This window comes from Humulus lupulus, chromosome 7, assembly GCF_963169125.1.
Source record: "Humulus lupulus chromosome 7, drHumLupu1.1, whole genome shotgun sequence".
NCBI lineage: Eukaryota > Viridiplantae > Streptophyta > Magnoliopsida > Rosales > Cannabaceae > Humulus > Humulus lupulus.
This window is the reverse complement of record NC_084799.1, coordinates 119,588,770-119,660,858: the sequence shown is the minus strand read 5'-3', so window position 1 is coordinate 119,660,858 and position 72,089 is coordinate 119,588,770. Positions and strand designations below refer to the sequence as shown.

Genomic DNA, 72,089 nt, shown 5'->3' with positions numbered 1-72,089 from the left:
CCTTTAAGTAGTATAGGAACCTTCAATATACTCAACCAATGAGATTAGAGAATTTAATTTGAATTTTGGAGCTAAAACACATCATTGTACGGATCCGTACGAATGGCCCACATGACACGTCGCCTAGTATCAAGCGATGCATCACCTTGTACCATGAGATGCGTCGCCTGGGATGTCTCTTTAGAAACGATCGACACGTCGCCTCCTAGAGGCGATGCAACATTGATCCCTCTGAATTAGCGCTCCAAAACTTGCCTCAAAACATCCTCAAATGCTCCCAAAATTTTTGGTACTCTTATATACTCCAAAGAAACACTTTGGACACAAAAGTATTATTTATAAATGCATATACCAAAATTCAACTCTCACATGTTGACTTTAGTGAAACCGTTATGGGTTTTGCACCTCTTCGTGCCTAACCAATTTCACCATGTATTTAACCAATCATAATAATTTCACACTTGGTTAAATACATCCTCAATCCTCTACCCAAGAAATATTAATGCATAATATAAAATACATTTTGGGTTTGAACTTTATCTTAGTGAAAACACTACAAGGCTTCTACTAAAATGCTAAGGTATTCTTAAAAGATTGAACCCAACATTCCTAGTGATAATAACTAGTAATGTCTCACACACCTTTATCTGATTACTCATGTATTTCCCACTTTTCGCGCTTAGAACTTTTATGCCCATGTGCTTGATCCATTGATGAAGCATCCAGAGAGAAAACTCCTACTCTCTTGAGAGGTGGCACCACTTCTAGGTTCATATAGGTGAAATTCTTACATCATCTTTGCTACCTTTAGAGATGCTTGTTGCTCTTCAACTGAATTTCATTAAAAACCTATGACTTAACCCTCATGTCCGGTAGCAACCGACATTAACCCATCCTAGATGGGACTTTTTAAGTCGTTAATGTTGAAACTATTCCCTTATCAATGACATGATGTATACAAGTTCTTACCCATTGAACTCTACACTTGATGTATACAAGTTTTGAGTTGGGTTGCCATCATTGGGGAATCTATTCATCAAGGAAATTTAGTCTCATCCTTCTATTGGTAGAACTCACCAAATCTCTCCTATGAGGTTTGGTAAACGGATATGCTAAGTTCTCACAAGATTTGACTTACGAAATGGATATGATACTCTTATCAACTAATTCCCTCACATATTAATGTCTTAGACTTATATGTCTAGACTTCCCATTATATATCTTGTTGTAAGATTTAATCAAAGTGGCTTGATTATCACAATGTATCGAGATCATCAATACATCAATCACGGTTTTCAATATCTCCAACATGAGATCTCTTAGCCACTCGGTCTCTTTGACGGTTGCCGCTAAAGCTACAAACTCAGACTCTATGGTTGAGTGACATATACATGTTTGTTTCTTAGATCTCCAAGAAACGACACCCCCACCAAGGGTGAACACCCAACCGGTTGTGGAGAGATTATCTCCTACACCGGATATCCAACTTGCATCGGAATATCCCTCAAGTATCTTAGGAAACTTAGAATATTGGAGGCATAACTCTTTGGTCCTTTTAAGGTATCCAAATACTCTTTCCACGACCTTCCAATGTATGATACTTAGGTTGCTAGTAAACTTAGTTTACTAACCGCAAATGGAATATCTACTCTAGTACAATGAGTGACATACATTAAACTTTCAATTGCACTTGCATACTCTAGTTGAGCAAACTCTCTCCCAACATTCTTTTCAAGTTTTAGACTTGAATTGAATGGTGTTTTTGGCTCTTTGATATTAAGATGACCAAACTTTTCAAGCATTTTCTCAACATAATGGGCTTGACCTAAGGCATACCCATCCACATTTCTTCTAACTTTGACACCAATATGATATCAACCTCTCTAAGGTCCTTCCTCTTTAAGTTAGAAGAGAGAAACCTCTTCATTTCTCTTATGCATTTCATGTCATTACTTAATATCAACATAACATCAACATATAGACACACTAGGATGACGTAGTCATCAAAAGTCTTAGAGTATAAGCACTTGTCCGCATTGTTGTGTCTAAACACATTCAAAACAATGACTTCATAAAAAATTTCATACCATTGTTTTGGAGCTTATTTTAAACCATATAATTATTTAACAATCTTACACACCTTATGTTCATTTCCTCTTATTACAAACCCTTTCGGTTGTTCCATGTACACCTCCTCATCAAGGTTATCATTTAGGAATGTCGTTTTGGAATCCATTTGATGAACATATAGGTTTTGTATTGATGTGTATCGTACGTCATACCAAACTTAATTATTTATTATATCTTAATTCTACCGACTACTTCAGTATAGTGGCAAATAAATGTCGAACCCATAGAGACTATGATTCAATTTATTATTCAAAATGCTAACAAGAATTAAAAAGGGATTTTGTTTTAGGATTTAATTATAACGTCCTACTAAACCATGACTGTTACACTGTGTGGTTAAAAATGTGCTTAACTCAGTAAGCGAGCCATTTGAACTCAAAAGTGTAATTAAAACTAAACGATGGTTTAGGTATTAAAAAGTTTGGTCAATAAAATCAAACTTTTCATTTAAAAAGGGTTTGACTAAACATATGGGATCCCAAAGATTTTAAAACAATAATACAAATTTATCATAATTACAGGATTAGCTGACCTAAGCAGCCAAATCGAGTTAATATCCCATGGTCCTCAAAGCATCTCGACCGTGGTGGACGAACAGGCCGAGTATGTACTCGTCGGCCCTAGAGCTCTCCAACTCATGGCTGGTCAATTATCCTTTGCCCTTACCTGCACCACAAAGCACCCGTGAGCTAAGGCCCAGCAAGAACACTTAATCAATTAAGACAGATATTCAAATAAGCATTCCTATCACATACATGCTTTATAAATCATAACCATATATACGTGGATAATTCAACAAGTATAATGAATCATGCAGAATAGGTGCACAACGCTTCCCTATAATTGTCCCACCACTACGGCCTGGCCCTGCCACAACGGCTTGGCCCCGCCAATATGGCCTACATTACGCATGTAGTGTTGATAACGACCTCAAGGCCAATAAGGCCTCGCCACTACAGCCTACATTACGCATGTAGTGCTGATAATGACCTCTAGGTCGATAATGACCTACAGACTGAACAATCAGTACAAACAAATATATCAGCATATATTCAAACATAGCAGACATTCAACTATAAATGAATTCATGACACAGTCATTTACGTGCCCTATAATCAAGGGTTTAAGCCCGACACTCGGTGCATGTGCTAGTTTTCTTACCTCAAGTCTTGAGAGATAAGGTAAAGTGACATCGAGCATGATCCTTTCCTCCCAAGCCTTACGGTACCCCTAGTCGCAACATATTTAAGGAATATCCATCCAAAACTGCAATGTCCCAAATTCCCTAATATGGCTTAGTGCCTAGATTAGGGGGCCCAGAGGGCAATAATTGTTTTATTGTGTTATTATGTGATTATGTGAGTTATATTGATATATGACTGGATTGGCATGCATGTGGGCCCGTTTCTTATAAAAAGGGCATTTTCATAATTTTGGCCCGTTGAGGGCATATTTGTGTGTATTTGGATTGAGACCACATTATTAAGTGGATATATTTGGAGTATTCGGCATAAGATGATCCTAGCGAGCAAAGTAACGGTTTGGTCATAACGGGGTCAAATACTCGGCTCGGGGCGAGCCTAGGGTTAATTTGGTAATTTAGTACATTACCGAGATCGGGTAATGGGGAAATTATATGGTGATTATTTTAGGATATTATAAGTAACAGGAATTTTGAGACGTTAATTAGGATTAACGGGGTATAGGACTAATGAAAAAAATGCCCTTGAAGAGCTTTGGAGAGATTGATTTGGCCTAGGGGCATGTAATGCCCTGGATAGTCAAGACCGCTACATTGTGTATTTATAAAGGTATGAGACTTGCTAATCAAGTTGTTTAATCAAAACGTGTCATTAGCTAAAGTGTTCTAGGGCTAAAAGACATTTTGGCCTCAAAAGATACATTTTATAAGTTATAAACAATTTACAGAAGGGATCCCCAAAATTTGTAATGTTTAAAAATTGGTTTACAAAATTCAACAGTTAATAGTAAACATTAGCCATACTAAGGCAAAATACAAGGTTCTGGTCCCCTCGTCCCTGTAATCTCCTCAACCGTGGCGGTTGAGCGGCCTGACATGTACATTCACCCTGCAGAGCTCTCCAATCAAGGTTGATCGATCTTGCCTCTGCCTTTACCTGCACCACGCAGCACCCGTGAGCCAAGGCCCAACAAGAAAACAACATACACAGCATAAGCAATATTATCAAACAGACATTCCAATAAGCATGTTCAGATATTCAATCCACAGCATATAAGCACACTTCAAGGTACAAGTAACCTCATCTATACTCAGATTATTCAACAATCTCATTAATCACATTCATAGCCAAATATAATAGTCAATTAACACAAATACTAGGGAAGACACCTTAGGTCTCACCCTCTGTTTAACCCACTGACTCCGGCCCGCTTAAACCGAGCTCAGTGCATAATAAGCTGTCCTCGGATACCTGTGTCCGAGCCGTGCCAATTGCACAAGTTAACCGTGACACGCTTAGGCTGTTGGTTTACAATTTACATGGCTTAATACCATTCTTCCAATCATATATATCAGGGAGTCCTTAGTCCCATTCAAATATTCAACCGGGTGTAGTTTTCTTACCTTTAGCTTCTAGATGAATTAGCTACGGGCAATACTCCTTGAGCGTGATCCGATCCCCGAGCCCTAACTTAACACCTAGTCACAACCATGATGAAAGATACCATTAAAAATCTTAAATGAGTTTCCAAACCAAGTTCCAGCCCCCGGATCATTGAACTTCACCAAATATGGTAAAAGATTCAATCCCGAGCACCCTAGGTTAAATTCCCAAGCCTAAAATCCCAAAATCCCTTAAGCGCCCCGGCATAGGCCAACCATGCCGCGGCATGGCCCCTAAACAGAACCATCTAAGGCACAAAAACAGGTAAGGGCCACGGCATTGCTTGGGCCATGCCGCGGCCCGCCCTCCTTCCTCAACATGCAACAGCCTCGAAGGACCGCGGCTTACCAAGAACCATGCCGCGGCCTGACCCTTCGAACCCAGAAAAATCCACCATTTTCAATCTCTAAACCTCACTTTAAGCCATCCCAAATCCCCCAACTCAAAACCAATTAATAACAACATCATTAGAATGATTTAAACAACACAATCCAACCAAAAATCCAGCCTAACACTCACCAAAATCCCAATTCTAATTTCTGAGATTTCAAACCCACAAAACTCAAAACCAGCCATGAAAACTCTCAAATTCAACCATCAAACTTTAAATTAAACCTTACCTCAGCTGTAGAATCATTTCTCCAAGGATCCCCTAGCCTATCTTCAGAGTTTTAAGCCTCAACTCCACCTTGAATGTCCAAACCACAACTATTAAAAACTTAGCCATTTTTCCTTAAATTTCTAACCTCAGAAACGAAAATTAATGCTTACCTTGGCTCTAATTCAACCCTTGATTAGTTCCTTGAGCTAATCCTCTGGTTCAGCCCTTCAATTCCCCCAAGTTTCAGTCAATTTCCCCCTTGAAAATCAAGGTTTTGCCTTTGCTAAGAGAGAGAACAGAGAGAAGGAGAAAAAGGTCGGTTTAAACTTGTGTCTACTATTTTCTAACATATTCCTTAAGTTATCAGACTAATCCCAAGGCTCGGGTTACCGAAAAAATCCCCGAGGGCAAAACAGTAAAATCCCTCAATAATCCCGCCTAGACATCCTAACCTCAAATATATCTCCAATTATTTATTTTCATCACCCGATAGTCTAAATCACTACCCGATACCTAAAATACTCCTTGACTTGTCCAAAGTCAATTATAATGCCCCATTGTGACTTTTCTCGCTATATAGCCCTAGGATCGCCTCGAGTCGCCGGCTGCAGAATTATTCACATAATAATGTGGTTCTCGCATATATCTCATACATATATATCACATCATCATATAATATCATCAATTATCATAAGCACACTATTAATCATATAATTACACATTCAAATAAATAATATTCACTCAAATCTCATTTATGCCCTCCCGGCACACTAATCAAGGCATTTAAGCCTTATTAGCGAATATGGATCGCTATAGGTCATTTAAGGTATTTTACACCAATTTAGTGACTTGGTCACACATTCCCTTTGCTGAAGGAAAGCTCAAAACAGAGTAATAAAAAAAAAAACTTTCCTCTCTCTCTCTCCCTCTACACGTTTCTCTCTTTATCTCTCAAGCTCTTAGAGTTTGATCTTGGTTTTTGAGGAAGAAAGCTCAAAAGTTTAAGGCTTAAGCTGAGGACATGGTTAAGAGAACTTAAACATTGGATTCCATCACTGAGGTAAGCTTTAACCCCACTTTGATTCTTGCTTTTTCTAAGTTTAAGGGTGTTCTTGAGCTTCAAAACTCAAGAATTGATTTTGAGTATTAATGGTGTTTTGATTGTGTTTAAACTTGGGATTTTATGAGGTTGATGTATTGATGAGGTTTTGGGGTTAAATTATAAGTTTGGATGGTGTTTAGGCGAGGTTTTGGTGATTGGAACTCAGGGGAAAACGCAGGGGAAGAACTAGAGGAATTTATGGGCTGTGGATAGCGCCCAAGCACTAGACAGGGGAAAAACAGGGGTGGCTCCCTGACTTGGATGGTGTCCCTGCACTGTTTTCAGCGCCCCTGCACTATTCTAATTTTAGCAAAGCCCATTTTTAGGGCTTGGGAGGACTTTGGGGGCTCGGGGGATGGTTCCACCTCCCCATTGGGTGGGATTGGAAGTCCCAAGAGCATGGGAGTGGTCCTGGAGTTTATTGTTAAAGATTGAATCTTATGAGATTATTATTTGGTTATGACTAGGTTACCGCTAAGGACTCAAGATTGGGATCGTGCTTGAGGGTCATTCTTATTTTACATTATACTCGGACCTGAGGTAAGAAAAATTCACCCAATATGTTATATACATGATTAGAGCTTGGCTCGAATGTTGAATATAGATTTGATTAGGGCTTGGACCCTTGTAAATGCGCATGATTATGATTATGCTTGTGATTATTGATTATGCATGTGGAGTGATCTGTATATGGATATTTGCTGCATGATGAATGTTTGTTCGCATTATATAATTGAGAAAGGCTTGACTTATGAGTCAAGGACAACAATAGTGTTGAGCGTAGGTCAAAAGGCATTGACTTATCAGTCAAGGATGGCAATAGCATTGAGCACTGGTTGAAAGACATTGACTTATCAATCAAGGATGGCAATAGCATTGAGCGCTGGTCGGAAAACATTGACTTATGAGTCAAGGGTGGCAATAGCGCGCTGAGGGCTAGTCGATATAATTAGACCTAATTAGGAGCGCATTACATACTTGTTCAACCCAATGGTCGTAGAAAACTAAAGCGCCAGGTATGCTGGGCTAGCTCCAAGGCTGGTTATACAGAGGATATGGCAATGGGCCCTAGGGAAAATTATTAGTCCCAGATCCTAGGGCACTGAGCCCCAGTGTGACTTATTAGTCATGTACTTGGGTAATGGGCCCCGATATGATTCAGTTAATCATTTATTTAGGGCATTTGGTCCCATACGATGTTTTAGTCATTTAAATGAATGTATGCATGCATGAGTAGGGTTATTACTACTGGGCATGTTTATTATGTTATGGAATTACGTTATTCACTGCTTATGAGCATGTTTAAGTTTTCTTGCTGGGCCTTCACTCAAGGGTGCTATGTGGTGTAGGTAAAGGGAAAGGAAAGCTGGACCAGCCATGAGTTGGGGAGCTTAGGTGGAAACGTGTACATATGCGGCCGCTTGAGCACCACGGCCAAGGTTTCTCAGGGGAGCTAAGGTGTAACCCTATTTTTTCCGCTTAGGTCGGCGGATTGTAACTTTTAAGTTGTAATGACCGTTTTAGAACTATAAACAACTTTGTAAACGTTTGTTATGGGATCCCATGTACAGTTTAATGTTTTAATGAAATATCCATTCCTTTTAACCGAATTTTTTTAACCCTGGACAAATAATCACATTTGGATGCACGTTTATGGCCTTGTGACTCATTTAGCGAGTTAAGCACTATTTAAAATACATAGTGTAACAGTCTTGGCTAACCAAGGCGTTACAACTTTGTATCAGAGTGTGCCATGGTTGAGGGTTCCTAAAGACAGACTGAGCATGTACCTCACCACTAAAGACAAGCTTGACTCAGGGTTCAATAACTATTTATGTGGTTATGTGTTTAACTGGTTAAATAGGATATAAATGCCTCATTGGCATGCCTTATTAGGTAGCCTGAGATATACTGATTGGGTTTGGCCCTTGACTATTGTATGATATAAAAAGGTGTGCTTATTAGCACTAATATTGCTTGTGAATGCAAAGGTACCGCTTATTAGTGTTGTAATGTGGACATGTAGGTCAGGACACGCTCATTAGTGTTGTCATAGATACATGTATGCCAGAAAATGCTCATTAGCATTGTTAATTGTTATGAATATCAGAATGTGCTTGTTAGCACCATACTTGAATATGAATATGAATCGACATGCTTATTAGCATGACTATTGAATGTGAATGATTATATGCTCGATCTTGGACCGTGAGGCGGCAAGAGGTTTAGTTATCACTACCTAACTGGCCGAATTGATTATTGCAGCAAGATATAAGCTTGGAAGTATGCTTCTAAGGCATATTGAATCATCATCTAGCCAGGAAGATCAGGGCCAGAATTATAGACAGGGTCAGGATAATGACTAGGGTCAGACCCCACCGCCATCTCCTGAGAACTGGCAATAGGTGCTTGATGATTTGCAACCAGGGTATTGAGGAAGGAGGAAGAAATCTACCTCTTAAGACAACAACAAGTTCCTATAGGGAACATTTTACTAGAGGCACCACCTGTGATGGTGCCAATAGTTGAGCAGCCGCCAAAGGCTGGGAAAAAATGGGAACCTCTTTATGAAAGGTTCAGGAAACAACACCCTCCAGTCTTTGGGGGTAGTGCAGATCCGGCTAAGGCCGAACAATGGATGAGTATGGTTACCACCATCCTAGACTTTACGAGGGTGGTTGGTAATGAGAGGGTGGCCTATGCCACGTATATGTTTCGGGAGGATGCCCGAATTTGGTGGGAAGTGATATCCCAGACCAGAAATGTTAATGCCCTGGATTGGGAAGAGTTTCAGACTCTGTTTAATGCGACGTACTACAATGATGCCATTAGGGCAGCAATGAGGGCTGGAGGACTTTTCCAAAGTGCATCAGATGCAAGAGGCACCATATAGGGGAGTGTCGGGCAAAGGCCTACTTTTTATGCGGGATAGTGGGACATTTAAAGAAATATTGCCCGAAGGCGAGAAAGGAAGAACCAAGAAAGGTGGACAGCTCAGCCCCAGCACGAGTGTTCGTGTTGACACAAGCAGAAGCTGAGGCTTGTCCCTCAGTAGTCATAGGACAGCTTTTTAGTGCTAGAACCCCTTATACTGTTTTGATTGATTCTGGTGCTACACGTTCTTGTGTTGCTAGTAGAATTATTGATAGACTCTGTAGACCATGTGATTATTATGTTGTGGGGTTCGGGATCTTATTGCCCACTAGGGAGTTAGTAGTATCCAAGAGATGGGTCAGATCATTACCAGTGACAGTGGAGGGAAGAGAGTTATCTGTTGATTTGATAGAATTGGTTATGACAGACTTCGATATGATTCTGGGTATGGATTGGTTAGTGAAGTATGGGACAACCATGGATTGTAGAAGGAAGATGGTAACCTTTGAGCCTGAAGGTGAGGATCCTTTTGTATTTGTTGGCACTGTGCATGGACCTCGTGTACCTATGATATTTGTATTGAGGGCTAGAGATCTATTGCAAGGTGTTTGCATAGGATTCTTCGCGAGTGTGGTAAATACCACTCAGGTCGTGCCAGTGGGACCAGAGGAGGCCAGATTAGTCTGTGAGTTTCTAGATATGTTTCCAGAGGATTTACCAGGGTTGCCGCCACATAGGGAGATTGAATTTGTGATTGAACTAGAACCAGGGACGGAGCCAGTGTCTAGGGAACCTTACATAATGGCCCCAATAGAATTAAAAGAACTAAAGGTACAACTACAGGAGTTGTTAGACTTGGGTTTTATTTCACCTAGTTTCTCACCATGGGGTGCACTAGCCCTGTTTGTAAAGAAGAAGGATGGTTCTCTGAGAATGTGTATTAACTACAGGGAACTGAATAAGTTAACAATCAAGAACAAATATCCTCTGCCAAGGATAGATGACTTATTTGATCAGTTGCAGGATAAGTTGGTATTCTCAAAAATAGATCTTCGATCGAGTTATCACCAGGTGAGGATCAAGGAGGGAGATATACCAAAGAATGCTTTTCATACCAATTATGAGAATTATGAGTTCTTAGTCATGTTCTTTGGGTTGACTAATGCCCCAGCTGGTTTTATGGATCTGATGAACAGGGTGTTCAAAGATTACTTGGATCGGTTTGTGATCATCTTTATCGATGATATTCTGGTTTATTCTTAGTTAGAGTCAGAAGATGAACAACATCTGATGTTGGTTCTACATAGACTGAGGGAGCATAGGTTGTTTGCTAAGTTCAAGAAATGTGAGTTTTGGTTACCTCAGGTAACTTTCCTTGGTCATATTGTTAGTAAGGAGGGGATCAAGGTGGACCCAGGCAAGATTGAGGTAGTTAAAGATTGGCCAAGGCCAAGGAATGCTTCTGAGATTAGGAGCTTCCTTGGATTGGCATGTTATTACAGGCGTTTTGTGGAAGGGTTCTCAAGGATTGCTACTTCATTGAATGGACTAACACGCAAGAATCAGAAGTTTGTGTGGTTAGACAAGTGTGAGAACAACTTCCAGGAATTGAAGCAGAGATTGATTACAGCTCCAGTTCTGAGCCTCCTGACGGATCAGGAGAAGTTTATGATATATTGTAATGCCTCGCATCAGGGTTTGGGTTGTGTTCTTATGCAGTCGAGGAAAGTGATTGCCTATGCATCAAGCCGGTTGAAAGAGTATGAACGGAGATACCCCACTCATGATTTAGAGTTGGCAGCAGTGGTCTTTGCATTAAAGGTATGGAGGCATTACCTTTATGGGGAGAAGTGTGAGATATACACTGACCACAAGAGTCTGAAGTACTTTTTCACACTGAAAGACCTGAACATGAGACAGAGGTGTTGGCTGGAGTTGGTGAAGGATTATGATTGTTAAATCCTGTATCACCTAGGGAAGGCCAATGTGGTGGAAGATGCCTTAAGCCAGAAGTGTCTGTGACAGATTTTCAATGCGAGATTAATATCCAGAAAGTTGGCAAAGGATATAACCAGAGTTGGTATAGAGTTGTTGGTGGGCCATTTGGCCAACATTACGCTACAGTCTACATTGTTATCAAGAATAAAGGAAGTTCAGTTGGGTGATCCACAACTAAAAAAGATCAGAGAAGACATTATATTCAGAGTGTCTAGGGATTATACAGTGTCAGATATGGGCTTGTTGAGATACAAGGGTCGAATCTGTGTTCCGATGGACACTGTTATCAGACGGGAGATTCTGGATGAATCTCATACTACTCCTTACTTTTTGCATCCGGGCACCACGAAGATGTATCGGGATGTGAGATCGTTGTATTGGTGGCCTGGGATGAAGAGGGATGTGCAGAATATGTGGCTACGTGCTTGACATGTCAATAGGTCAAAGCCGAGCATCAGAGACCAGCAGAGCTATTACAACCTCTGGACATCCCGGAGTGGAAATGGGAGGACATCACGATGAATTTCATGGTGGGATTACCCAGGACTATGGGTCAACATGATTCGGTGTGTGTTATTGGGGATTGATACACCAAGTCAGCTCACTTCTTACCAATGAGGACAACTTATATAGTTGACCAGTATGCAGATCTCTATAGTGCACCTTCATGGGGCACCAAGGTCAATCGTGTCAGATTGGGACCCCACATTTACTTCCAAGTTTTGGGGAAGTTTGCAGAGGGCCATGGGTACACAGTTGAAGTTCAGTACTGCTTATCATCCTCAGATAAATGGACAGACTAAGAGGATGATTCATATATTAGAGGACATGCTGCAAGCATGTGTGCTGGACTTTTATGGGTCCTGGAGTAAGTATCTGCCTTTGATAGAGTTTTCCTACAATAACAAACTATCAGTCGACCATTGGAGTGGCTCCATACAAGATGTTGTATGGTAGGAAATGCAGATCTCCCATTCATTGGGATGAGATAGGAGAAAGGAGATACTTAGGTCCTGAGGCAGTTTAGAGGACCAATGAGGCTATTAAGAAGATCAGAGCTCAGATGCTCGCTTCTCAAAGCAGGCATAAAAGTTATGCTGATCCCAAACATAGGAACGTGGAGTTCCAAGTGGGAGACTATGTCTTCCTTAGAGTCACACCATGAAAAGGGGTGAGAAGGGCAAGATGAGCCCTAGATTTGTAGGACCATTTGAGATCCTGGAAATGATAAGTCAGGTGGCCTATAGGTTGGCCTTACCTTCGGCATTGTCGGTCGTACACAATGTATTTCATATTTTGGCCCTTCGAAAATATGTGTCAGACATGACTCATGTATTGAGTTACGGGGATCTAGAGCTTGAGGCATATCTCTCCTATGAGGAACAACCAGTCCGGATATTAGACAGAAAAAACAAGGTTCTGAGAAACAAAACTATACCTTTGGTTAAGGTATTATGGAGGAACATAAAGGTTGAGGAAGGGACTTGGGAGCTGGATTCAGATATGCTGAGTCAGTATCTTGAGCTATTCAGGTAAAATTTTGAGGATGAAATTTCTGTAAGGAGGGGATAGTTGTAACATCCCAAATTCCCTAATATGGCTTAGTGCCTGGATTAGAGGGTCCGGAGGGCAATAATTGGTTTATTGTATTATTATGTGATTGTATGCATGATTATGTGAGTTATATTGTTATATGACTGGATTGGCATGCAAGTGGGCTGTTTCTTATAAGAAGGGCATCTTCGTAATTTTGGCCCTTTTGATGGCATATTTGTATGTATTTGGATTGAGACCACATTATTATGTGGATATATATGGATTATTCAGCACGAGACGATCCTAGCGAGCAAAGTAGCGGTTTTGTCATAACGAGGTCAAATACCCGGCTCGGGGCGAGCCTAGGGGTAATTTGGTAATTTAGTACATTACCGGGATCAGGTACTGGGGAAATTATTTGGTGATTATTTGAGGATATTAGAAGTAACAGGAATTGTGAGACGTTAATTAGGATTAACGGGGTATAGGTCTAATGAAAAAAATTCCCTTGAAGAGCTTTTGAGAGATTGATTTGACCTAGGGACATTTAAGGTATTTTGCACCAATTTAGTGACTTGGTCACACATTTCCTTTGCTAAAGGAAAGCTTAAAACAGAGTAATCAAAATAGAGCAGCTTTCCTTTCTTTCTCACTCTACACGTTTCTCTCTTTATCTCTCAAGCTCTTGGAAGTTGATCTCGGTTTTTGAGGAAGAAAGCTCAGAAGTTTGAGGCTTAAGTGGGGACTTGGTTAGGAGAACTTAAAGATTGGATTCCATCACTGAGGTAAGCTTTAACCCTACTTTTATTCGTGGTTTTTCTAAGTTTAAGGGTGTTCTTGGGCTGTTCTTGAACTTCAAAACTCAAGTATTGATTTTGAGTATTAATGGTATTTTGATTGTGTTTAAACTTGGGATTTGATGAGGTTAATGTATTGATGAGGTTTTGGGGTTAAATTATAAGTTTGGATGGTGTTTAGATGAGGATTTGGTGATTGGAACTTAGGGGAAAACGCAGGGGAAGAACCAGAGGAATTTATGGACTGTGGATAGTGCCCCAGCGCTAAACAAGGGAAAAACAGGGGTGGCTCCCTGACTTGGATGGCGCCCCTGTACTATTTTCAGCGCCGCTGCGCTATTCTAATTTCAGAAAAGCCCATTTTTAGGGCTTGGGAGGACTTTGGGGCTCGGGGGATGGTTCCACCACCCCGTTGGGTGGGATTGGAAGTCCCGAGAGCACGGGAGTGGTCCTAGAGTTTATTTTTAAGAATTGAATCTTATGAGATTATTATTTGGTTATGACTAGGTTATCGCTAAGGGCTCAAGATTAGGATCGTGCTCGAAGAATGGCAATAGCACTAAGCGCTGGTCAAAAGGCATTTACTTATCAGTCAAGGATGGAAATAGCGCTAAGCACTGGTCGAAAGGCATTGACTTATCAGTTAAGGACGGCAATCGCGTTGAGCGCTGGTCGAAAAGCATTGACTTATGAGTTAAGGGAAGCAATAGCGCGCTAAGCGCTGGTCGATATGATTGGACCTAATCAAGAGCGCATTACACGCTTGTTCGACCTAATGGTCGTAGAAAACTAAAGCGCCGGGTATGTTGGGCCAACTCCAAGGCTGATTATACAGAGGATATGGCAATGGGCCCCAAGGTGACTTATTAGTCCCAAATCCTAGGGCATTGAGCCCCACTGTGAATTATTAGTCATGTACTTGAGTAATGGGCCCCAATACGATTCAGTTAATCATTTATTTAGGGCATTTGGTCCCATATGACGTTGTAGTCATTTATATGAATGTATGCATGCATGAGTAGGGTTATTACTACTGGGCATGTTTATTATGTTATGGAATTATGTTATTCACTGCTTTTGAGCATGTTTAAGTTTTCTTGCTGGGCCTTGGCTCATGGGTGCTATGTGGTACAAGTAAAGGGAATGGAAAGCTGGACCAGCCATGAGTTGGAGAGCTTAGGTGGTGACGTGTACATATGCAGCCGCTTGACCACCACGGCCAAAGTTTCTGAGAGGAACTAGGGTTTAACCCTATTTTTGCTGCTTAGGTTGGCGGATTGTAACTTTTGAGTTGTAATGACCATTTTGGAACTGTAAACAACTTTGTAAAAATTTGTTATGGGATCCCATGTACAGTTTAATGTTTTAATGAAATATCCATTCCTTTTAACTGAATTTGTTTAACCCTAGACCAATAATCACATTTAGATGCATGTTTATGGCCTAGTGACTCGTTTAGCGAGTTAAGCACTATTTAAAATACATAGTGTAATGGTCTTGGCTAACTAGAGCATTACAAGAACTATGCCAATTAAGAGCTTTAAGATCGATTCCTAGCCATCGGGACCCTAGATTCCACTAAACAGGGTAGTGGATTCGTTCCCGAGCCCTTAGGTTTGGATTCCCATAACCCAAAACCTGATTTTTGACTTTTCCCCCATTTTGAGCCACGGTGCCCCTACAAAAGAGTCGCGGAGCCTGACTTGGCAGAGAGCCCCGACCCAAAATGCAATTCGAGGAACCCCCCCCCCCCCCCCCCCCCCCCAATGCCTCTGAGTTCATGTAGGCCACGATGTTCCAAGTACAGCGCTGCAGCGCAACCCCGCGAACAAAGAAATTTCAGTGATTCTATAAATCGCAAACTAACCCAAAACTCACAAAACAATTCCCAAAATATAATCCCAGCAGTTTTCGACCATAAAAATAGTCTTAGCAACTCACAAACATTACAACAAATCTTGAAACTCTATCAAAACCTTATTAAACCAAAAAATTCAATCCTAAGCTTGAAACTCAAGGATACAACTTAAACCACCAAAATGCTCAGCAAAAACTAAACTCAAAACCTTACCTCAGCTAATCAATCCGACCCTTAAGCTTCTCCTAATCCAATCCTAGCTCCAGACTCCTTCAATCCCCAAGAAAATTTCTCCAAATTTCAAAACTTCACCAAGTGCCGAAGAGAGAGAAAAAAATAAGAGAGAGAAAATATGAGTTGTTGAGTGAAGTGTTCTCTTTCTGTTTCTTCTAATTTCCTATAGCTTCTAGGTGACTAAGGTAATCCAAGGCAAGGGAAAAGACCAAAATACCCCTAGCCTTTACCTTGGTTCTCTAATGCCCTCAAGGGCAAAATGGTCATTTGACACCACTTTTCCACCAAAACTCAAATTCCGCTTAAAATTCCCAATTAATCCCACTAATTTTCCAAAAAAAATATTTTACTCCAATTATAACTCATACTCCAATGCCCCCGATAAGTCACCAAATTACAAAAATACCCTTAGGCTCAACCCGAGTCGGGTATTAATCCTCGATGTGACTTTTCTGCCAAATTTCTCAGTAGGATCGTCTCCTGCCACACATCTCAAATATATCCACATAATATTGTGGTACCACTCACAAAGCACATATAATTATATATATATATACCCTCAGCAGGTCAAAATTACAAAAAAGTCATTTTTAACAGAAACAAGCCTATAAGCTTATTTAATTCACTTAAACATGCATAAATAGTCATATCATGATATAACTCATATAATTCACATATATAATCACAATTAGATCATATTAACACATAAACATCCAATTATGCCCTCATGGCCCTGTAATCAAGGCACTAAGCCTTATTAGCAAATTTGGGATGCTACAGTTTAATAACATAAAATAAAGCAATAATAAAAGAAAAAATTATAATATTATTTTAGAAAATAGTTAAGAATTATTCTCCACCTTCAACAATCAATTTATCAACAATGACAAATAATATTTCATATTCCCCATTGAAATATTAACCCCACAGATAACACTTAAGCAGTCAATTATCTCAGTTTCCATTTTACAATTAATTAAAGCTATGCGCTCTTAATTATTCCTTTTTACCAAGAAATAAATTCATTAAGCATCCAATCTATTTAACCTAGGAAAATCATTACATTCAATGGAAACAAGTTAATCTAGGCAACAAATTCATTAAACATGCAATTCATTTAACCTAGGTTCTATTCTTCATCACAATAAAAATACATGTTACAATACTTAATTGCAATTTATCACTATACTTAGAATCCTAAACTATTTGGTGAATAACAATCCTAAGATGATAATAGAATAATGCAAAACTCTAATTAGTGGTCATCTAAATAATATTTTACAAGATTCATAGCATTAAAATAGAAACATAGAAGCTATTTAATATAAGAGAATAGAAGGAATAAAATTCATCTATGCATGCAAGATCTCATGTCTAGGGTTTTGAAATAACCCTTAACCTAAAAGAAAACTACTCCATAATCAAATTTATGATCACAAACATAAATATTCAATGAAAAGTTATTTTAAAAGTTAACCCTTAACCCTTTTATTGCCCCTTGAAAATACATTTAAAATTTAAAAAGTAGGAAAAAAAAACTTGTCTCCGATTGTGACCATTAATGTTGCTCACCGCGACCGCTGGAAGCTAATTTCCCAAAAATCGTAAACTAGCTGCGGCCAGTGGTTATTGGCAGCCGTGGCCAGTGGTGTTTTTCAGCACGCCTCAATTTTCCTTCAAAGTCTTCAACTTTAGCCTTGAACCTATGGTTTAGGGATCTAAAACACGTCAAACTTGTCATAAACATCATTTTCTTGAATCCTATCATCTGTTGACAATATCTAGCCCCAAAATACACAGAATTATCAATAAACTCTCATAAAATATTTTATGGCCTAAAAATCAAACATTCATAAAACAAAGCTTGGAACACATAAAAATGCTAAAAAATTAACATTATCTAAGTGAGAAAGGACAACAAATATATAACCCAAAATGCCCTTATCATGTATTGATTATAAGGAAAACAACAATCTTATTGATATTGGCCTTGCTACCAATGCATAGGTATCAAAATAATCTATGCCATCATTTTCTCTAAACCCTCTAGCCACCAATCTTGCCTTATAGGCTTGAATGGCCCCACTAGTGCTGTATTTTCTTCAAAATACCCACTTGCAACCTATTTTCTTTGATCCTTGTGGTAGATCAACAATCTCCCAAGTGTGGTTAGACATAATTGAATCCATCTCATCATTTATTACCTCTTTCCAAAAATTAGAGTCCCTTGAGGACACAATTTCTTGGAAAGTTTTAGGATCACCCTCCACTTGAAGTACCATATTGGTTGAGAGGTTTTGTTTTGTGATCCACCCTCTTAAAGCCTTTTGCTTCTTCTAGGAAATATTGATTTCTATACAACCCTTGAAGGTAATTCCTCTTGAGTTCCTTCTAATGAGATTGGTTTTTGAGGCTTATTGTCACTATACAACAAATTCTTAAAGAACTTAACTTCTCTTGATTCACTTATCACATTAGACTCCAAGTCTAATAGCCTATAGGCCTTGCTATTTATGGCATAGCCTACAAACACACATTTAGTGGCCTTTGGACCCAACTTGGTCATTTTAGGCTTCGTGCTCTTGCAATAAGGAAGGCACCACCCCCCCCCCCCCCCCCCCAACGTTGGGCCTCTTTCCTTTCCATATCTCATATGGTGAGATTTGATTCTTCTTTAGAGGAATCCAACTTAGAAAATGACAAGCGGTAAGCATGGCTTCTCCCCATAATGCAAAACTCAAAATTGCATGTAATAGCATAACATTAATCATTTCAACATATTTTCTATTCTTTCTTTCTGCTATACCATTTTTTTTGGGTGTATAAGGGCTTGTACATTCATGTATTTTACCATGCATCTCACAAAACACATTGAATTCATTGGAAAAGTATTCACTGCCCCTATCACTATTAGTTACTTTAATTTTCTTTTCCAATTGATTTTCAACTGTCTTTATATATTTTAAACATGCTAAAGACCTCATCCTTATTCTAAAGCAAGTACACATATGTGAATCTAGAACAATCACCAATAAAGGTAATAAAATACCTATGTCCACCTCTAGTAATTATTCCATTCAATTCACATAAATCAACACTTGGAAAATGTTTCTTTACCATCTTAGATTTAACAAATAATTCACATTTATCATTCTCAACATCATTGCATAAAATTAAACCACATTTGATAAATCTTTTAATTGTACTATATCCTATATGAGCAAGTCTATTATGCCACAAAGTAATAGAATCAAAGCCAATCATATAAGAGGAAGAAGAACATGCATTATTATCAAAACAAGAGTCTTTGGTACACAATGTGATCATTCCATCACAAACATACCATTTCCCCCAAAAAGTAGTTCCCCTTGGATAGAATTAGCTTGTTGGACTCAAACACTGCTTTGATGCGTGGTTTGCTTAACAAGTGCCCACTTAGAAGATTCTTACTCATATCCAAAACATACAACACATTGGTCAATAGAACCTTCTTTTTGGATGTGAAGTAAAGATCAACATTCCCCTTGCCCAACACCTTGGATCTATGCTCATTACCCATTTGGATCTCATGGCCATCTCTTGATTCTTCAAAGGTTGGCACCAGTATCATACCACCATCCTTGCACTTTTCCTTGGAAGGAATTCACCTCACTCAAGGTAGCAACCAAATCCTCTTTAGTTGTGTTGACCTTGGATCCATGGTCATGGGGCTTTCGATACTTGCACTCCCTAGCCATGTGGCCACTCTAGCCACAAACAAAACAATGGCCTCTCACACCCTTGAATTGCCCTTCATTATTCTTAGGGGCTAGGTAAGTATCCTTCTTTGATTAGGGCTTCTTGTGTGTCTTCCCTTTGGATTAAGAGGTTTTCTCTATGGGATTAGCCTTGGATGTCCCAACATTGTATTCTTCCATACATTTTTCTCTAGAACGAGACTCTTCTTCAATCTTTAGGTGCTTCAAGATCTCTTCTAAAGATATCTCTTCATTCTTATGGAGGATCTTCTTTCTATAGCTTCTCCAAGATGGAGGTAACTCAGCTATAATCCCTCCCACAATGAAGGGTTCTGGCAATGTTATCTTAAGAGTAGATAACTTATTCACAACCACTTGAAGCTCATGTACATGGGGGAGTAAGAGTTTACCATCAAAGAATTTAAATTCCATATATTGAGTTATGAGGAATTTATTGGTACCTTCTTCTTCGGTTTTGTACTTCTTCTCAAGATCTTCTTAAATCTCCTTTGTCGATGTAGTGTTTGTGTAGAGGTCATAGAGATGATCCGATAGAGCATTGAGTATGTAGCCTTTACATATAAGTTCATCTTCTTCCCTTTTCTTCCTTTCCTTGGTCACTTCTTGAGTATCATCATCTTTTGGAGACTCCAAAGCCTTCAAATCTTTGTCAATGATGTATTGCACCTTAAAAGTTGTGATAAGACACTTGATATTGCCTTGCCAGCGAATAAAGTTTGAGCCATCGAATCAATCTAGTCTCACAAGATCTTTAGATATGAACTTGAGGGCTGAGATTGGGGAGCTTTCTCCATAGCTTTGGTTAGTAGAAAAACCTTAGATATAGACAAACTTTGATACAAAACTTAGGTTTTGAGATGGAGATTTTTTAATGTTGGGGGTTAAAGGCTACAACCTTAGTTTTGTATATTACAACTCAAAGCAATAAACAATATTAATCTAAACTCTAATGGAAGAATATTACAAAATACATAAACACAAATAAACAAGTGTGGAGTAGACCTTTGTCGATGAAGAACCTTGACACATAAAATCACAAGTCAATGATTTTATGTGAACCACAAAATATGACAAGGCTTGACACAAATGAAGATTTGTTGTCCAAAAATATTTATTCCTAGCCTCCTTCTTGAGATTTCTTGAAGATACAACAATGGAATGAGATTGGGATTTGTAAGCCTTGAATAATCTTCATAAAAGTCAAGCTTTCTTGATGAAGATCTTGGATAAAACTAGTAATCTTAAAAGCTAGAGAAAGAGAGAGACATGTTTTTAGAGAGAGAGAGAGATGAGTGATCAAGTCACCAATTAACTCAAATGACCCATTTAAGTAGTATAGGATCCCTCATTAGACTCAATCAATGAAATTAGAGTACTTAATTTGAATTTTGGAGCCAAAACATGTCACTGTATGGATTCGTACGGACGGCCCAGGCGATGCATCGCCTTGTACCAATTGATGTATCACTTGGGATGTCTCTTTAGAAACAAGCGATGCATCACCTCTTAGAGGCAATGTAACGCTAATCCACCTGACTTGGCACACCAAAACTTGTCCCAAAGCATCCTCAAATGCTCCCAAATTTTTTAGGTACTCTTATGTACTCCAGAGAATTACTTTGGACCCAAACAAATGATTTATAAATGCCTATACTAAAAGTCATCTCTCACATGTTGACTTTAGTGAAACCGTTATGGTTTTTGCACCTCTTCGTGCCTAAAAAATTTATCATTGTATTTAACCAATCATAACATTAGGACGGTGAGATTAGATTCATTTATCGGTTAAGACGAGTAAGGATTTTAAACCCTTATTAATTGTTAATAAAGACTTGAATGCCTGAAATTATAAAATGAGTTACAGTTGCCATAATTAATCTGAGTATGATGTATGGTTAAATACAATATTGGCTAAGCGGAACGAGAATATGATTGGAAAAGGGAAATCCCGCTTTGCACTAACGATTCCAAGTAAGTCAACTTATATTTTGTTGGCTAAAACATGAAATGACTAGTGTTATGTGTGTTAGAATAAGGACACAAGCACATATGTACACTTGATGTAGAAGGTTTACTGAAAGACCGTGTCATAGTGGGTGTTCATTATTTTGTTTTTTGATTTCGCTTGTGATTGCAATTTGAATCCTCCTATTGTTGTTATTATATCTGGAATGAGACCGTGAAGAATGGCCAAAAAGTTGAGAACTCTTGTGATTGTGGTTTGAATTAACAATTTTTGTTATTATGTCGGGTATGAGACCATGACGATTGGGGAAAGAGTTGATATCTCTTGTGATTGTTGTTTGAGTCAGCCTATTGTTGTTATAATGTCAGGTATGAGACCGTGACGATTGGCCAAAGAGTTGAGAACTCTTGTGATTGCGGTTTGGATCTACCTATTATTGTTATTATGTGTAACGTCCTAAATTTCCTAATAAGGCTTAGGGCCTTGATTAGGGGGAAGGATGGAAAATTATGGAAATTATGTGATTATGTGATAAATATGTGTATCCTTATGTGTGTAATGACCCAACTATTTCTAAGATCTTGGACCATTAAAACTACTGGACATAACTACTATTTTGATACAAACATAAGAAATAACATATCTTTATTGAAAACCCAAAGTATTGTATCAAATACAAGATAATATAAAAATATTAAATAAAATATGCTATGGTATGGGATCCCATTGTTTATAAAACATAAAACATAAAACATAAACTTTAATTCAATTGTTTAAAAACTAAGTGTGGAATTACAAAAGAACATAATTCAAAAGACTAAAAATTAACGTCATCCTCGACCAACACGCAGTCCATTCATTTCATTCATCCTCAACACACAAGCCAAGCTGCCAAGAATCCTTCCGCCTTCCTTAATCATTTTCTTGCATCACACTAAAAATAAAGGAGTGAGCCTAATGCCCAACAAGGAAAAAAAATCTACTAACAACATATAACATAAATCATAAACATAAGACTACATCATATACATATACTAAAAAACATATGACTATAAAAACATATATCATATAGGACTACAATATTAATGGTCATCATAAATTCTTGGGGCTTGTTAGCTAAGCAAGTCATATGCCCATAAATTCTTGTGGGGCTTGCTAGCTAAACAAGTCATATGCCCAAGGACTACAAGACATATTATACATATACATATCATTACATATAAGAACATAAAATCTATCCTATTTTCCTTACCGAAATCCGGGATATTTGAGAACAAGAACGGAATTAGAACACTTCTATAAACCAACAGTAAAAATGGTGAGAATCTAAAAAAAAAGAGATGAAAAGAACACTATACCATCCAAGAAGAAACTTACCAAAGAAGAATCTTAAGTTTCAAGAACTTAAATACCTAATCAAGAATCATAAACAAGAGTTAGGTTATGAATAAAAGAAAACTATAGAATCATGAAGAACTGAATTTAGGGATAAGAATACCTTGAATGATCTTATGGATTGGTCTAAACCTCAATACTGAAATCTCACTATATCTCACTTCCCAGGTGTTTAGAAAAGCTTAAAATGATAAAGGTTTTAACCCAAAACCCAAGTGTATCTCTCTATAGTAACACTAGCAACTTGGAGGCTTTGAAGACTGCTTGAAGAATGAAGAAAATGGTTGAGTACTAGGTCCTATTTATAGAGTTCAAGGAGTGAAACTAACCCCTTTTAATTTGAATAAATAAATGAATATAAAATGAAAAAGATTTGAATTTTTGTTCAACTGACGCCCAAAACTCGATCAAAACCATTCAAAGGCAGGTCTAAGTGGTTAAGGGTAATTTTCAAAATTAAAAACCAAACTTTAAAAAAAAAAAACCATCTTGGAGTTGATATATCGCCCCCCCCCCCCCCCCCCATAAGCGATATATCGCCTCCCCTTATATTCCCGCCCCGTTCAATCGTTCGTGCAAAGGCCATGTATTTTCCGTATCTTCTGTAGGCAATATATCGGCCCCTATAGATGAGATATGTCGGCATACGTTGATATATCAAACACGTATTTGCACTTTTTCAGCATATTTTGAATAGAGTAAATAGCTTAGACTGAGTCATTATACGATCCTAAAAGTTTTTGGAATGTTCTAGAGCTTCTAGATCTTTCTTTTTAATTAAATTATTCATCAAAATACTTAATCCTTAATAAACATGATTATGACAAGTGTCATGCTCTTAATGGTTCTATCTAAACCTTAGGTTATAATAAATATATTTCTATGACCAACAATATTAATCAAACCTTATGTTATAATTAATATTCTTAAACTATAGGTTAAACTTGTAAAATCCATATTGTTGCTATGAGTTTCCAACTAATTCTCGGCTTGAACCAAAATCCGTGGAATCTAACATACTACAAACTAATACTAACTACTACTACAGCCTAGCTAGCTAAGTAAATATTCTGGGACACTACAATGTGATTATGTGAGTTATATTATAATATGACTTGATATGCATGTTTTGGTGTATTAAACATGAATGTGGGCTTATTTACGATTAATTAGGCAATTTTTTGTAATTTGGCCCGTTATGGGTATATTTGGCATATATATGGTATGTGTGTGGTACTACATTACTATGTGTATATATTTGGCTTACTCGGCACGAGACGATCCTAGGGAGCAAGCTAATGGGAAAGTCACAATGGGACCCATACTTGACTCGGAGTGGATCAAGGGGTATATTGGGTATTTAGCACATTATCGAGATATAAAGTAATGGGAATGATTATTTTATGATATATTGGGAGTTAGTGAGATCAGGAGGGAATTCTAGGAATTTTGACTATTTTACCCTGAGGGCATTTTTGGGACCCCGAGCATTAGGATTTGCTTGAGGTTACTTAAGCTCGAAGTAACCTATTAGAAACATAAAAAGAACGTTTAGTACGTTCTCTCTCTCTCTTCTGTTCTCTTTTTGACGTCCGTTAGCATTTTCAAAGGAAACTCAAGTTTTAGGACTCGGATTCAAGCAAGGATCAAGTCATAACAATTCTATGAAAGATTAGAAGCTTATTAACTGGAGGATTTGGTGAGAAACGACATAATCAGAGGTAATTTAATCTTTGAATTTTCGAGTTTCTGTTTCCTAGAATTTCTTAAGTTTTGAATTTGGATTTTACGTTTTGAGGAGTTTTTGAATATTTGAAGCTTGGGTTTTGATGGTTTTGGGCCATTGAGATGATTGAGAACTTTGTTTATGAGATTTTGGTATATTTGGATAGGTTTTCGGAAGGATTTGAAATGGGAAAATCAGAGTTTTTGGGATGTGTTCGTGGTTGGGTCGTGACCCTTCTATTGTGTGTTGTGGCCCAGACTTGAAAAAAAGAGGGTTTGGCTGTTGGGGGCATTTTGGGCCGCTACCCCTTTTTGTAAGGTTGCAGCCCACGACCCAGGCAAAGAGGGGTTTAGCCCCTGTTCTTGAGCAGGTCCAAAAGGGCAGAAATTGCCAAAATGGGTTTTTATTGATGGGAACTTAAACCTAAGGGCTTGAGATCGATCTTACTACTTGGGTTGGAAGGTGTAACGCTCTGGATAGCCAAGACCATTACACTGTGTACTTATAAAGGTGCAAGACTCGCTAATCAAGTCAACATTTTAAAAATGTGTCACTAAACATGTAAGAGCTAGGTTAAAAAGGTTTTGGTCTCAAAAGACTCATTTCATATATTTAAACTGTAATAAACACGGGATACCATGAGAAAGTAGAGTTAGAATAGGTTTACATACTCCCAAAAATACATGAGAATTCACTAGCCATACTAAGGCAAAACAGACAGTCTTCAGGTTTCATGTCCTTGCCCAGACCTCAACCGTGGCGGCCGAGCACCTGGCTATGTACATTCCGCTCGCTGAGCTCTCCAGTCAAGGCTGGTCTAATTTGCCTTTGCCTTTACCTGCACCACGTAGCACCCATGAGCCAAGGCCCAGCAAGAAAACATCTTAAACAATTCAGTCAATGCAAACAGACAATCAACTCATTAGACATGTATTCCCATAAGATAATCCCCAACAGATATTCAGCACATATAATCAGTTCCAAGATACATTCTATCACATATTACACTCATAACACATAATAATCAGGGTCGACGACTTAGGCCGCACCCTCTGTTTAACCCACTGACTCTGGCCCGCTTAAACCGAGCTCAGTGCATAATAAGCTGTCCTCGGCTACTAGTGGCCGAGCCGCGCCCTGTGCGCTAGTGAAACCCTTGGCACCCTTAGGTCGTTGGCTCACCAAATGGCTTGCATGGCATAATACCATCTTTTCAAGCATTTACAATAGGGAGCCCTTAGTCCTATCACATATATTTAACCAGGTGCAGTTTTCTTACCTTTAGTTTGCGCAGTTATTGAATTACGAGCAACGCCTCTCAAGCACGATCCGTTCCTGAGCCTAAGCCTTTATCACCTAGTCACAACCAAAGTATAGGGTTCCATTAATACTCCAATATAGAATTCCAGTTACAAAACTAACTCCCGGGAATCCAAATTCCACCAAGCACGGTGGTGAAACCAATCCCGAGCACACTAGACCACTTCCCCATGCCTAAAACCCTCAAAGACTCATGTGTGCAACCAAGGGCTGCGGCCCCTAAAGCCTAGCCGCGGCCCTTCCCCAAAACAAAACCAACACCACCCCTGAAGGAGGACACGCGCCGCGGTCCTTGCCTTGGGTGCCGCGGCGCTTGCCTTTGGCCGAGCCTCCTTGGCTCCTTTGCATGCTAAGGATGCAGCGCTCTAGAACAGAGCCACGACCCTCCCCTTCGAACCCAAAATTTACCCCATTTCTATGCCTGAAAACCTCACCTTAAACCATCCCAAAGCTCCCCAACTCCTAACCAATTAATCCCAACTCCTTTAGCATGATCTAAACAACATAATTCCACAGAGAACACAGCCTAGCACACACTAATCTTCTCTTTTTAATTTCTGAAACTCAAGAGCTATAAACACTCAAACTAGCCATTCAAACCCAATTTAAGACCTCTAAACCATGAGTTGAAACTTACCTCTTCTGTTGAATCACCTCACCAAGCCAAAGCTAAGCTAAATCTCCAAGTTTCCTTCTTAATTCTGCCTTAAGCATCAAAACTATGTTTGCTTCAACACTTAACCAAAACCCAGCTAGAACTCATAATTCAACCACAGAAAAAAAGATTAGATGCTTACCTTAAGCCCTGTTCTAGTTCTTGATTTACTCTTGAACTAAACCTCCAAATCCTCACCACAAATCCCAGAAATTCCAGCTTGTTTCCCTTAGTTTTCTGTGTTTCCTTCCTTCCCTTTGTTTTCCTTGAGCGTGAGAGAGAACTGAGGTAAAAGTGTTTAGTCGGTTTGTACTTTCTAAAGGCTTCCTTATGTTTATCTCACTCATTAAGTTAATCCCGAGGCTCGGGGTGCCGGAACCGTCCTCGAGGCCAAAATGGTAAAATCCCCCAATATTCCCGCCTAGACATCCTAACCTCAAATATATCTCCATATATTTATTTTCATGACCCGATAATCCAAATCGCTACCCGCTATCTAAAAATACCCCCGACTCATCCAAAGTCATATCTTAAGTCTCGTTGTGACTTTTCCCGCTATCTGACCCTGGAATCGTCTTGAGTCGTGCTCTGCGAACCTGTCCACATAATAATGTGGTTCTCACATATACCACATGTTTATTTCATATCACATTAACATATAACATCATCAATTATTATATAAACATTATTAAACATATAATTACTCATTTAAATCACAATTATTCCATTAATGCCCTCCTGGCACACTAATCAAGGCCCTTAAGTCTTATTAGCGATTTTAGGTCGTTACAGAAGGATTCGACATCCCAGAGGCTAGGACTCGGTCTGAAAGCCTTTATTTACTCGTTTTGACGGTATTCTATATCATGGTCGTGACTAGGTTATCGCTAAGGGCTCAGAACTAGGATCATGCTCAACGGTCGTTTATTGGTAACCTATGCTTGGACTAAAGGTAAGAAAATTGCACCCAGTATGTGATGCATGTGATACATGTGATTATGGCATGGCAGGAATGTTGAATATGGAATTGATCAGAGCTTGAGTCTCTGTAAATGTGCATGATTATGATTATTCTTCTGATTTTTGATTAAGCATGATGAGCGCCTTATATCTGGATATTTGACATATGATATATGCATGTTTGCATTACCTCATTAAGGAAGAACTGACTTATTAGTCAAGGATGAAAATAGCGTCGAACATTAGTCGTAAAGCATTGACTTATTAGTCAAGAGCGACAATAGCCCATTGAGCGCTGGTTGATATGATTATATTTAATCAACAGGAGCATTATATGCTCGACCGACCTATTGGCCGAAGAAAACTAAAGCGCTTAGCTAGTCTATGGCTAGTTACTCAGAGTCAGGGCTAGAAGGCCTAGGTGATTTGATGGTCACATGGCTTAGGGCACAGATCCCCAGGATGACTCCACAGTCATTCTATTCAGGGCAAAGGACCCTAGGCTGACCCCATGGTCATCTATCTAGGGCACATGACCTCAGGTTGACTCCACGGTCATCTATTCAGGGCGCAGGACCCCAGAACGACTTAATAGTCATTTATTCAAGGCACAGGACCCCAGTCATCTATTCAGGACACTGGACCCCACTCATATATTCAGAGCACTGGACCCTAGTCATTTATTCAGAGCATAGGACCCCAGAATGACTTAACATCCATCTATTCAGGGCGCAGGACCCCATAATCATTTATTTGTACTTGCCTACATGCATGAATATGGTTATTACTGCTAGGCATGCTTATTATTATTTGGTGACATGTTATTAACTCCTTATGAGCATGTTTGAGTTTTCTTGCTAAGTCTTGGCTCACAGGTGCTATGTGCTGCAGGTAAAGGTAAAAGAAAGATGGACCATCCTTGAGTTGGAAAGTTTAGGTGACGATGTGTACATATGCATCTGCTCGACCACCACGGCTGAGGTTTAAAGAGGAACTAGGGTTAAACCCTATTTTTCCACTTAGGTCGGCTAGTTGTAAATCTTTTATTGTAATTAACCTTTTAAATGTATTTTGGGATCCCAATGTATACAGTAAACGTTTTAGTGAAATGTTTGTATCCTTGGCCAAAAATTATAACCCTAAACCGTTAATCACATTTAGTTACACGATTATGGCCAAATGACTCGTTTAACGAGTTTAGCACTATTTAAAATACACAGTGTAACGGTCCCTGTAGGTCGTTACATTATGTCTGGTATGAGATCGTGCCAATTGGCCAAGACATGAGTAAGTCTCTGATTGTGATTTGAAACTCGCCTATTGTTATCATTGTTAGGATTAATGCCCTAAAATCATGTAAAGATATTTTATTGGTTTTAAATAAAAGTATAATTTTATTATATTTGAATGTTATAATTATTGTTTGAATTAATTATATAATAATATCAAGAAAATTCTCTATTCATTCATGAGGATATGATCTTGTATTAGTACGAGAGAATTAAGATCATATATAATGAATAAAATAGTCAGTAACATATTAAGTAAGGAATCTTTAATGAATGGTTACTAGCACGGTTTGCTAAGCATACGAGATGCAAGTAATCTAGATTCGGATTACTGATCTGGATAGACATCTTAGTAAAGGTGTTGTATATAATAGAGATTATATATGATATGACCAATGAGAATTAATTATCTTTATAAACTGGTCATTTTACGTAAAGATTTAATTCTTGTCATAATAGATGATCATTTGTAGATCAGTCTAAATCCTGAGTATTCATGAACTCATGTTTATGTTTATTGAAACTTTTGATTCACTCGTTAAGGTGTCTTAGAATAATGAAGCTAATGACTTTGGTTTTGGAGATTCAATATCATGGATGGCTGGGAACATGAATTGCAATATTGGAATCCACGCTTTCCTAACGAATCGAATATTGGTTCCCTTAAGGGTTGATTCTAGAACTTAATAGTTATTGAACTCAAATCTATAATTAGATTATAGATTAATTATTCGCTAGTGAATTAATGGTACTTAAGGATCAAGAATTAATTAGAAGGGTAAAGCGGTAATTTTGACCTTCTCTAAACAACGAACCAATAATGGAGGACAGAACTACATATATTGATTATATCAATGGACTACTAGAGAAAACTCTGTAAATATAATTCTATAAATTAAATACTTAGAGTGCAATTCCATATTTATAGTGGAGTAATCATGGAATTAATTGTTGGGTTTTATGCCCTTATAAAACCATGTCGGACATGTAACACGATTTCATATTGTCAATAAAAGTAGTAGAAATCACTTAGTTTGACAACCATGTTGCTTGCTTGTTTTATTACATGATTATTGAAATAATACAAATATTTATAAAATCCTGAACATATGGATGGTTACAATTATAGTGACTAGGTCACAGTGGATTATAGTTGTAATTATATGTTCAAAAGAACGAGTCCTAAGATTAGATCAGTGCATTGGATTTTCACTGATTAGGCAATCTACAATATGATCTACTTACACATTCGGGGTGTGATGTCTTGTCCAAGGCATTGACCAAGCAGATAAGATTAGATGTATTTAGTTACATCGGATTAGGACCGATATTGATTATTGATTTATAAATAAGTATCGTTGTTATCAAATTTAATCAATGTCACAACGTTGACCATATGTTAAGTCGATCTTAATTCTGAGTGATAATATTCTGCTAATTATTTTATTTAAATCTTTTGACTTGTTCGTTACCAGCTTACCCTACGATCTAGCCCATACTTACATCTTGGAGATTTAGTAGTGTAACTGAGTAGGAGTATTATTCATAGATATGAAATCTATAACTTCTGTATGAGAAGTGAAAAGATGATTTCCTTAATTGTTTTGTTCAAAAGGTTAAATGATTGAGATCTCATTTCTATGATTAAGTTCACGGAAATATCATTTACAAGGAACTTAGTGGGAGTTAAGGATAAAATATTGATGAGGGGTAGAACAGAAATTTGCACCCATCTCGTTAGTAAGCCATCGATAGAGGATTGTCTAACTGTAATGGTTTATAACAATGGATAACGTATTTATGGTTTGAAAAATATGTTCTATGAATTCAAGAGTTCAATTCCGAGTCTATAGTGGAGTCATGAGGAATTAATAATGTAGTGAAATTATTTGTAGATAAATTCACGATAACTTATTGCAACTTGATTTCATAGATCCATGGTCCCTGAATCACCTTTGAGTAAATAATCTAGAATGTCTCAATTAATTGGTTTAATTATCAATTAGGATTTTTAAAGTTGACTAGGCAATTTTGAAAAATTTACAGAGATATGAGATTTAGAGAATAAAAGAGAATCTTTGGGTAAATTTATTAATATTGATAAATTGGTATCAATATACATAAATAATATTAAATCAAGTTTCAAATTATAATTGGTTAATTTGAATAAGGATTTAATTAATTAATTAAAAATAAATAAATAAAAAGTTTTAAATTTAGGCCAAATTGAGATTTAAATTCAAAACAAAGAGGTTGAGCCCAAGTCCATTTATGGCAGCCCAAAGCTTTTATTTTTTATTTATTATTTTTAATTAATTTAAATTTACATAAAGCTCATTAAGTTGTCTATATAAGGAATATGATATCTAGGGTTTTCAGGAAGATGTCAGTCCCAGTCTATAAAAGTGAAAACCTAGACACTCTAATCCTTTCTTAGCCACTATCTCTTCTTCTCTTCTAGATCTCTATCGCATGTGTTGAGAACCAGCCCACACTAGTTCTAGGTTGATCAAAGGCTTGGTGAGGAAGACTGTGTTGTTGATCTAGTTCATTCTCTTGATAATACTCTGCTACAGAAAGGAATCAAGGGTTAGAGAGATTGAAAGGAGTTGTTCCAGTTCTGCTGCGCATTCATAAGTTTCTATATCTTTGTGTTTATGTTAATTTATGAATCTGATGTTCATATGTAAGTCATGTTATTCTATGTTTCAATTATGTGTTTGGAAAAATAATAGGAAGCATGCATCTAGATTTAAATTCCAAGATCCTACATTAATAAATAAGATTATTAGATTAAAGAGTTTAATTAATAATCAGGTTTATTGGAGCTTCGTATTATAGGTCCATAGTCCTCAAATCACATCTGTCCTACACTGTCAAGGGTAAGGATATCAAAATAAAGATTTGTTAAGAGAAATGACTAAATTGCAAAGGAATTAATTTTCCAGGACAAGGAAATAAATATTTGATAATTATGGGTAATTGATTAATTGTGAATTAATTAATTATTTAACTATATAGTTTTTATTTTGAAAAACTATAGGTTAAAATTAATATTAATCTTGTTTGGATTAATATAAAGAGAGAAAATAATAAATATCTTATTTATAATATGATATTTATTTAATTTAATTTAAAATTGATATTTTAAGATAAAGTTAATTTTGAATTAATTAATATTTATGTTGTAATAAATATCTTGTCTTAAAAGTTGATTAAATAAAAAAAATGAGGAAATTAGGAAAACCCTAATAGGGTTGGGCGACACACACTGTACAGTACAGTGTATGGCGCCTAGCATCAGGGATTTTATCCCTGAGATTTGAATTTTGAATTTCGAATAAATTTGTTTAATCAGTTATTTAATTATTATTTTTAAATATGATTTAAATAGACAATTAAATGAAAATATCTAATTAGTTTTAATTTGAATTATATTTTAATAGATTAAATATCTTTATAAATCTGATATACGTGATATTAAAAAAATGATGGATAATCAGAATCTCTATCTAAAGCAATAATTTTCTCTAAACTTGAAAACTATTCCAAACCTTCTCTCTGTTAAAACTCTCTAGATCTAATGTGTTGAGTACATCTAAGGAGTCACATAAATCAACTTTTTGAATCCTACATGCCCACACATGTCCTTATGTGTTTGAGGATTGCTCTGGAAGATCATGGTGTGAGATCTCAGAACACTGGATAGGAAGATCGTTGATTTATACAAAAAGACTCAAGGACACTTGATAGGCTACAAGAGGTAATCCCTAATCTATTTGTATGTGATTTAATATTTATACATATAGGATCCTGTCTGGTATTAATATTTCTTAAAAAGGGTCTATATATTCTGCTGCGTACCTTTGAATTGATCATTTAATACCAGTAATTATTATGTATGGTTTGAGACTGTGATGATTGGCTAAGAGATGAGTAGGCATGTATTATCTAGGAGTCTCAGTGGAGACCGTTGACCTAGATGCTACTCTTGAGCACCTAGTATTATCTAGGAGTCTCTGTAAACTGATACAATCGCTTTTACACCCGTGATGACACTATTGCTCAAGGTGAGCTGTTATTTTCTCTCATCATGAATGTATGGTTAAAATATTGTTATCTATACCTAGGTCTCTGTTATTAAATAAGTATGTTTAATGTGGGAATGCTTGTACGCTCCATTATTATTGGAAATCCCCAAGTTTGCTTCTAGAGTTTAGAATTGGTGGAATTTTGTCGTTAGTTATTCTCTGCAAGTTGATACTTATACTGATTGTGCTATTTGGGTATAGTTTGAGTACTACTAGGATGCTTAGGTGTTCTTGAAATTTCTTGCTTAGGGCCCAAATTTATTAGAACTCTAATTCTGGTAAGATTGTCTGTTTGTTTGTTTCAATGATTCGGTCATTGATTCTTAATTCGTATGCTATGCAGTTTATTGATTGTTAAGTTGATCTTACTAAGTGTTATCACTTACCTGATTGTTTTATGTTGTAGGTAAGGATGAGGGTAAAGCCGAGAAGTAAGCGATGGAGTCTACCTTGTTGGATGTACATGTGGCACAGCCGTGGAATGTGTAGTCGATTTTGAAAAGCTTAGGGCATGATTGGTATAGTATTCTAGAATGATTTTATGTTTTCAAAAATTAAAAGTTGTGGGATGTTGATCCCAAAAGAGGGTGTTTTAATATTTAAACTCGCAAGTGCACGAATCGTTTCGGAATATAATGTTCATGTAAGTACGAGGTCGAACCCATGGGAGTTGACTAACATCAAAAGAAACTATTTCAAACAAAGCAAAAATATTCTAACCTAGTTCCAAATATTTGATGAGATTTTGTTTTAGAAAAATAAAAGACAAGTAATAAAAAGATTAATGATTAAATAGAAAAATAGTTTTCAAATGAGATAAGTAAAATAAGATTATTAAGATGTTAGAATCTACAAAATGCAAGTTCAATAGTATTTATAAGTATATTGATTCCCAAGTTTTGATGTAGTTGAAATAAATCACACTATATATTTTTTTCAAAATATATTTTCTATTCAAGCACAAGTTACTCTTTCAAAAATGTAGGATTTTTCTTCACTTATATAAGATATAATTTCTAAGCATTAGTTGTGTTACAATCTAATGAAACTACAAAAAATCAAAGAGATTATGTTTAGGCAAAATATGATACTTATGCTCTAAGAATTAGATGTGAACAATTTAATGAAAAACATTTAATCAAAGAATATCATATTTTTGCATAATGAAGAACTAAGTGTAATATGCTTTAACACTCAATAATAGATGAAAAATGCATATCTTTGATAGAAAAATCCATAAACAATGTTACACAAATGGGAAATCAACATACAATAAAAAAAAATACTATCTAGTTACATTTTGCTTCATCATCATCTTAATAACCTTTGAAAAAGATTAGAAGCTCATAACTAGATTGAAATAAAAATTACAAAATAACATACTTGACATGCTCTTCAAAAGATGGAAATGGTAGAGAAAAGAGAGAAAAATATGTGTAGAAGATGTTGAAAAGATGAAGAAGAAGAGCCCTCCAAATGGTCTTACAAGACTTTATTTATAGGCAAAATATGGAGATTAAATTAATCAAATTAAAATAAATAAATTGATTAATTTAATTGTGTTGGGAAGTGGTAGGATAAATAGAGTAAGTGTAAGAGTATTGGAAAGATGAAATGTTTGGTTGGGTAAAAGATTAGTGAAAAGCTAGGGTAAAAAGATGAATTAGGAATATTTATTTAGGTAAGAAAAATAGGGAAGAGTGAATTGATATTTGAGTGAAAAATATTGGGAAGGAAAAATATGATCTTTGGCATTTTGGTCTTTTTGTGGCTGTTTGGCAATGACTTGGGCAGGAATTTTGGCCTAGCTTGTTGGGCCTTGGGGCTGAAGGAAAGGATTTGGACTTGGTTTGCTGAAGAATGCTTCGGTTGGCAGTGGTTTCGGTGGTGCCAGCTGGATGGAGTTGAAATGATACATGCAATTGAAGAGAGAACTTCGGCTTGCACTGGGAAGGAGATGGAAACGTGTTGGGCCTGGGTAGGTGCGGCCCAAACCGTGGCTGGGCAGGGGCATCAACTGGAAGAGCATGGGCTGGGCCTGGTGGCTAGCGGGCTGAAGTGGCAGGCGTGGGCCTGGAGAAAAATGTCACTTTCCTTGCTTTTCCTTTACAGAAATGCCATTTTTTTCACCATTCTTCTTGCTTTTCAAGAGCAAATAACATACAAAAAATTCCCTATAAAACAAACATAAATTAAATTAAAACTAAATATTTTCAATAATGAAATATACAACAAAAGTTCAATGAAAATATTAATTAAAATTTAATTTACTTAAACATTTAACCTCAAAATTGCATCTTTTTACTCCTAACTTAACAATATTAATTTTAAATAACTAAGCCATAACATTTTACAATAATATAACAATAAAAATACACAAAAATCTATAAAATTAAAATAAACCTAATAAATTCAAAATTACTTAAAAACTTAATAAATCAATTAAAAACTCAAGAATTAAGCAACAATTAGCACAAAAAGTGGTAAAATAACTCTATTTTGTAGAGTTATCATGGGACCTACAAATAAAACTTGATTGGTTAAATGTTTTTGGAAACTAATTCCAAAATCAACTTCAATTTTAATGAAGGATTTTGAAAACGAAAATTTATTGTTTTCAGAATAATCTTACTATTTTAAAAAAAAAAATTTCTTGCTAATTTTCTTTTATTTTTCTTATAGTCTTGATTTTTTTTCTTTTGTCATTTTTACAAGTCAATCTATTTTTTAAAATTTTTATCTATATAAATTTAGTAAAATAATTAATTATAAAATCATATAACAGAATATAATTTAATTCTAATTTACAATATATTTGCTAAAAAAATTCATTGATCAAATAAAAATTACAACAAATAAATAAAAAAATATTTTCACTTCAATTATTATTATACCAAAAATAAAAAATATATATATTACATATTCAATTTTTAGATTTTCTACCAAAAAGTTATTCAATTTTATAAAACTCAAAAATAGTTAACGGACAATACATTCAATCACATTTTCATAAACATATTTTCAGACACTAAATCTAGATTCTTTTTTCAGAATCATACTTTTTCAAAATACAATTTTTAAATCACTAATCAATCATGCCCTAAAAAAATATAACTTTAATATAAAAATAATCAAAGTTAATGATAATGCAATATTGTTATGAATTTAATTAATGCACTATTATTAAATTTTAATTTATCAATATAATTAAATTTTACTTTCAGCTAAACCAATCACGTATTCAGTTTCTGTTATATTTTCAAATTTAATTCTAATCACAGATTCAGTTTTTTAAAACTAAAAAACAGTTTACTGACATTGAACTAATCATATTTTTATAAACATGTTTTCAGTCACTAAATTCAGATTTTCATTTCAGAATCCCACTTTTCAAAAATACAATTTTTTAATCGCGAACCAATCAGACCCTTATGTTTTACTTTTAAGAATTAAATGGCTCACTGGCCATTTAAATGATTGCATTTGTAAATATTTTTAAGTATGCGCATACTTCTAGAATTTTTTTATGTTGATTTTTAAGACATCTTTTTAAATAAAAATTATGTTTTTCCGCATTATTTTGATTTTGTGTTTTCAGGTCTTCACATATATATTGGAAAATTGTATAGGTCTTTACATATATATTGGAAAATTGTATAGTAAGAGTGTCAGTTTAGCCCCTATCAGTTTCTTGCATGTATATAAGACGTTGTGCATAGTAATTATAACATAGATTATACTAATTTTTATAAAATTTTGAATAATTACTGTGGCATACCATAAACAAGAATTACTATGACATACCATAAACAAGTGGTCAAAATACTTAGGTACATGTGTATAAAAAAACTTTAAAAAAAAGTGTGCAGTTACCTAAATTATTACATGACTACAATGTAAAATATTATATATAAAAAAAATTTAGATTATAATTTTTCTATATACAACAACAGAAACGCCCCTGCCTAGTGCTATGGGGTAAACGGACACTAATACACTCACTGAATTTCCAACAAAAAAAAAAAAAACAATATACTCATTAAATTTTAATGGTTGACCAATTATGTCAGAATAGTCAAAGTCCTGAGAAAACATACATAATCAGAAAGGGTCAACAGAAATTCTCGTGTTTTCAAAGAATATTCCTTATTAAACCCAATAAGAATATTTACTACCCTACCACCACTAAAGCCCGCCGTCCTCTTTCTCTGGCATACCCTTCTTCAACAAAATCTTTTTGGTATCAGATTTCAATTGAATTTTGTTTTGAGATCTCTCCCAACTACATTTCTAATTATCTCAAAACTAAATTCACTTGAGAGATAACAAAAATTTCACTTATATATATATATATATAAATATACATATATCAAGAAGGTTTATCATTCGACAGAGGTGTAAGAATGGTCACTAAGACTGGATACCCAGAAGAAAAAGAAGAAGAAGAAGAAGAACTCCGCTCTTGATACACTTTCTGTTCATTATAATATTATTAATATCACTAGGTTTGGTTTTTGTGTTTTCGACCAGTTTCTCTGTCTAAACCAAGAACAAGAAGAAGATGAATGGACCTGGCGAAGGAGGAGAGAGAAGCAACCTGATAGATCCCCTGCTATGGCACGCCTGCGCCGGACGACTGGTTCATGTGCCTCCGCTCAACTCTAAGGCGTTTTACTTCCCTCAAGGCCACGCCGAGCACGCCACAACCAACGCTGATTGTTTCACTGCCAATAGAGTTCCGTCAAAGATTCTCTGCCGAGTCAATGCCGTGGAATTCAAGGCGGATTGTCTTACCGACGAGGTTTTCACCAAGATTAGTCTCGTCCCGGTGCCGAGTGAAGAGGAATCGGATAGTGATGAAGAGAACGAGAACGACGCCAGCAGCGGTGGCGTTTTGAGTGGCAATGAGGGTTTAGAGAAACCCAAATTTTTTGCGAAGACGCTTACTCAATCGGACGCAAACAATGGTTGCGGTTTCTCGGTTCCGAAGCAATGTGCGGAGACGATTTTCCCGCCTTTAGATTACAGTAAGGATCCGCCAGTTCAGACTCTTTGTGCGAAGGATGTTCACGACAGGCTTTGGAAATTCAGACATATCTATAGGGGAACGCCTCGGCGGCATTTATTGACTACTGGGTGGAGTAATTTTGTGAACAAGAAGAAGCTGGTGTGCGGAGATTCGATTGTGTTCTTGAAGGCTAACAATGGCGATGTCTCTGTTGGGATAAGGCGAGTGAAGAGGGGAAACGAAAGAGCTGAGGTAGAATCCTCTTCTGGGTGGAACAATAGTCCGTCGTTAGGTGGCCTTTCTCGCAACCAGAAGAGGATTCTGAATTTGAATAGTTATCGGAACAGTGGACGGGTCGGGAGAATAAGGCCTGAATCTTTTATTAAAGCAGCAAATCTTGCAGCCAATGGGAAGCCATTCGAAGTCGTTTATTATCCGACTGCTACCACTGCAGCGTTCTGCGTTAAGGCCTCGGTGGTGCATGCGGTGATGAGACGTCACTGGTTCCCTGGGACAAGGTTCAAGATGGCTTTTGAGACTGACTATTCCTCTCGGGTGAACTGGTTCATGGGCACAGTATCTTCTGTTAAAGAAGTTGACCCAAGTCGCTGGCCTCGTTCCCTGTGGCGGGTTCTTGAGGTATTATTCCTCAAGTTGTTTTCGCAATTCATTGCTGAATTTGTATTTTGTGGCGGTCTTATTTAGGCATGGTGTAATTTTGCCTTTTATCACATTATCTAAACTCGCTCTTTCCGATACTCTATCGTGACTTTTTGGTTCATTTTCAAAACTTTAATTACACAACAACATTCCAATTTTCAATGTTATGTTATTGTATATCAAAAGACATTCAGAATATGGTATCCTCATTGATAACGTATTTGGAAAGTAGTAGTTCCCATCGGTTTGTTTTGTTTGTGGTGATGGTGTGAACTGTACAAGAAAGGCTTCAACGGTGATACTATAATGATCTAATTGAGATTTCTTCTTTTTCTTTTTTAATTATTTCAATTGTGTTATTGAAGATTTTGATATTTTCCCTACTCATACACTGAAATTATGTACTATGTCATCATTTATAATCTACTGTTTTCATCCATCTTTGTCCACCATACTGCAGGTGACATGGGATGATGAAAATTTTCTACAGAATGTAAAACGCATTAACCCATGGTTGGTCCAAGTGACAAACACGGAATACATTCAACTCTCATCCTTTTTGCCACCCAGACAGAAGTACCGGCTATCTCAGTCTCAGCAATCAGACATAACCCATGAAGGCGGCCAATTATCTCTGTCATCCCCTCTAGGCAATTCCCTTGGGCTCAGCAACCCTTTGGGTTATCCATCTAATAACACTCCCGCAAGCATACAGGGAGCCAGGCAAATTTTACTTTTTGGTCAATGCATTGACATTGGACAGAAACACTGTAATAGCCCTCCTAGCTTCTCACAAGTCACTGATGGGAGGGCTGCAGAATATGAAAACACAGACACAGAGAGATCTCCTTCTAACAACTCGGGACCTACTCTTCATCCTACTGGAAATGCCTTCCTCATAGACCAAACACGTGCCAGTGAAGGTTTATCCAGCTTTCTTACCATTGGGAATTCTGGTCAGAGTTTGGAGAGGTCCAATAATGCCGGAAACAACCCGGTCGTACTATTTGGTCAACGCATAGACATTGGACAGAAAAACTGTGATATCCCTCCTAGTTTCTCACAAGTTACCGCTGCAGAATATGAAACCACAGGCACAGAGAGATCTCCTTATGACTCAGGACCTACTCCTCAGCCTACTGAAAATGGCCTGAATTTAGGTCACCGTAAGATATTCATAGAATCTAACGATTCAGGATTGACTAATGGCATTTCATTTCTTGGCTCTTATGAGGGTCTCTTCAAGAATTTGAGCGACTCGTATCAAACAGAAGGATCTCAGATGCAGAACCCTGTTGTTTACTATTGATGCATCTGGAGTTGCTAAAGGACCTGAAGATGCCATTTAGGTATTATGCTCTATAGTTTTGTTCTCTTGTTTGTCATCTGTTTACCCATTGGACGTGTCAATCACCAGCTTAATGTCTTTCATCTGTTTGTCTTCACCTTGTATGCTTTTGCAGCGACTTTATGAGAACAGCGAAAAGCCTAAATATTTTTACAGCTCCAGAAAGCAGAAATTATGGTAGGTACTAGATAGACGAATACAACTAGATGCAGCGACTTTGCAATTTCAGACGACGGGCATAAGAGTTTGACTTCAGGTGGAAGTTTTTATTTAACTCTTATAATAATGGCCATGATTTGTGACCAAATTTGAAAGGAGAATGGGGACATTGATCTCCTTGTATTGAAAGTCTGCCAAAGTGTTTTTCTCTTTCCATTTATGTTTTGTATGTTATGTCTAAAACTACAAGTCTATGTTAAAGTTTATTTCTGGGGATTTCTATCTAATGCAAATCAAATTAGTGACAATCAAATGTTATTTTAATTTTTGTTGGTTAAAGCATACATGTTTATTGTGTCGATATCTATACTTTGAAATTTAACATAAACATTTATTTGCATCCAGGCGTTGAGGACTCGATTACGGATTGTTTGCTATGCTGGTTAGAAAATAATACTTGTTTGTGACTCAAGCTTCATTAACCTCTCTCGAGTTCTACTCCCCTTGGAGGCTAGGACTTGGTTTACATCACTTGTTTGAGATAATAGGAAGGAATACGATGATATGGTTCATACTTGATGTGTAGGTCGAAATTATCTTAATATGATGTGGAAAAGACTGGTTATTTCTATTGGCATAAATGTATAAGATAATAATTATTAAGGATATTTGCTACTCAATATTTGTGGTTTGTAACCGACATATGCCCAATTTTTTTTAGTGAGGAAAGTGTGAAAGTTAGAAAAACAGTAATTACATTAGTTTTTGTCCGTTTAGCTTCCTTTGTTCATGATTGAACCAACACGTATCTCTTCGTAATTGGTCTATTCATAAATATTTATCAACAACCCATAAACCATAATCCCATAAATTATCAACAACTCATAAACCCAAAAATTATCAACAAACTCAAATTTTAAGCCAAAATTGAACAAGACAACGTCCATGAATCTATGCAATGAGATAATTCATTAAGAAATAACAATACATAATATTCAACAACAAAAATTATCAACAACCCAAAATCCAAAAAATATCAAAGTTATCAACAAACTCAGACTAATATTCAAACCTAGATTTGAACCCATATTTTTTTGACCCACTGTAAACCCAAAAGTAAAAATGCAAACCTTTGCAGAGGGTATCGAAGCTTGGAGCTTGTCACCCAGGAGCAACCATCGAAGCTTGGAGCTCGTCGCCCAGGAGCCACCGTCGAAGCTCGGAGCTCATCGCCCAGGAGCCGCCATCGAAGCTCAGAGGAAAAAGACAGAGGTTGTTCGATCACGGAGCCATGTGGTCGAAGCCGTGGTAGAGAAAACGGAGAAAAGGGCTGGGCTTCGTGAGTGGTGATGAAGGAGACCAGGCCAGCATGGGAATACTGGAGCTATGTGGAGGCGCGACGCCGACAACCAGAGCTGGTTAATGAGAGAAAGAGAGAGGTTGAAGAAAGATGTGAAACCCTAATCCCAAATTCTTTAAATTTAGCTTTAGTTTTTTTATTAATAAAAATAATTTTGGTTTATACCTTTTTGGACCCTGTATTTTTCCCTGCACGCCCTGATTTTCCCACGGGCTGTTAGCGAGTTGAGATACAGCCTAATCATGACTACCACGTGGACATCCCCAAGACCGGAGCTGCCATCGTAAGAACCTACCTCCTTAGCTCGAGGTAACCTAAGGTTTCGCCAAGATTACTTAAGGACTGAGTCTGGACTCTGAAGGCCACAGGTCGAGGGAAGATCCAGCTCGTGGTACGAGCTAGGGCTGGAGGCTGTGACCCTTTATAAAGTCAACCACGCAAGGTAAACGTGCATATATCAGACATCACGTGTCTGATATATCCCTGACTTCTCGGACACGCAGCATGAACATGCGTATTCAGACACCCATGACTGGGTTGGGCCGTGCGGCCCATTATCCCCTTACCTATTGATTAGACCACACTTATGTGTCAGGTTTTAGGAATTAATTATGAATGTCACAGAGTTGACATGATAGGTAAGAAGGTCACGGGATGACCTTCTTACCAACTCCCAGGTGCCCTCTCCTATAAATATGGAGACCCTGAGAGTTACAAAGGGTTGGATTCGATTGTGTAAGAAATACCTTGTAAAAGAATACCAAGCATATAGCAATAATATTGACTAGTGGAGTAGAAGGATTTTAACCTTTGAACCACCTAAAAAACGTATTTTGTGTCACCATTCCATTTCCAAGATCATTCATCTATTTCGGTTCAACATAAGCACTAATCCCTTCCTCTTTCTTTTCTTAATTACCTGTTGGCGAAGAACCGTGTCAACAGTTTGGTGCTTTCATTGAGAGCAAGTTAGATTGGTGCTGTCGCAAACATCCAATTATGGTGACCACTCGATCCAGACACGGTAACGAGACGGAACAACATGATGGGCAGGAGGCTCATCATATCGCCATCCCCGATGAACAAATTCCGGTGGTCCAACAGTGGCCAGGCAAACAGCCGGCGGGCCAAGATGACACTGGAAGTTCGGCGCCCCGGCCACCTAATCCAAACCCAGGTTATTACACTGCGGTGGAGATGGAGAATGCTCAGCTGAGGAGCCAGCTAGCAATAGCTAATTAGCAGATCAAGGATGTGTTGGCCCGACTACCCCCTCTTACAACCGACGCTAACGTCGGAAAGAGGCAAGGCGGGACTCCTAAGTCCCGCCGGGGTAATCGGTCCAGGCATAGCCGCTCAGACAGACCTCCGACAGCCAACTCTATCCCCTCATCACACCATCGAGAGGCAAACTTCGGAGAAATGCCTAGAGCCTAACAACAGTACATCCGTTCGGTCAGAACTTCAACTCCCAGCTCCCAACCAGCCTCGAGCGTGCCCAGGAGAGCTCGAGGAAATTCCCGAAGGAGATCCGGGGAGGGCTCACAGCATCAGCCCGTCCCCAACAGCCGTCCTGTGCCTCGTCCAGATCGCCAGGCGCAGGACCCGCAGGTTGGTAGGGCCGAAAGGCCCCCACCTAATTTGATCCGTCCTGACGGAACCAAGATTGCCTCTCCGGTCAGGCATCCTCCGTCTCCCATAAGGTATCCATATCCTCCTCGCCCCATCCGAGATATTCCAGCCTACGGAAGTAGCAGGAGAAACCCGCCGTCCGCAGGACCTTCCCGACGTAGCAGGGCGCCGAGAGAAAGACCGGATCCTCACCACCAAAGGCAGACTCCGAGCCTCTCTAGCAGGAGCCACTGGACCGGCAGTCGCCGGAGTGACCTTTCTGGCGGAGACCTGCGTCAGCGTTTGAGCTCGGTACAAAGTCCTCAAACCACCCAGGGGGGCGACCTGCGAGATCGCCTTAACTCTCATAGAGGGGAACAAGTAGGAGGTGACAGCCATGCTCGCTCAGGGGGAGCCCTGTCCGAAGTACGTAACGGTGGGAATGCCCCAAATAACCTATCTCAAGATAGGAGGGGCAATAACCCACCAAATATGTACGATGGATCTGGAGCTGTTGAACAGCCCCGGAAAAACCAAGGAAATCAGGACAAAACGCTCGAGCGCCTGGCTCAGATGGAGGAGTTGATGAGGAAGCTCCTGTCGGAGAAAGAGAAAGATGAGTATGATTCGGGGGATGAGATGGAACTCTTCGCCCTCAGCATAGCAGCAACAGCTTACCCACCCGGTTTCCGTATGCCGCACCTGTCCAAATTCAATGGGGACGAAGACCCGTCGGATCATCTGGGGATGTTCAACACCCTGATGATGGCCCACAACATTGGCCCCGAGCTGAGGTGTTTGATCTTTCCTTCCACACTGACTGGACCAGCCAGGCAGTGGTTCAAGCAAGGCAAAAGACAGTCAATCATCTCCTGGAAAACTTTCTCGGCTGATTTTAAGAGGGCATTCCGAGCCTCCCAAGCTGCCCGCGTCAAGGCCGACTCTTTGGCTAACATGAGGCAGCAGCCCAACGAAACTCTGAAGGCCTACCTGAGCAGGTTCGCAAACGTCGCTACTCGGGCCAGAGACGCGGATGACAGCTCCAAGCTCATGGCCTTAAGGACTGGAATCCTCGTCGGAGGGGAACTCTGGAAATATATACAAAGAAAGTGAGTTAGCTCAGTGAGCGAATTCCTTAACAGGGCCCAGGAATGGATCAACTTGGAGGAGGCCGAAGCCTCAACTGCAAGAATCAGCCAGGTCCCTGAGCAGCCCGCTAGAGTGGGGACGGAGGTCGTGGCAGCAACCCAAAACGTCACACAGAACAACCAGCTAGGTGGAGGCAAAAGAAAGGGGAATGGCGAGGGTAGCCAGCACGGCCCAAAGAAGAATAAGTCCATAGACAAGTTTAAGCTGGTCTACGCGACCTATACAGAGCTCACCCACTCTAGGGAGAACATCTTCCTAGCTAACTCTACTCGCCTCCCCTGGAAGAGGCCGGAGCCGTTGAAGCACCAGAAGGGGAAGAGAGACACCTCCAAGTTTTGCCGTTTTCACAACGATGTTGGCCACAATACCGATGATTGTAGGCATTTGAAAGATGAGATCGAGACTCTCATCCGAGCCGGCCCCTTGGCCCAGTATGCGCTGAACAGGGTTCTAGCAAGTCGACCTGCTCCGAAAGTCCCAGTCAGTCAGCCCGGGTCTCGGGTAGATCAGGACGTCCCTCCTCCCGTGATAGGAGGAGAGATATCCACAATATCTGGAGGTCCGCCTATGGCTGGCACGAGCAGGGGCGCCCAGAAGAGGTACGTAAATGAACTCAAGGCGCATAATGGAGTAGAGTTCGTCCCGGAGCAGCATCTGCCAAAGCAACAGCGATTGGAGAGGCCACCGATTATTTTTACGGAGGAAGATGCAGGCCATGTCCAGTTCCCTCACAACGACCCTCTGGTTGTAGAAGTTCAGCTCACTAATCGAAGAGTTAGGAGGGTGCTGATCGACAATGGGAGCTCAGTAAACCTCCTATTCCGGTCCACATTGGAGAAGATGGGTTTGACTGTCACCGAGCTGAAGGCGACCTCCATGATGCTGTATGGTTTTTCGGGAGAAGGATCGGCAGCCATAGGGACTATCGAGCTGGTGATCACCCTAGGAGAAGGACCCCGGATAGTCTCCAAGCTCCTCGAGTTCGTGGTCATCGACTGCTCTGCTGCGTACAACGCAATTTTGGGATGACCCACGCTCATAGCTTTCGAGGCCGTCACTTCCATTCGCCACCTCGCCATGAAATTCCCTACTTCCACGGGAATATGCACTGTTCGTGTCGATCAGCTCACTGCCAGGGAATGCTACAGCATTTCCATGAAGGGAAAATCGAAACTCGGGCAGCTTACAATGGCCATCCAAGGTGGTGGAGAGGAATCTCAGGAACCCTTAGCTGATCCTGAGATTGAAAAACCTCAGAGCGCCGAAGGGGAAGATATCGTCTTAAGTGAGGATATTGACCCCCAAATAGGCGAGGACAGATCCAAGCTCCAGGCTATTGAGGAGCTCGAAGAAGTAAACATCGATCCACAGAACCCTTCACGGACGGTCAAGCTCAGGAAAAACCTCTGCAGCGAGAGGAAGGCGGAGCTGACTAAATTTCTGCAGGACAACCTGGATGTGTTTACGCGGTCACACGAGGACATGGTAGGAATTAGCCCGAGTGTCATCATGCACACACTTCATCTGGATAAAAGCGTTCCTGCGAAGTCCCAGAAGCAGAGGCGCCTAGGAACAACCCGGGCTGAAATCTTAGAGGAAGAAGTAGCCCGACTCAAGAAATGCAGCTTTATCTGTGAAGCCAAGTTTCCGATTTGGGTCGCCAACCCCGTGCTGGTCCCAAAGCCTAACGGGAAGTGGCGGACCTACATTGACTTCTCCGACCTGAATAAAGCCTGCCCCAAGGACTGTTTTCCATTGCCACGGATTGACCAATTGGTGGATGCCATGGCGGGGCACGAGCTCATGTCCTTTATGGACGCGTACTCAGCCTACAATCAGATCGTCATGAATCCGGCGGACCAGGAACACACCAGCTTCATGACCCCGACTAACCTTTATTGTTACAAGGTCATGTCGTTCGGGTTGAAGAACGCAGGTGCTACCTACCAGAGGTTAGTAAATAGAATGTTCGCAAGCCAGATCGGGAAGAACATGGAAGTGTACGTTGATGACATGCTAGTCAAGTCAAAGACTGCCGATAACCATGTTTCCGACCTGGAAGAATGCTTCAAGATACTATGGGAGTATGGCATGAGGCTTAATCCACAGAAGTGCACTTTTGGAGTTGCATCGGGAAAATTCCTGGGTTTCATCGTCAATACCCGAGGAATCGAGGCAACCCCGACAAGATCAGATCACTGCTTGAGCTTCCCTCACCCAGGTCGCGCAAAGACGTTCAAGGCCTAACAGGAAGGGTGGCAGCCCTCAATCGGTTTATTTCGAAGTCCACCGATAAGTGCCTGCCATTCTACAACCTGCTCCGAGGAAATAAGAAGTTCGAATGGACAGAAGAGTGCGAAAGCGCTTTCCTCGACCTGAAGGCACACCTGGCCGAGCCACCCGTATTATCCAAACCAAAAGCAGGAGAGCCTATTTTTCTCTACCTAGCTGTCACAGAGGATGCAGCTAGTGTCGTATTAGTCCGGGAAGAAGACCGGGTTCAGAAACCAGTCTACTACATCAGCAAGAGACTTCTCGGAGCTGAATCTCGGTACCCGTTGATGGAGAAATTGGCGTTCTGCCTTATCACGGCCTCGCGAAAGCTCAGGCCGTACTTCCAGTCCCACTCAATACACGTCATGACCGATCAACCTTTAAGGCAGGTTTTGCAAAAACCTGAAGCATCGGGACGTCTGTTAAAGTGGGCTATCGAACTCAGTCAGTTCGAGATTTTGTACACCCCACGAACTACTATAAAAAGTCAGGCCCTGGACGATTTCGTAGCAAAGTGCACAGGATTCCGGGAGGATCCTGCAGAAGACTCACCCCAGGTCACCTCGGCCCCGGCGTCGTGGAGGATCTTCGTGGATGGTTCATCCAACAAGAACGGCTCTGGAGCTGGAATCATTTTGATATCCCCTGAGGGACATAGATTCCACTCGGCGCTGAGATTCAGATTCAAAGCCTCCAATAACGAGGCCGAATACGAAGCTTTGCTGGCCGAGCTGAGGATAGCCCAGAAGCTGAAGGCGGTCTCCGTCCAGTGCTTCAGTGACTCCCAGCTCGTGGTAAACCAGGTTCTGGGCGAATATCAAGCACGGGGACCCAAGATGGCTGCCTACCTAGCAAAGGTAAAAGTTGAGCTGTCCGCATTCGGGCGAGGCTCGATCGAGCAGATACCTCGGGAGCAGAACGCTAACACGGACGCTCTTGCCAAGCTCGCCACCTCCGGGGAGACGAAGACCTTGGGGTGAGTGCCGATAGAATTCTTGGAGAAACCAAGTATAGAAGAAGCCAGGACGTAGGTCGAGATGATCGACGCCAGGCCGGCCTGGATGACCCCCATCCTTGAGTATCTCGTCGAGGGAAAGCTACTTGAAGGGCGTAACGACGCGCAGCGGATACTGTATCAAGCTCCCAGGTATACGATGGTAGACGGGGTGCTATACCGACATGGGCACTCCCTACCTCTCCTACGATGTGTTCTTCCAGACGAAGCAAAGGCCATCCTGCAGGAAATACATGAGGGTTTTTGCGGAGATCACACTGGGGGGCAAAGCTTGGCCTTAAAGGTCATGAGGCAAGGATATTACTGGCCCACTCTGTCCAAGGACTCGATCTCATACGTGAAGAAGTGCGACAAGTGCCAACGATTCGCCACAGTTGCCCGAGCTCCCCCAGTCGAGCTGAAGATGATCTCGTCCCCATGGCCGTTTGCAGTTTGGGGGATCGACTTGACCCTCCCTACTGGAAAAGGCAGGGTCCATTACGCCGTGGTGGCCATCGACTACTTTACGAAGTGGGCTGAGGCAGAACCTTTGGCAACAATAACTTCCAAAAAAGTCCTTGACTTCGTGGTTAGGAACATTATCTGCCGATTCAAGCTGCCCAAGAAAATCGTTTCCGACAATGGGACTCAGTTCGACAGCGACCTCTTCACCGAATTTTGCGAAAGGTACGGAATCGTGAAAAGTTTCTCCTCCGTGGCCTATCCTCAGGCGAACGGCTAGGTCGAGGCTGTCAACAAGACTCTAAAGGCGAGCCTCAAGAAGAGACTAGACGAAGTGAAGGGGGTCTGGCCAGAACAGCTCCCCCAGGTTCTGTGGGCATACCGGACCTCACATCGGACTCCTACGGGTCATACTCCTTTTTCCTTGACCTTTGGGAGTGAGGTAGTCCTCCCTGTGGAGATTAAGGTACTTTCACATAGGGTCCATTTATATGACCAGGACCGCAACCACGAGCTACTTTGCACTTCCCTTGACTTGGTTGATGAAAGACGAGAAGATTCGCAACTCCAACTCACCTATTATCAGCAGAAAATCACTCGCTATTTCAACTCAAAAGTAAAGAAGCGCGCCTTTAGCGTTGGCGACCTGGTCCTCAGGAGAGTTTTCTTGGCCGGTAAGGATCCCAAAGATGGAGTATTGGGACCAAACTGGGAAGGACCATATCAAGTCATCGAGGTCATTAAAGAGGGAACTTACAAATTAGCTCGGCTAGATGGAGGGGCAGTCCCACGAACTTGGAACGCCATCCATTTGAAGAAATATTATCAATGATTTCCTTGTAAGGCCTAAAAGGTAATTTTTTATGTATTAAGCAATGAGAATTAACTTTTTTCTTATGATTGTACATGTTTACAAGTGTAATCTAAAGTAACCACGAAAGACCCTTTCCCAGTTACTTGGGGGGCATATGGTACCTGGATTTAACCAGGTCGCCTCAAAACTTAGAAGTTAATTTAAATCGATTGATCGTTGTTCTTCTTAAAGAGCACGAGATATTGATAAAAGTTAACACGAACTAAGTTTTCAAATTAAGTTCCTGGATATAACCGGGTCATAAAACTTAGAAGTTAATTTAAATCGATTGATCGTTGTTCTTCTTAAAGAGCACGAGATATTGATAAAAGTTAACACGAACTAAGTTTTCAAATTAAGTTCCTGGATATAACCGGGTCATAAAACTTAGAAGTTAATTTAAATCGATTGATCGTTGTTTTTCTTAAAAAGCATGAGATATTGATAAAAGTTAACACGAATTAAGTTTTCAAATTAAGTTCCTGGATATAACCGGGTCATAAAACTTAGAAGTTAATTTAAATCGATTGATCGTTGTTCTTCCTAAAGAGCACGAGATATTGATAAAAATTAACACGAACTAAGTTTTCAAATTAAGTTCTTGGATATAACCAGGTCATAAAACTTAGAAGTAAATTTAAATCGATTGATCGTTGTTTTTCTTAAAAAGCACGAGATAATGATAAAAGTTAACACGAACTAAGTTTTCAAATTAAGTTCCTGGATATAACCAGGTCATAAAACTTATAAGTTAATTTAAATCGATTGATTGTTGTTCTTCCTAAAGAGCACGAGATATTTATAAAAATTATCACGAACTAAGTTTTCAAATTAAGTTCCTGGATATAACCAGGTCATAAAACTTAGAAGTTAATTTAAATCGATTGATCGTTGTTTTTCTTAAAAAGCACGAGATATTGATAAAAGTTAACGCGAACTAAGTTTTTCAAAATAGTAACTAAAGTGCATAGACAAAAGGAAATAAGTCAATTAAGAATAAAATTGATAATTAGATTGTCTCGAGGTGGAAACACCTCATGCAAAAGTTACACAAAAAAAATTGAGAATATTAAAGGAAGACCCCTAAGTTCCGCCAGTTGGCCCCTTGGAGGTCACCGTCTCGCCCTGCTCAGCTGCGCCGGAGACTTCCCCGGCCTCGGAAGGTGCTTCTTTCTTGAGGCGAGCTTTAAACCCTTCCAGCAAGGGCTCCCAGATGTCCACTGCCAAGAAGGAGAAGTCGTCGTCTGGGTTATAGGCCCAGCAATGGTAGAACATGTCCTCCATGGCGGTGCCTGAAGCTGCCTGCTCGGCCTCCAGAGCGACCTTGGCCTCAGCCTTCGCAGTGTCTAGGTCTGCCCGTGCAGCGGCGAGGGCGGCTTTGGTAGCCTCGAGCTCTTGTAGCTTGGGACGGGCTTCTTCCAGCTCGGCCTGCGCGGCCGCCAGGGCATCCTTAGTCGTCTGCAAGGAAGTCTGGTGAGTGGCCACAACCGCCTGGTGCTCACTCCTCATATCCTCGAGTTGGGCCTTGGTCCTGGCTATGCTCCGGTGAAGGGCAGCGGCGCTCTGCGAAAACGGAGAGGAAACTGCCTTAGAAAAAAAAAGAGAAGGGAGAAAGGAAAAATAGGGCAAGGCATGATAATCAAAAACCATAAAAGGGTAAGGTCAGCTTACCGTTAGGGCCATGCCCAAAGAAGATTCTAGCACGCCCACCGGGCTCCTTGTTTCAATGGCCCTGAGCTCCCTCTCGTTGAATTTGTAGATGTGGCTGACGGCGTAGTTCGCTGTCTCATACACTGTCCCCCGGAAGGCCTCTGGAATCTTCTCCAGGTCCTGGGGGTCAACCGGGATGCGCACCTTGGAAGGTGCAATTGCCGAAGCCCCGGGCTCCGCTCCTGTGTCCCGGACGAAGGCCGGAGCTTGCGGAGGGGGTGGGGGCATGCTGCTCCCCCCTGCAGCAGGAGGAACATTTTCCACGACCTGGGCGGCTGGGGGCTGCTCTTTCTCCTTTGCAGGAAGCTTGGTTGGGGTCCCAGCGGCTTTCTTCGACGTCCGGAGTTTTTTCATTTTGGGCCCGGAAGCCCCGGCGGAGGAGTTCCCTTCGATGAACGCAGCTCGCAGACCCTTTCCTCCAGGCTGAGACATCTCTTCTGTCAAAACAAAGACATGGTTAGTACACAAGTTAACAATCATGCAAAAACAAAGGGGAAAAAAGCGAAATTCAAGTATATATATACTAAAGGGAATCCTACCCCCGAGCTAGAAGAAGAATCTATGGTTACGACCATCGGCCCCGGAGCTCATGCGGGAGGATCTATGCCAATTACTTCTCGAGCTGGCGCGAGTTCTGGATTCGAGTCTGGCTCAGGACTAGACTCTTCTACATATTGCCTAAGACCCGGAGCTACGGTGCCCTCCCGGAGTGATGGCCATGACCGAAGGTTAGTCCCATACTCCTCGAATAGAACCGACCTAAAAGCTAGGGTGTTGTCTACAACTATGGTACCCCTAGGACGGCTACTTTCGTAATCCAACACGAGCTGGTCGACGCAATGGAGCAGGGTTTCATCTAAGTCTGGGTCACTTCGATGGCGTTGGACGATCTGTTTGGGATTATACCTAGCTAGCCGGGGGTCGGCAGCGGCCCTGTCTAAGTTCCTAAACAGGTATGGGTTACCTTGGCCAGAAGGACCCGCGGCTGCTCCGGACCGGATCCTCTCCTCGTCCATCCTTTGGGCGACCTCCAACGCCCGCTTCCTTGTCCTCACGAGGGGCACTTCGTCCTCCTCGTCCTCCTCATCTTCATCCCCCGCGGCCTCCTCCACGATGATAGGCCTCATATCGCGAGCTGGGGGAAGAGCCCGGGGCCTCCTCAGGTTCAGAGTCTGGCCTGGGGAGATTAGCTTACAGGCCAGCAGCATCGTCTCGTCTGTCACGTACTGGCTGCCGAGGATCACAGACTTCTCTGTCCTCGCGAAGATAGCTGCAGAATTATCCTAAGTCAGAAATGGATATAGGGAAAGCTAACCGATACTTAACTTACGAGCTAAAGTTAAAGGCACTTACGGGGACGATTGAAGTAGTGCAGCTCACAGTTTCGGAACCCCGTCGACATAAAGAATTGATCTTTGAAGTCGTTGGGGTGGCTGGGCAGCTCGATGACCGCAGCCGTGTTGGGGAACCGGGTTAAGTAGTAAAACCCGTCACCTCGCCCCCGCTGCTCCGGGCTGGCCTTGAGGTAGAAGAAATACAGGATGTCCGCAGGAGTGGGGACCTCCCACTCCTGTTTCAAGAACAAGTATCTTAACCCCGCCAACAAACGGTAAGAGTTAGGGGGGAGCTGGAATGGGGCCAACCTCACGAAGTTGAGGAAATCGGCGAAGTACTGGTCCAACGGGAGGAAGGCCCCCGCCTTGAAATGCTCGTCGCTCCAGGCCGAGAACGCCTCATCAAGTGGCACGCAGCTCCGCTCGCCTTCTGCGGGAGGTCGGGCAATTACGGATCCTCTCCCCAGCTCGATGTTGTGGGAGAGGAATATTTTATTGACCCTCGCCTGGTCAGTAATCTTTAAGACGATCCTCTCCGCCTCAAAAAACGCGTCGGGGGCCACCTCGAGCTCCCGTTCCACTGCTGGCCCGAAGTTGGGAATCAGGGATTCAGCCATCACCTCCTTTCCTTTGTCTTGTTGGGAGGTCGAGCTGCCAGCGGTCCTCTTTGGAGCGTTCTTCTTCGGTGCCATCTGGTCACCTAGCGAACAAAAGAAAAGATTTCAGAAAAGGCGACCTAAGCATAAGGAAGAATCAAAAGGAGTGTTCTTTGCACGAGCTGAGGTAAGCCCAGCCCGTGGAGAGTGAGACCACGCGGTTCTATGAACACGCGCCTGTGCTCCCAAAAGATCCCCGATTACTCGAAATTCGTGTGTCAGGAGGGTCAGGATAGAATTTGCCTTGGAAGGAAAGTTTCAGTAGGCAAGGAAGGCAAAACCGCCTGTGAAGCGTGTCCCCTAAGCTACCCGGTTTTGCACCCAAAATACTGAATACTTTAAACCAGCACATCAAAAATCCTACCCAAAAATTTTCCCCAGAAAATGCATCCTATAAACCATGCCCCTAAATGGTTTTCTACTGCAAAGATACCCTAACCTAAAAGGCTCTTACCCTTCATGCCCACAAACAACCAGCAAACCCTTGCATGCGGCTACAGTAAATATTTACCTAAGCTACAGTGAAAAATAATTTCAAAACATGCACAGTCAGGAGACTTACAGAGTGTTTTGGTTGAGAAGAGGATGAAGGGATCGCCTGGGTTGGGGCTTCGTCGGAGTAGTTGATTCCAAAGCTTCGAAGGAGTCCTTACGCCTGAACACTGGGAATGGTAGCCGGAAAGAAGAGGGTTTTTCTTTTGAAGATGAAGAGAGAAGAAGAAGAAAATTTCTGAAAAATTTCAAATGAACGAGTGGCTCATGCGTAAGGTAGCCACCCCTTTTATATACGTGAAGGGCCACGTGAAGAGGGCCGTTGGATTGCCCTGATGTGGGATCCAAGGCCCTCCACTCGATAGATGAAACGGCGGCTGAGTATAGGCTAGGCCATTAAATGCGGTTCTCGGAAGACGTACCGTCACCAACCATGATGTTCCACGTATTCGGCGCCTGCGTAAAATGTGGAATGTGAAGAGTTCATGGGGAAGCCTAAAAGCCCTACTGTGGCCCTATGCGACGTCGTGTACCACGAGCAGGGGCTTGGGGGCAGATGTACGACCTGATTTTCCCACGGGCTGTTAGCGAGCTGAGATACGGCCTAATCATGACTACCACATGGACATCCCCAAGACCGGAGCTGCCATCGTAAGGTCCTACCTCCTTAGCTCGAGGTAACCTAAGGGTTCGCCAAGATTACTTAAGGACTGAGTCTGGACTCTGAAGGCCACAGGTCAAGGGAAGATCCAGCTCGTGGTACGAGCTAGGGCTGGAGGCTGTGACCCTTTATAAAGTCAACCACGCAAGGTAAACGTGCATATATCAGACATCACGTGTCTGATATATCCCTGACTTCTCGGACACGCAGCATGAACGTGCGTATTCAAACACCCACGACTGGGTTGGGTCGTGCGGCCCATTATCCCCTTACCTATTGATTAGACCACACTTATGTGTCAGGTTTTAGGAATTAATCATGAATGTCACAGAGTTGACATGATAGGTAGGAAGGTCACGGGATGACCTTCTTACCAACTCCCAAGTGCCCTCTCCTATAAATATGGAGACCCTGGGAGTTACAAAGGGTTGGATTTGATTGTGTAAGAAATACCCTGTAAAAGAATACCAAGCATATAGCAATAATATTGACTGGTGGAGTAGAATGATTTTAACCTTTGAACCACCTAAAAAACGTATTTTGTGTCACCATTCCATTTCCAAGATCATTCATCTATTTCGGTTCAACATAAGCACTAATCCCATCCTCTTTCTTTTCTTAATTACCTGTTGGCGAAGAACCACGTCAACATTCTCTATTACCTGTTTGGACCTTGTGTTTTAACAAATTACTTTTTGGACCCTATGTTTTGTAAAATTGTTAAAATAGAACCATAAACTCAATTTTGATGAAGAAAAAATTGAATATAACAACACAATTTTTAAGCAGAATAAATTTATTTTTGTTCTGAATTGTTAGTTTGGTAAATTATTTGTGATTTTAGTTAAGAAAACATTGACCAAAATAGAGTTTATGGTTCTATTTTAACCATTTTACAAAACATAGGGTCCAAAAAGTAATTTGTCAAAACATAAGGTCCAAACAGGTAATGGAAAAGAACACAGGGTCCAAAAATGTATAAACCCAAATAATTTTTCTTTTAATTTTTAAATGAGTTTTTATTTTAAATATATTTTTAATTAGTTTTTCAAATTTAAAATCAATTAATGTTTTTTTAAAAATTTATGGCTGGACCAATCACGAAGTGACACGTGTTGGTCAAGTCATCACCAAACGAAGCTAAATGGACAAGGACTAACGAAATTAATATTTTTCTAACTTTGGGTACTTTCCCCACTAAAAAAAAGATTGGGTCTATGCTGGTTACAAACCTCAAACATTGGGTACTTATGTCGCAAATATCTCTAATAATTATTAGGTTATTTAGGATTTTTTACCCCCGAACTATTCACAGTATTGTAAAATGGTACTTCCGTCCAATTTTGTTAATGACATGATGATGTGGCTCTTTGCTTGCTGATGTGGTTTGGTTACATCAACGCCACATGTATATTTGTTAAAAAAAATATATTAAAAATATTAAAAATCTATTTTTTTATTAAAAATTAGTAAATTTAAAATAATTCATAGTTTATACAAAAATTAATTTTGTAATATTTCATTTAATTTAAATTATTTTAAGTATAGTGATTTATACAAAATTGATCAATTTTCAATAAAAAAAAAAGAGTTTTTTAATATTTTTACACATGTGGCGCTAACGTAGTCAAGACACATCAACAAGCAAAGAGTCACGTCAGCATGACATTAGTCACATTAGACAAAATTGGATGGAAGTCTCACTTCACAACACTATGAATAGTTCAGGGGGAACTTTTAACGGCCTGAAAAAATCAAGGGGTACGATAATATATAGGTCATAGATCGAGGGACAAAAATCATAAATAGCCTAATTATAATAATAGAGATATTAGCGACTAAATTTCTTGTTGTTTTTTATTTAGATTTTTCATTAAATTAATATTTTTATTTTTTTAGTTTTTAAAATATAAGTTATAATTTTTTTCCAAATTTAAAATATATTGTTTATATTTTTTGGATTAAATATTTTATTTTCATTTCAGTTTTTTTTTCTGAATTTTTAAAAGATTTCAATAATTAAAAAATAGTTTGGACTAATTAGAGGTTATCACGTGTTCTCTAGGGTCAATTTAAAAAAAAATAATTATTTAAGTTATCTTTCCGTCAATTTTTTTAACTGTAAAGAGTTTTAAAAAAATTACTCCAATAGCGAACATTTCTAAGAGTTGCCAACCATGGTCCTACGAGGGAACCATTGCTTTTGGCCTAGTGGGACCCAGGCTCCCCAATGCAACCAACAATATTGGTTATCGTCAACAATATTGGTTATTTTTGCTCTTTGATGGCAACCGGTAGAGCACCCACCATTCGAGGTGGTCTAAAATATCATTGGAGATAGTTGCCCCCTTTTTATCCCCAACGAGATTTACCAATAACTATTAACTCCAACAACATATGGTTGACTTTTGTCATTTGCCATTTTTTTTCCTTATTACTAATAATAGATGCCCTCAAAATTTGCACACTCAAATTACAAACTATAATGTGTAATTAATCACAACCATACAATTTAATATTATGCAGACTCTATTTAAAAATATTTATGATTAAGATTATTTACACATCATGGTATGTAATTTGAGTGTACAAATTGAGAATGCATCTATCATTACTCTTATTTTATTAATATATATTGGTGGTGGTGAAACTCTATAAAAGTACTTTAAAAGCTGCAAAACAAAATCAAACACAATATGGAATAAAAAAAAACAAGGAAATTATACCAAATATGATATTTTTACAAAAAAATTGAAAAATATGGCAATTTTGTTTCTTAAGTTTCTTATGGCATTTTTTTGTTCACATTTTTACGGGAGTTTTTCCCATGTATTTGTAATATTTTATTGGTATACCATATTTTATTTTTATACAATTTTAGTAGCTAGTTTTAATATGTTTTGAGGTTATTTTTATAATTTTAAATTATTTATAATATCTTTTACCGTTCATATTTTAAGCAATATTGTTTACATTATTTTTTGAAAAAACAATCTGAGACCTTCTTCACCATACATTTTATTCTCATTTCTTCAACTTTTCTTCCATTTGTTTTTTAATTTTTTTTCAATATTTTTTCCACACTAATTGATTACCATTATCAAAGCAATTTTTTTTTTATATGGTAGTAATCGTATGCTACACTCAATTTTTTTTAGTGATGTGTGGTAACTAGTCACAATTATAAAAATAATTTTGATTTTTTTAAGTAATGTACCACTATCAAAATACCAAATGAATTGTAACTAGTTACTTAGCCAAATCTGGAATAAAAAAATAAATATGAAAAAAATAAACTAAATTGATCGTGATGGTAACTGGTTCCAGCTAGATCTAAAAAAAATGATCTGAAAAAAAAGAACCAATTGCGATGGTAACAAATAACTTAGCCAAACTTGGAAAAAAAATCAGATAAAAAAATATCTAAATTGATCATAGTCATAACTGGTTACAACTAAGTTTGAAAAAAAAAATAGAATCAATTGTCATTGTACATGGTTATTTAGTCAAGTATGAAAAGAAATTCATATCTAAACAAAAAAAATATAAAGTGATCGTTATTATAACTTGTTACAGCTAGGTCTGAAAAAAAATCAGATTTGAATAAAATAAATTAGTCACCATGGTATTTGGTTACTTAATCAGGTCTGAAAAAAAAAACCAGACCTGAACAAAAAACTTGAACAAATTGGAAGGTAACCAGTTACAATTAGGTATGGAAGAAAAAAAATCAGATTTGAAATGCAAAATCAAATGTAAAAAAAGAAGAAGGATAACATTAAAACCAGAAAGAAGAAGAAGAAGAATTAGAGCTTTGCTGAGAGGATTTGCTGAGAGATGGCGTCTGGGTGACCGAATCTCTACTGTTGCCGGGAGAGAAAAACCGAAAAGATGGACTGAGTGCATGAGGGAGAGAGGAGAGATTGAAAGTGAGAGAGTTTTTTGTATTTTTATTTATGGTAATCTAATTTTTATATTTTATGGAATTGTTATATTTTAAACTTTTTCTTTTTTTTTGGCAAAACTTACTATATTTTATGGCATTTTTTTTAGTCCATAAATATAGAAACTAATATAACTTTTCTCATATTATGTAATCTTCTCAAACAAAAAACATAAAGAAAATTGAACTTTTCTCATTAAAGTGTTTGAATATGATATAGATTTAGTTAATGAAACACTCATGTTAGCATTATTCATTTTAGATTTTAATTAATTAAATATGTAGTTAAATGAAAATTTAATCTCAATATAAAACTTATTAAGTTGTTATTCAATTTATTAAATTAAATTGTTTTTAGATTGAGCTTTACTAATCGCATAATCCATTTTTGTTACATTGCAAACTACCACCTATTGACTTACAAAATTGTCAATCAGAGGTGTTCAAACTTATGTGAGAAAACTTGTACTAAAAAAGATAATCAAAATGAAAATTAATGAAAAACTTGGTGCATAAAACTAGAAGTGCAGGAAGGAAGTTATAGTGATTCAACTATAATCTGGAGCCTATGTCCACTATAGTTTTTCACTATGAAGAGATAATAATTACAAATGAGAGAATTGATCTCTATACCTCAGAATGATTGAGAATTAAAAACACTTTACAAATGAACTTCTCTATTTCTAGGGAGGGCTAGGAGTAGTTTGGTAAATTTATAAATGTACATAGTTTGAAAGTATACAAGAAAATATATTTAAATTCAAATATAACTTATTTGAATTTAATTTACAACAATATTTGTTAAATAAGGAATATTCTAGAGAATATCTACTAACTCATCCATTGCATTGTCGCGTGCTGCTAACATCATCAGTTTTTTTTTCATGTGTTATAAGTTCACACAACCTAGAAGCTTTGTATGAAAGTTACATGTCTATCTCATAAGGTATGTGTTATGTAATCTGAAAAAAGAAAAAAAAAGTGATTGTCGCAATTTGTATGTGAGACTTTAAGGGAAAGGCGTGGATTTTTGAGCTTGGTGTGTAAAGTATAGCTAGTGCAAGTTAAAGCTATTGGTGTGAAGAAAAGTTTGTTCGAAGACGTCGCTGTTGTGATGGTGCAAGCTGCTCCCAGCAGTCCATTGCACTCAGAGGCTATTGGGGGATATTATTTTAAAAAGTTTTAAGTATGAGTGGATCACTTGGAGTATCTCCAGTTGCCTTCAAAGTGGCTTGTTGACCATTTTTTGACAACACATTACTTTATGTGTTGGAGGAGTTGAAGATTTGAACAAAATTAAGGTACCGTTGCCACTGTGAAGCAACGGTGCTTTCTCCTTTTTTTTTTAATTATATATATAAATAAAACATTTTATAGATATATATATATATATTGTTACTATTTTTCTTTTACCGTTTATCACATGATTTTTTTATTATTATTTTTTTATAAATACTCATTTATTTCATTTAATTTTCACACCATTACATACATCTTCTTCCAAATTATCAATATCACAAAATTTCTTTTCTTACCAATGGAATCCCAAAATTCTCCAAATTTTCCAAATTCTCCAAATACCAACTCCCAAAATCTAAAATTTTCAAAATTCATCATTTATATATATTTTAACGGCTACATTTCAACGGGTACATTTTAACGGCTATATTTTAACAGCTACATTTCAACGGCTATATTTTAACGGCTACATTTCAACGGCTATATTTTAACAGCTACATTTTAACGGCTATATTTTAACGGCTACATTTTAACGGCCACCATGTCTATAAATACCAAATTTCAATATTCCTTTTACTCAACTCTCCATTCAATCCTTCATTTTACTCTTTCATTCATCTTTCATTCCCAAATATCATATACTCTAAGTTCAACAATGGATTCACCAAATTCTCCGAATCCATACGACAATATGAGTCTAGAGGATATCATAATTGCAAAGTGTACTGACGATCATGATGATCAATATTTCAAAGCGCTCATGGATGGGGGTAGCTCAACAAGACAAGAAAGAAAGAGAGCCCACATTATAGAGGTCATGTAGAAGGACACCAATGTTTGTTCGATGACTACTTTTCTGATGAACCGGTGTATACAGAATATCAATTTCGAAGAAGATTTAGAATGCATAGACATGTATTCCTACACATAGTGCAAGCTCTAGAAAATCATTTAGAGTATTTCCATACGAGGTTTGATGCAGTCGGTAGAAGGGGGCTTTCGCCATTACAGAAGTGCACCGTTGCTATGCGAATGTTGGCATATGGAGCGCCTGCCGATTATGTTGATGAGTATGTTCGAATTGGTGAAACTACCGCTATTGAATGTCTAGTCAATTTCGTTCGAGAAGTGAATGATATTTTTGGGACCGAATATTTAAGACGGCCCAATGCTGGGGACCTTCGTCGCTTACTTCAAATGGGGGAGGTGCGTGGTTTTCCAGGCATGTTGGGAAGCATTGATTGTATGCACTGGGAATGGAAAAATTGCCCAGTTGCATGGAAAGGTCAATTCACGCGAGGTGATCACGGCAGACCAACAATCATGCTCGAAGCAGTTGTGTCGCAAGATCTTTGGATATGGCTTGCATTTTTTGGTGTTCCAGTATCCAATAATGATCTCAACGTGTTAAATCAATCCCCAATATTCACTGATATCTTACAAGGGCAAGCTCCGAGAGTTGAGTTTACGATAAATGGCACACAATACAACAAAGGGTATTATCTAGCAGATGGTATCTATCCAGAGTGAGGTACATTTGTTAAAACTATCCCACTGCCTCAAGGAGAGAAAAGAAAATTATTTGCCCGATGCCAAGAAGCGGTACGCAAAGATGTTGAGCGAGCATTCGGAGTACTTCAATCTCGTTTTGCTATTGTACGAGGACCAGCACGTTTTTGGCAAAGAGATGTTCTCAAAGATATTATGTATGCATGCATCATATTGCACAACATTATTGTCGAGGATGAAAGAGATACATATGAGAGTTTGTTTGATTTTAATTATGATGACGGCCCCGCCAACACCCTAATGGTTGAAGTATTGCATAGACCTATTTCTGACTTCCCGACAATGCTTCAAAGAAATGCTAAAATTCGTGATAGAAACATTCATCGCAATCTTCAGGCAGACTTGGTAGAGCACATATGGTCAAAATTTGGAAATCATTTTAATTAGCATTTTTTTTAATTATGTTAGATTGATTAATTATGATTATGTCATTTTATAAGCTCCTTTAAATTTCGTCTAATTTAAATTTAATGTAATATTTATTTATATTAATATATGGATTTAAAAAATTTAGTGTGACAATATTTATAATTACAAAATAATATATTAAATAATAATATATGGGGCCATAGTTGACAACTTTTGGAGTTGCTTAATATTAGAGCATTTTTATGAAAAAAGTTGTCAAAAGTGATGTGGATGAGAGAGAAAATAAAAAATTATATTTTGGGATGATTTGGATATGTTAAGCCACCATTGGGGTAGCCATCATTGGGGTTGCTCTTAGATGGAATTATTTTAAGACCTTATGAGAGGTTGATTATTTATTTTAGTGTGTAGTTGTGAGTGGTATCTTATAGCTAGACCCTTGGAATAATTTTATAATATTATTTGGGTGCTACCGAAGACTCTCGTGAGACTTTGGTTTATAAGTATTGTGTTTGGCAATATATATTATATTAGACTATAGCTTTAGCCTAGACTATTATATAGGCTGGCTATGCAAGTATTAATTGGAAAATTATCCCTTTAATTGATTTGTTTGATCATTAGAATTAATGGTACGTATATTAAATAGTAATCGGAATTGGAATAAATTAATTGGAGAAATGAATAGAAAAGAAATCTAAAGGAATCGGAATATTATTATTGTATTATGTTGTTTACTAAAACTGAGTGGAAAAAGAATCAGAATCATTTTATTTTATTTATATGACAAAAAAAGGGAATCAGAATGCTTTAATTGACAAAATTGCCTTTTTAAAAAGAATTTTATTTTATTTTTTATTTATTAATATATATAATTAAAAAGTAAGAAAATAATAAAAATATATATTCATAAATGTATATTATATAGTATGGGTGGTATATATTTTTAAGATACAATATTATAAGTATAAAAATGTTACACATAAATATAATAATATTTTTTAACGTTATTTATCAAATCGTAGACTTAGACTTACTAGATTAGTATAATATTGTTAAGAAAAAATAAATATACACATTATTTATTTATGAAGTCAATATAACCAATCCAAAAAAATTATAGCTAATAACAATCTTAAAAAATATCAAACTTAAACACAAACACAAAAGTCTAGGTTGTAACATAAATAGTAATGTTCTAATATCTCAAAATAACTATTAGGCATCATTTTGCAACATATTCATAATATATTGCATTTTTACCTCATCTAACATTGCATAAAACACTCGCATCAATGAGGGATTTTCTGCTAACATGTTGGTGGCTTTAATACATTGTATTGCAATTAGGCTATCAATCTTGCTTATTTCTGTATATAAATTGGCTTGCATATCAGCTACTTCTTTATCATTCGATAATGCATTGATTAGTCCTTGAAGCTCGGGGACGATTTCTGATACAGATTCTGCTAATGCACCTATATTAGCTGACATACCATCCATTACCTTTGACCTTTTCTTTTTATTATGTTGTTGGACACTAGTAGTACTCTCAGTGGATCTACGACGCATATTACTAGGGTGTTGAGTATTTGAGACACCATCAAACTCATATATTTCTCCATCATCCCCTCCATCAACTATATTATCATCAACTCCAAAATCCACACCAATTGAATCCTCTTGTCGTATTTCCTCTTCATCACCGTCATAATTACCAGCATTTGTTCCAGTAGCATGATCTCGACCATATATTTCTGCTAGCTTGTAGTAATAAGGAAATGGTTTTCCATATAATCCACTTGCATCTTTACGTTTCTATGTATTTACAAAACAATGCAATCACATGTTCTCATAAATAACATACATTAATATATATATATGATTATATATAAATATATGTCAAACTATATTGTAATTACCTTCCCCCACTCATCAAATGCACTTTTTTCACATAATAACATCATATGCTCATTGTCCCAACCGAAACCACTTAAAGACAACAATTCAATCAAGCAACAATACTTTCCCTTCAAATTTTTAATACGAGATTTAATATGAGGTATGTACGCCCTGGTTTTCCCACGGGCTTATTAGCAGGTCGAGCCTCGGACTAATCAAAGTTAGTCCGAAGACTTCCCCAGGTCAGAGATTTTGTTTTCCAGGTCGTACCCACTTAGCTCGAGGTATCCTCAAGAACTCGCCAATGCTGCCCAAGACTGGGGGAAGGAGTCCTTAAGGCCGAAGGATGGGCCAATGAAGCAGCTCGTTGTGCAAGCTGCTGCTCTTGGATCTCTGACCCTTTGTAAAGTCAACACACGCAAGATAAACGTGCCTATATCTGACATCACGTGTCCGATATCTCCCTGACTTCCCGGGCACGCATCAGGAACGTGCGCATTCAGACACCCACGGCTGGGTTGGGCCGTGCGGCCCATTATCTCCTTACATACTGATTAGACCACACTTATGTGTCAGGTTTAGGAATTAATCATAAATGTTACAGAGTTGATATGACAAATGGTAAGGTCACGTGATGACCTCCCTACCAACTTCCAGGTGCCTTCTCCTATAAATATGGGGACCCTGGGAGTTGATAGGGGTTGGAAAAAATAGTCTCTGAAGAGCCATATACTTTGTAAACCAAATACCCAGAATACAATAATAATATTGACTAGTGGAGTAGAAGGATTTTAACCTTTGAACCACTTAAAAACGTGTCTTGAGTCACCTAGTTCATTCTCTAAGATTTCATATCTGTGACGGTTCTACTTTCAGCACTAGTCCCTTTCTCTTCTTCTCTTAATTACCTGTTGGCGAAGAACCGCGTCAACAGTTTGGTGCTTTCATTGAGAGCAAGTTCGATTAGTGCTACCACAAACATCCAACTATGGTGACCACTCGATCCAGGCATGGCAACGAAACAGAACAGCATGATGGGCAGGAGGCCCACCATGTTGCCATCCCTGATGAGCAAATTCCTGAAGTCCAGCAGAGGCCAGGAAAGCAGCCGGCGGGCCAGGACGACACTGGTATCTCAGCACCCCGGCCACCTAATCCGAACCCGTGTTATTATACTGCGTTGGAGATGGAGAATGCTCAACTGAGGAGCCAGTTAGCAACAGCCGGTCGGCAAATCCAGGATATTCTGGCCCGACTACCCCCTCTCACAACCAATGTTAACGTTGGAGAGAGGCAAGGTGAGGCTCCTAAGTCTCGCCGGAGTAATCGGTCCAGACATAGCCGTTCAGATAGGCCTCATGCAGCCAACTCCACCCCTTCATCACACCGTCAAGAGGCAAACCTCAGGGAAATGCCTGGGGTCAGACAACAGCAATACAGCCGTTCGGTTAGGACGTCAACCCCTAGCTCTCAACCTTCCTCGAGGGCGCCCAGAAGAGCTCAAGGAAACTCCCGAAGGAGATCCGGGGCGGGCCCGCAGCGCCAGCCCGTCCCAGAAGACCGTCCTGTGCCTCGTCCAGCTCGCCCTGCGCAGGACCAGCAAGCTGGCAGGGCCGAAAGGCCCCCGCCAAATTTGATCCGTACGGACGGAACTAGGATCGCCTCCCCAGTCAGGCATCCTCCTTCTCCAATCAGATACCTATCTCCTCAGCCCATTCGGGACATCCCAGCCTACGGGAGTAGTAGGAGAGACCCGCCGTCGGCTGGGCCTTCCTGGCGCAGCAGGGTGCCAGGAGAAGGATCAGATCGTAACCGCCAAAGACGCACTCCAAGCCTATCCAGCAGGAGCCACTGGACTGGTAGTCGCCGGAGTGATCTCTCCGGAGGAGACCTGCGTCAGCGACTGAGTTCGGCACAAAGTCACTAGACAACACAGGGAGGCGACCTCCGAGATCACCTCAACTCTCACAAAGTCACGTAACGGAGGGAATGTCCCAAATAACCTATCTCAAGATAGGAGGGGCAACAACCCACCTAATATGTACAATGGGTCCGGAGCTGTGGAACAGCCCCGGAATAACCCAGGATCTTAAGACAAAACCCTCGAGCGCCTAACTCAGATGGAGGAGCTGATGAGAAAGCTCCTAACAGAAAAAGAAAAAGACGAGTATGATTCGGGCGACGAAATGGAACTCTTCGCCCCCAATATAGCAGCGACGGCCTACCCATCTGGTTTCCGTATGCCCCATTTGTCAAAGTTCAACGAGGACGGGGACCCATCGGATCATTTGGGGATGTTCAACACCCTAATGATGGCTCATAACATTGGGCCGGAGCTGCGTTGCTTGATCTTTCCTTCCACACTGATCGGACCTGCCAAGCAGTGGTTCAAGCAAAGTAAAAGAAAGTCAATCAGTTCCTGGAAGACTTTTTCAGCTGACTTCAAAAGGGCATTCCGCGCCTCCCAGGCCGCCCGAATCCAGGCAGACTCCCTAGCTAACGTGAGACAGCAGCCCGGTGAAACGCTAAAAGCCTACTTGAGCAGATTCGCGAATGTCGCTGCTCGAGCTCGGGACGCTAATGATAGCTCTAAGCTCATGGCCATGAGAACCGGAATCCTGGTCGGAGGAGACCTGTGGAAAGATATTCAGAGGAAGGAAGTCGACTCGGTTAACGAATTCCTTAACAGAGCCCAAGAATGGATAAACTTAGAAGAAGCTGAAGCTTCAGCCGCGGGGACCAGCCAGGTTCCCGAGAAGCCCGCTGGAGCAGGGACGGAGATCGCGGTGGCAATCCCCGGCGATGCGCAGAACAACCAGCCTGGCGGTGGCAAAAGAAAGGGAAACGGTGAAAACAGCCAGCACGGTCAAAAGAAGAATAAGTCTGTGGATAAATTCAAGCCCGTGTTCACAGCATATACCGAGCTCACCCAGTCCAGGGGAAATGTTTTCCTGGCCAACGCTGCTCGGGTCCCTTGGAAGAGGCCGGAGCCATTGAAACACCACAAGGGAAAGAGAGATACTTCGAAGTTCTGCCGTTTCCATAACGACATCGGCCACAATACCGACGATTGCAGGCATCTAAAAGATGAAATCGAGACTCTCATCCGAGCAGGCCCCTTGGCGCAGTATTCACGAAACAGGGTCCCAGCGGGTCGACCAACTCCAGAAGTCCCAGCCAATCAGCCCGGGCCTCGGGTAGATCAGGACGTCCCTCCTCCTGTGATCGAGGGAGAGATATCCACCATCTCTGGAGGGCCGCATATGGCTGGCACGAGCAGAGGCGCGTAGAAGAGGTATGTGAATGAGTTAAAGGCCCACAACGGAGCGGAGTTCGTCCCGGAGCAACGTCAGTCAAAACAGCAATGACTAGAGAAACAACCGATAACTTTCACGGAGGAAGACGCAGGCCATGTCCAATTCCCTCATAACGATCCCTTGGTCGTAGCAGTCCAGCTCACCAACAGGAAAGTAAGGAGAGTGTTGGTGGACAATGGGAGCTCGGTGAACCTCCTATTCCGATCCACCTTAGAAAAGATGGGTCTGACTGTCGCCGAGCTAAAGGCAACCTCGATGATGCTATATGGCTTTTCGGGAGAAGGATCAGCAGCGATAGGGACGATCGAGCTGGTGATCACCCTAGGAGAAGAGTCTCGGACAGTCTCCAAGCTACTTGAGTTCGTGGTCATTGACTGCTCCGCTGCCGACAACGCCATTTTGGGACGACCTTCTCTCGTAGCTTTTGAGGCCATCACTTCCGTTCAACACCTCGCCATGAAGTTCCCTACTTCAACAGGAATTTGTACCATCAAGGGCGATCAGCTCGTTGCCAGGGAATGCTACAGCATTTCCATGAAGGGAAAGTCTAAACCTGGGCAGCTGGCAATGGCCATTCAGGGCAAGGAGGAATCTCAGGGACCCTTGGCGGCTCCTGAGATTGAAAAACCTCAGAAGACCGAAGAAGAAAATATCGCCTTGAGCGAGGACATTGACCCTCGAGTAGGCGAGGACAGATCCGAGCTCCAGGCTATTGAGGAGCTCGAGGAGGTGAACATTGATGAACAAAATCTGTCACGGACGGTTAAGCTTGGGAAGAACCTCTGCGACAAGAGAAAGGCGGAGCTGATTGCGTTTCTGAAGAATAGCTTGGACGTATTCGCCTGGTCCCACGAGGACATGGTGGGGATTAGTCCGAGTGTCATCATGCACACACTCCACCTGGATAAAAGTGTTCCTGCCAAATCCCAAAAGCAGAGGCGTTTTAGGAACGACCCGAGCCGAAGCCCTTGAAGAAGAAGTGGCCCGGCTCAAAAAGTGTGGCTTTATCCGCGAAGCCAAATTTCCAATTTGGGTCGCTAATCCCGTGCTGGTTCCAAAGCCCAACGGGAAGTGGCGGACCTGTATTGACTTCTCCGACCTGAATAAAGCCTGCCCCAAGGATTGCTTTCCATTGCCAAGGATCGATCAGCTGGTGGATGCCACGGCGGGGCACGAGCTCATGTCCTTCATGGACGCGTACTCAGGCTACAATCAGATCGTGATGAACCTGGCGGACCAGGAGCATACCAGCGTCATGACCCCAACGAATGTCTATTGCTATAAGGTCATGCCATTTGGTCTGAAGAATGCCGGAGCTACCTATCAGAGGCTAGTAAACAGAATGTTCGCGGACCAGATCGGAAAGAACATGGAGGTGTATGTTGATGACATGCTTGTCAAATCAAAGACTGCCGACAACCATGTTCCCGACCTGGAAGAATGTTTTAAAATACTACGAGAATACGACATGAGGCTTAATCCTCAGAAATGCACGTTCGGTGTCGCATCAGGGAAATTCCTGGGGTTCATAGTCAATACCCGAGGAATCGAGGCAAACCCCGACAAAATCAGGTCACTGCTCGAGCTTCCTTCCCCCAGGTCGCGGAAAGACGTCCAAGGCCTCACAGGAAGAGTGGCAGCACTCAACCGGTTCATTTCCAAATCAACCGACAAGTGTTTGCCCTTCTACAACCTGCTCCGGGGAAACAAGAAGTTTGAGTGGACAGTAGAATGCGAAAGCGCATTCCTCGACTTGAAGGCGCATCTGGCTGAATCGCCCGTGCTGTCCAAGCCCAGGGCAGGAGAACCTCTTTTCCTCTACATGGCCGTCACTGAGGATGAAGCAAGCGCCGTGCTAGTGCGAGAAGAGGACCAAGTTCAAAAGCCAGTATACTACATCAGCAAGAGACTCCTCGGAGCAGAGTCACGATACCCCCTGATGGAAAAATTGACGTTTTGCCTAATCACAGCCTCGCGAAAGCTCAGACCATATTTCCAGTCCCACTCGGTGCACATCATGACCGATCAGCCTCTAAGACAGGTGTTGCAAAAGCTTGAAGCATCGGGGCGTTTGCTAAAGTGGGCGATCGAGCTCAGTCAGTTCGAGATTTTCTATACTCCACGGACTGCCATAAAAAGTCAGGCCTTGGCCGACTTCGTGGCGGAGTGCACGGGATTCCAGGAGAATCCATCAGAAGGCTTGCCTCAGGTCGCTTCCCCACATTCGTCGTGGAAGATCTTCGTTGATGGTTCATCTAACGAGAATGGCTCTGGGGCCGGAATCATCCTGATATCCCCCGAGGGACATAGATTCCACTCGGCGCTAAGGTTCGGGTTCAAGGCGTCTAACAACGAGGCAGAGTACGAGGCTTCATTGGCTGGGCTGAGGGTAGCTAGTGAGCTAAAAGCGAGCTCCGTCCAGTGCTTCAGTGACTCCCAGCTCGTGGTGAACCAAGTTCTGGGAGAGTATCAGGCGCGAGGACCCAAGATGGCTGCCTATTTGGCAAAAGTAAAATACGAGCTGGCCACATTCGGGCGAGGGTCGATCGAACAGATACCTCGGGAGCAGAACGCCAACGCAGATGCTCTCGCCAAACTCGCCACCTCGGGAGAGGCAGAAACCCTGGGGTTGGTGCCGATAGAATTCTTGGAAAAACCAAGTATAGAAGGAGATCGAGCAGAGATCGAGATGATTGATATTAGGTCGACCTGGATGGCTCCCATTCTTGAGTATCTCGTCGAAGGCAGGTTACCCGAAGAGCGTAACGACGCACGACGAGTCCTTTATCAAGCTCCTAGATATACGCTAGTCGAAGGAGTGTTGTACCGACGTGGGCACTCCCTACCTCTCCTCCGGTGCGTTCTTCCAAGTGAAGCGAAGGCCATCCTGCAGGAAGTTCACGAAGGATTCTGCGGAGACCACGCTGGGGGGCAAAGCCTGGCCTTAAAGGTTCTCAGGCAAGGTTATTATTGGCCGACTCTGTCCAAAGACTCAATCTCGTATGTGAAAAGGTGCGACAAGTGTCAGCGATTCGCTGTGGTTGCCCGAGCTCCTCCGGTCGAGCTAGAAATGATCTCGGATCCTTGGCCATTTTCCATTTGGGGAATAGATCTAGTGGGCGCCCTGCCCACCGGGAAGGGCGGGGTCCGTTACGCCGTGGTAGCCATTGACTACTTCACCAAGTGGGCCGAAGTAGAGCCATTGGCGACAATAACATCGAAGAAAGTACTCGACTTTGTGGTGAAAAGCATCATCTGTCGATTTGGCCTTCCTAAGAAGATCATCTCCGACAATGGCACCCAATTTGACAGCGATCTGTTCACCGAATTTTGTGAAAGGCACGGAATTGTGAAAAGTTTCTCGTCCGTGGCCTATCCCCAGGCGAACGGCCAGGTCGAGGCCGTGAACAAAACTCTAAAGGCAAGCCTCAAGAAGAGGCTAGATGAGGCAAAGGGGGTCTAGCCAGACCAGCTCCCCCAGGTCCTGTGGGCATACCGGACCTCGCATCGAACTCCCACAGGTCACACTCCTTTCTCCCTAGCCTTTGGGAGTGAAGCAGTCCTCCCCGTGGAGGTTAAAGTTCTGTCGCATAGAGTCCAATCCTACGACCAAGACCGGAACCATGAACTCCTATGCCATTCCCTAGACCTAGTTGATGAAAGGCGTGAGGATTCGCAACTCCAACTCGCCCATTATCAGCAAAAGATCACTCGCTACTTCAACACTAAGGTCAAAAAACGCGCCTTTAGCGTTGGCGATTTGGTCCTAAGGAGAGTGTTCCTGGCCGGAAAAGATCCCAAAGATGGGGTTTTGGGACCAAACTGGGAAGGACCATACCAGGTCATCGAAGTCATCAAGGAGGGAACTTATAAGTTAGCTCGACTTGATGGAGGGGCGATCCCGCGGACTTGGAATGCCATCCACTTAAAGAAATACTATCAATGATCAACTTGTAAGGCCTGGAGGGCCACTTTCTATGTATAAATAAGAATCGAATGTTTATTTTTATTTGCAAGTGTGATTTTAAAAGTAACCATGAAAGACCCTTTCCCAGTTACTTGGGGGGCATATGGTACCTGGATATAACCAGGTCTCCTTAACGACTTAGATGTTGACTCTTATCTATGGATAAGGGTTAACGCGAACTAAGTCCTATCCTGGTTTTAACTGGGTCATAAAACTTAGAAGTTAACTTAAATTTATTGATCGTGGTTCTTCTTAAAGAGCTCGGGATATGGATAAAAGTTAACACGAACTAAGTTTCAAAATAAGTTCCTGGTTTTAACCGGGTCATAAAACTTAGAAGTTAACTTAAATTTATTGATCATGGTTCTTCTTAAAGAGCTCGGGATATGGATAAAAGTTAACACGAACTAAGTTTTCAAAATAAGTTCCTGGTTTTAACCGGGTCATAAAACTTAGAAGTTAACTTAAATTTATTGATCGTGGTTCTTCTTAAAGAGCTCGGGATATGAATAAAAGTTAACACGAACTAAGTTTTCAAAATAAGTTCCTGGTTTTAACCGGGTCATTAAACTTAGAAGTTAACTTAAATTCATTGATTGTGGTTCTTCTTAAAGAGCTCGGGATATGGATAAAAGTTAACACGAACTAAGTTTTCAAAATAAGTTCCTGGTTTTAACCGGGTCATAAAACTTAGAAGTTAACTTAAATTTATTGATCGTGGTTCTTCTTAAAGAGCTCGGGATATGAATAAAAGTTAACACGAACTAAGTTTTCAAAATAAGTTCCTGGTGTTAACCGGGTCATAAAACTTAGAAGTTAACTTAAATTTATTGATCGTGGTTCTTCTTAAAGAGCTCGGGATATGGATAAAAGTTAACACGAACTAAGTTCTCAAAATAAGTTCCTGGTTTTAACCGGGTCATAAAACTTGGAAGTTAACTTAAGTTTATTGGTCGTGGCTCTTTCTTAAAGAGCTCGGGATATAAATAACGGTTAGCATGAACTAAGCTTATATAAAAATATATATATATATAAGTTAAGGTGACCAAGTAAATCGTCTCGAGGTGAAAACACCTCATTAAAAGGTTACAAAGACAAAATAAAAATAATTACAAATGCACAAGGAGGAGTGCCCTAAGCCCCATCAGCTGGTCCTTTGGAGGTCGCGGTCTCGCCCTGCTCCGCCGCGCCAGAGGCTTCCCCAGTCTCCGAGGGCGGTACCTCTTTGTTTAGGCGGGCTTGGAGTTTCGGCAGAAAAATAGCCCAGAGGTCCAGTGGCATAAAAGAGAAGTCAGCATCTGGGTTATGGGCCCAACAGTGATAGAACAGGTCCTGCATTGACTGCTTCGAGATGGCCCGCTCGGCTTCCAAGGCGGCCTCCAGGGCAGTCTGGGCCTCGGTCTTCGCTGCCTCAAGACCTGCTCGCGAAGTGGCAAGGGAGGTTTCAAGTTCTCAGTTCTTTGAGTGGCTCCTCTCTAGCTCGGCCTTCGAAGCCGCCAGCGCATCTTTCGCCGCCTGAGCTTCCTGAAGGGCGGCCTGGCGATCAGCCTCCATCTCCTCGAGCTGAGCCTTGGTCCTGGCGATACCTCGATGAGCGGCAGCAATGCCCTGCAAGAAAGGAAGGATAAGTTGGCTAAGTGGAAAAACAAGGCATTGTGTAAGTGTTACAGCTTTAAAAGAGTGGGGCAGATTACCGTTAGGGTCATGTCCATCGAAGACTCTATGACTCAGACCGGGCTCGTTGCTTCGATAGCCCGGAGATCCTTCTCTTTGAGCTTGTAGAAGCGGCCGACGGCATAGCTCGCCGACTCATACACCGTCCCCCGAAATGCTTCTGGGATCTTTCCCAGATCATGGGAGTCGACCAGTATGCGTACGTCTGGGGGTATGGGAGTCCCGACCTCCAGTACCACGTCCTGGGTGGCTGGTGGAGATCGCTGAGGCGGCGGGGGCATGTGCCCTGCTCCGGGAATAGGAAGGATCGCCCCCTCGACCTGGGATGGTGGGGTCTTTTCCTTCTCCTTAGCCGGGGATTTGGTGGAGGCCCCGGCCGCGCTCTTGGACTCTCGGAGCCTTTTCAACCTTGGCTCTGCTGGGGGATTCCCGTCGAAGACTAC

The 72,089-nt window shown here is 40.2% G+C and overlaps 2 protein-coding genes across 3 annotated transcripts; both read left to right on the top strand.

The window, feature by feature from the left end:
* The first annotated feature begins 37,029 nt into the window (after positions 1-37,029).
* Positions 37,030-40,847, top strand: LOC133788585 (auxin response factor 16-like). 2 transcript variants are annotated; one of them, XR_009873288.1, is made up of 4 exons: positions 37,030-38,582; positions 39,064-39,952; positions 40,067-40,207; positions 40,516-40,847. XR_009873288.1 is itself a non-coding variant. In XM_062226108.1 (3 exons), exons 1-2 carry the CDS (start codon positions 37,497-37,499, stop codon positions 39,910-39,912), a joined length of 1,935 nt encoding a protein of 644 aa, XP_062082092.1. In that variant the 5' UTR covers positions 37,030-37,496; the 3' UTR covers positions 39,913-39,952; positions 40,067-40,467. The 2 variants fall into 2 exon arrangements, 1 of the variants encoding a protein (XP_062082092.1); XM_062226108.1 differs by lacking the exon at positions 40,516-40,847 and having other exon boundaries at positions 40,067-40,467.
* An 18,656-nt stretch (positions 40,848-59,503) lies between these two features.
* On the top strand, positions 59,504-60,378 carry LOC133792121 (uncharacterized). The gene is made up of 2 exons (XM_062230043.1): positions 59,504-59,618; positions 59,726-60,378. The coding sequence occupies exons 1-2, from the start codon at positions 59,504-59,506 to the stop codon at positions 60,376-60,378; spliced, it is 768 nt and encodes a 255-aa protein (XP_062086027.1).
* The last annotated feature ends 11,711 nt before the right edge of the window (positions 60,379-72,089 follow it).

Excerpts from the sequence above, each read along its gene's own strand:
- LOC133788585 (XM_062226108.1), top strand. The coding sequence starts at position 37,497 with ATGAATGGACCTGGCGAAGGAGGAGAGAGAAGCAACCTGATAGATCCC. Across the intron at positions 38,583-39,063 it reads CCCTGTGGCGGGTTCTTGAG|GTGACATGGGATGATGAAAA; the intron begins GTATTATTCCTC and ends ACCATACTGCAG.
- LOC133792121 (XM_062230043.1), top strand. The coding sequence starts at position 59,504 with ATGGATTCACCAAATTCTCCGAATCCATACGACAATATGAGTCTAGAG. Across the intron at positions 59,619-59,725 it reads CAAAGCGCTCATGGATGGGG|AATATCAATTTCGAAGAAGA; the intron begins GTAGCTCAACAA and ends CGGTGTATACAG.